General features: G+C 46.6%; 4 protein-coding genes across 4 annotated transcripts; 1 reads left to right on the top strand and 3 right to left on the bottom strand.

Annotated features, from left to right (window-relative positions):
* Positions 1–12275: 12275 nt before the first annotated feature.
* On the bottom strand, positions 12276–14559 carry LOC136528266 (amino acid transporter AVT6E-like). The gene has a single exon (XM_066521195.1). The coding sequence runs from the start codon at positions 14112–14114 to the stop codon at positions 12660–12662; it is 1455 nt and encodes a 484-aa protein (XP_066377292.1). The 5' UTR covers positions 14115–14559; the 3' UTR covers positions 12276–12659.
* A 5633-nt stretch (positions 14560–20192) lies between these two features.
* Positions 20193–23924, bottom strand: LOC136527277 (protein OS-9 homolog). The gene is made up of 8 exons (XM_066519939.1): positions 23697–23924; positions 23273–23349; positions 22477–22677; positions 22286–22357; positions 21442–21557; positions 21273–21339; positions 21065–21171; positions 20193–20991 (listed from the first exon to the last, which is right to left on the bottom strand). Exons 1-8 carry the CDS (start codon positions 23779–23781, stop codon positions 20832–20834), a joined length of 885 nt encoding a protein of 294 aa, XP_066376036.1. The 5' UTR covers positions 23782–23924; the 3' UTR covers positions 20193–20831.
* Positions 23925–30650: 6726 nt separating this feature from the next.
* On the top strand, positions 30651–32600 carry LOC136528248 (small ribosomal subunit protein uS11z). Its single transcript, XM_066521181.1, has 6 exons — positions 30651–30780; positions 31587–31706; positions 31789–31834; positions 31917–32002; positions 32129–32258; positions 32346–32600. Exons 1-6 carry the CDS (start codon positions 30778–30780, stop codon positions 32411–32413), a joined length of 453 nt encoding a protein of 150 aa, XP_066377278.1. The 5' UTR covers positions 30651–30777; the 3' UTR covers positions 32414–32600.
* A 905-nt stretch (positions 32601–33505) lies between these two features.
* On the bottom strand, positions 33506–34742 carry LOC136529495 (uncharacterized). The gene has a single exon (XM_066522567.1). It carries the CDS (start codon positions 34568–34570, stop codon positions 33899–33901), a length of 672 nt encoding a protein of 223 aa, XP_066378664.1. The 5' UTR covers positions 34571–34742; the 3' UTR covers positions 33506–33898.
* Positions 34743–72089: the final 37347 nt, after the last annotated feature.

Genomic DNA, 72089 nt, shown 5'->3' on the forward strand with positions numbered 1-72089 from the left:
CACAACTTCAAGGCAGTGAAGTGAACTATGAAAAATGGAATGCAAAGGCTCACAACACCATCTTTAGAGGCCTTTGCAAAGATGTGTTCAATCATGTAAGGAACCACAAAGACGCCCATGCACTATGGTCGGACGTTTGTGCGCTCCATGAGGGAACCAAGAGTGAGCGTGAGGAACGCTATCATCTTGTAATTAAAAAGCTAAATTCTTTTGAGATGTTTCCCAAAGAAAGTGCTAATGAGATGTATTCACGTTTGAAATGTTCTTGTAGAGGAAGTCAATGGGCTTGGACTTACTCAAATGTCGCCATCCGACGTTGTGAGAAAGATTTTGAGTGTCCTCCCCATTGACAAATATGGCCATATTGTGACCGTGCTACACCAAGGTGATCTTTCCACCGCTACACCGACACAAATCTTGGGAAAGATCAATGCTCATGAGATGTACATGCACATCACCCCACAAGATGGCTCATCCTCTACAAAGAAGAAAGAGAAGGACTTAGCATTCAAAGCTAGCCAAGATAAGGGCAAAGCAAGACTTGAGTATGAGAGCTCAAGTGATGAAGATGATGAAGAAAGCCTTGCTCTCATGGTGAAGAAGACCGCCAAGATGCTAAAGAAGCTAAACAAGAGTGGCATCAAGTTTGACGGCAAGAAGAAGAAGTTCTTCACTAGCTCAAGAAGAAAGCCAATCTCCGAGATGGATTGCTATAATTGTGGCGAACTTGGCCATCTAGCTCATCAATGTACAAAGCCCAAGAAAGACAAATTCAAGAACAAGGGCAAGAAAGATGATTCAAGCAATGAAGATGAAGATGAGAAGAAAAAGAACAAGCCATACAAGAAGAGAGATGGCAAAAAGAGGGACTTCTACAAGAAGAAGAAGAGTGGCAAGGCCTACATTGTCGGTGATTGGCTCACGGACATTGATTCATCAAGCTGGATCATCGATGATGATAGTGACAATGAGAAGGTGGCCGCCATTGCTATTGATCTTGCATCCTCACTGCCACCATCGCCATCATCCTCTACACACCTATGCCTTATGGCCAAGGGTGAACGCAAGGTAACTAAGAGTGATGATAGTAGTGATGATGAGCAAGCTAGTGATGATGATAGCGATAGCGATGATGATTCACCTACATATGATGATCTTGTCAAAATACTAAGAAAATACACTAAGATCATTAGAAAGAGTAGAGCTACAAATGAAAAACTTGATGCTAAAAATGATTCACTCTTAGCTAAGTGTGATACATTGGAAAAGGCTAATGATGAGCTCAAAGAAACAAATGATTCTATATCATCCAAACTCAAGGAGCTCAAATCTTCTAAGAAAGAGCTTAAAGATAAACATGATAAACTTGAGTGGGTGCACAATGAGCTTATCACTAGTCACAACAAGCTAAAAGATGAATACACTACTCTAAAGATCAATTATGATACTCTTGTTATTGCACAAGAATTCTTACCAAATGAGCCACATGATGCTACTAACCATGTTGTTAAGATTGATATAGCTACCTCATGTGATGATTTAATTGATGAGAGCATTGAGCATGGATCTAGTAGCAAAGGCAAGCAAGTGGTTGAGTGCAATGACTATGATGAGTATGTCAAGCTCAAGAGTGACAATGAGAAGCTCATGAAAGATCTTGAAGAGATGAAAAGTCACAACACCATTGTGCTAGAAACTCTTGATCATGACAAAGAGTTGATCCTTGAGAATGAGAAGCTCAAAGAAGAAAACAAGAAACTCAAGGAAGAGAAGAACAATGATATTCTCAAGGAAGAGAACAAGAAGCTCAAGATGGAGAAAGAGCATCTCAAGGTGGGATTGAGCAAGTTTGCTAGAGGCAAGCATCTCCAAAGTGAGCTACTCATGAATACCGTCATGAAGATGGATAGAAGTGGCATTGGATATATGGCAAGTGTAGAGAAGAAGAAGGCCAAGCTCAACACCAACAATCAAAGCCAAAGCTAAAGCCAAAGAGATGTTTTGAGTGTGGACAAGAAGGCCACTTTGCTCATGAGTGTCAAACTCCACCACCACAACCCTTGCCCAAGCATGCTAGACCCTTTGCTTTCAATGCTCACTACATGCTTAGAAAAGATTCTAGTGGAAAGATGAAAGTCATGTTCTTAGGACCCCCCCAACAAGAGTAGGCCTAAGAAGATTTGGGTGGCTAAGTCACTTGTTGAGAAGGTGAAGGGCCCTCAACAAGTTTGGATCCCTAAAGCTTGAATCTCTTGTGTGTAGGTGAACTACAAGACCGGTGGAAGTCATTGGGTTATTGATAGTGGTTGCACTCAACATATGACCGGTGATCCTCGTATGTTCACCTCACTAGATGAAGAGGTAGATGGACAAGAGAAAATAACATTTGGAGATAATTCAAAGGGCAAGGTTAAAGGATTGGGCAAAGTGGCAATATCAAATGATCATTCCATCTCCAATGTACTCTATGTTGCTTCATTGAGCTTCAACTTGCTATCCGTTGGGCAATTGTGTGATCTTGGCTTTCAATGCTTATTCACCGAGAAGGAGGTTGTTGTATCCAAGGTAGATGACAATCAAGTGATATTCAATGGATTTAGATACAACAACTTATATCTAGTTGACTTCACCTCCGAAGATGCAAACTTGAAGACTTGCCTATTCACCAAAACAACACTTGGGTGGCTATGGCATAGAAGACTTGCTCATGTTGGGATGAGCTCACTCAAGAAGCTTATGAAGAATGATTTGGTGAGAGGGTTGAAGGATGTGAAGTTTGAGAAGGACAAGCTTTGTAGTGCATGTCAAGCCGGCAAGCAAGTTGCAAACACTCATCCAACCAAAGCTTTCATGTCAACCACAAGAGTGCTAGAACTCCTACACATGGATTTATTTGGACCAACAACATACAAGAGTTTGGGAGGAAATCTCTATTGTCTTGTGATTGTGGATGACTATTCAAGGTATACATGGGTGTTCTTCCTTCATGACAAATCCGAAGTTGCATCTTGTTTCAAGAAGTTTGCCAAGAGAGCTCAAAATGAATTTGAAGTGAAGCTCAAGAAGATAAGAAGTGACAATGGCAAAGAGTTTGACAACACAAACATAGAAGCTTATTGTGATGAAGTTGGAATCAAACATGAAGTCTCCGCAACCTATACTCCTCAACAAAATGGTGTAGTTGAGAGGAAGAACCGGACTTTGATCACTCTTGCAAGGACAATGCTAGATGAGTACAACACCCCCGAAGCTCTATGGGCGGAAGCAATCAACACCGCATGTTATGCATCCAACCGCCTATTTCTTCAAAAGTTCCTTGTCAAGACACCATATGAGTTGCTCAATGGGAAGAAGCCGGACGTCTCCTTCTTTAGGGTGTTTGGTTGCAAGTGCTACATCTACAAGAAGCGGCAACACCTAGGGAAGTTTCAAAGACGTTGTGATATAGGTTTTCTTGTTGGTTACTCATTGAAGTCCAAAGCATATAGAGTATTTAATCATGCCACCGGCTTGGTTGAAGAAACATATGATGTGGAATTTGATGAATCTAACGGCTCCCAAGGAGCACATGAGAATCTTGATGATGTAGGTGATGAACCATTGAGGGAGGCTATGAAGAATATTCCGGTGGGAGACATCAAGCCAAAAGATGATGAAGATGATGTACAAGTCATTAACCAACCTTCTTCATCAAGTGTACCACAAGATGGTGAAAAAGATGGGAGAGTGGAAAATGAAGATACTCATATCTCCCATGAGCAAATGGTGGTACAAGCACAAGATGTTGATGCTCCACAATCTCCTCCTCAAGTGGTCAATAGAAGAAATACACCTCTCCTACAAGATCATCCACAAGATCTCATCATAGGGAGTCCATCAAAGGGTGTAATGACTAGATCTCAAAAACTTACTTCATTTATTGCTCATCACTCTTTTGTCTCTTGCTATGAGCCTACCAAGGTAGAAGAAGCTCTTAAAGATCCAGGATTGGATCAATGCCATGCATGAAGAGTTGAACAACTTCACTCGCAATGAAGTTTGGACTCTTGAAGAGCGACCAAAAGGTGCAAGAGTCATTGGAACGAAGTGGGTGTTCCGCAACAAGCAAGATGATCAAGGTGTTGTTGTGAGGAACAAGGCAAGACTAGTTGCAAAGGGGTTCTCTCAAGTTGAAGGCTTGGATTTTGGAGAGACCTTTGCACCGGTTGCAAGATTAGAAGCCATTCGTATCCTACTTGCATATGCATCACATCATGAAATGAAACTATATCAAATGGATGTGAAAAGTGCATTCTTAAATGGCTTTATTAATGAACTAGTCTATGTTGATCAACCTCCCGGGTTTGAAGACCCTAGATATCCTAATCATGTTTATAGGTTGTCCAAGGCACTATATGGGCTTAAGCAAGCCCCAAGAGCTTGGTATGAGCGCCTTCGGGACTTCCTCATTGAGAAGGGCTTCACCATTGGGAAGGTCGACACTACACTATTCACCAAGAAGCTTGATGGGCATATCTTCATTTGTCAAGTATATGTTGATGATATCATCTTTGGATCATCAAATGAAGACTCATGCAAAGAATTTGGTGAATTGATGTCGAAGGAGTTCGAGATGTCAATGATTGGTGAGCTTACATTCTTTCTTGGTTTTCAAGTCAAGCAAATGAAAGAAGGCATCTTCATCTCTCAAGAGAAATACACAAAAGATCTTCTCAAGAGATTCAAGATGGATGAATGTAAGCCAATCAAGACACCAATGCCTACCAATGGACATCTCGACCTAGATGAGGGAGGTAACCCGGTTGATCAAACTCTCTACCGTTCTATGATTGGTAGCTTGTTATATTTAACCGCATCTAGGCCCGACATCATGTTTAGTGTGTGTATGTGTGCTAGATTTCAAGCTAGTCCTAAGGAAACATCATTTAATTGCCGTAAAAAGAATCCTTAGGTATCTTAAGCACACACCAAGCATTGGCCTTTGGTATCCCAAAGGAGCTTTATTTGAATTAATTGGCTATTCCTGATTCGGATTACGCCGGATGCAAAGTTGATAGAAAGAGCACATCCGGAGGGTGCCACTTGCTTGGTAGATCACTTGTGTCTTGGTCCTCCAAGAAACAAAATAGTGTGGCTTTGTCCACCGCCGAAGCGGAATACATTGCCGCGGGTGCTTGTTGTGCACAAATTTTATACATGAAACAAACTTTACTAGACTATGGAGTAGTTCTAGAAAAGGTACCTCTTTTGTGCGACAATGAAAGTGCGGTAAAACTTGCAAATAATCCAGGTTCAACACTCTCGCACCAAGCATATAGATATCCGCCATCACTTTCTAAGAGATCATGTGGCTAAAAATGATATATCACTAGAAGGTGTAAGATCCGAAGATCAATTAGCGGATATCTTCACTAAACCGCTAGATGAGGCTACATTTTGTAGATTGCGGAATGAGCTCAATGTACTTGATTTTAGTAACTTCACTAAAAATTGAGCTTGTGTTGTCCCTTGCATTCATTGTAATATACAACATGCTTAATTTGTGGCAATGCATATAGGGCTTGTCTAACATGGTTAAGATAACCGCCGAAAAGCGTGTGAAGAAGCTTAACCTTGGATCAAACTTGACAAGCAACTAGATTTACTTACAAGTATTGCATATGCATGAATGTTGTTTTGTCGTTTTATTCCATTTGCCCTCTTGTTGCCTATTTTCTTAAAAAGAATTATAGCCTAAGGCAAAATATTTTGAAAAATATGAGGGTTTCAGAGAGGTCACTCACATCAGTCCCAATTGGTGTTTATTTGGATCTTATTCAAGTTGGGAACTTGATTGGGAACAGGCAGCGAGAAGGAAGTTTGAATATTTGCTGGAAAAAGTGCACCAGACGCTGCACCGGACGCTGCTGTCCAGCGTCCGGATCAGTTCACAGGAGGTGAACTACTACCGATGGAGTGACCGGACGCTGCGTCTGTGCGTCCAGGTCAGGAGGGGATCCAGCGTCCGGTCGATCGAAGGAAGAACAAGTTGTACTGAACCGGACCCTGCCTGCGTTCGGTCATGGACCACCGGACGCGTCTGGTCCCGATTCCAGAGAAACTGGACCTCTCTGGAATCGACCGGACGCTGGGTGGTAGCGTCCGGTCGCTACCACCGGAGCGTCCGGTCAGTGGATCTCGTGCAGCTTCAGAACTCTTTTCTCCGTTTCCTAATCCGTCGCGTGTGGGGAACTATTTAACCGCAGCCGTACCTTTTTTTCGTCCCTCACCTCGCCTTTGCCCTAGCCTGAGCCGCCGCCATCCAGCATGCCACGCCGCCATAGCCTAGCCTGCAGCCGAGCTCCGTGCCTCGGCCACGCATGCCACCACGCTCGGCCCCCTCGCCAGCCGCGCGCCGCCGTAGCTCGCCACGCCGCCGAACCTCCCCGTGCGCCACCGTGCCACCGCAGCAGTCATGCCCCGTGCCGTTGCTCCAGCCTCGCTGGTCACCACGCCGCCACTGAGGAACACTCTGCCGAGCCTCACCACCTGCCTCTCGTGTGTCTGCGACGCCGAGGTCAAGACCAAGGAGATCTCAAGGCCGTTGATCCAACCCTTACCCTACCTCCTTGATTGGTAAGGCAAGACTTTTTCAATCTTGAATCTGTTCAATTGTGACCTAGATCAAATTGCAATGCACTGATTCCCCATTGCATTCAGGGCTTTTGACCTAACCCTAGTCGATTCCAAGGTTCCCCGCGCGACATCTTATCTTTTCTCGGATCGCTGATCGTTAGGTAGAAAGCCATTCGATTCAAGTTCGCATCTACATTGCTTTCTCTATTAGGGTTTCGCATCTATTAGACATATTGTATTTATTTGTATATCCATCTATTCTATCGTGCAGCGTGTCGGTGCCGTTGTGATTCTTGTGGCAGTTGGCAGTCAACTCGGAGCCAAGCTCATGAGTAAGGATCGAGGCCAAGCCTCGAGAGGTTCAGTTTGTCTGTTGATCTTCATCAGCGTCAGTTCATCATCTTGTCAGTTCAGATGGCTCACACCAAGAACGTTGGCAGTGGCCCAGGTGATGATGATCGGAGGCCCCCACCTCACCAGCCAGCCGGATCGAAGGGCAAGTCAACCAAGCAGGTGACATCCAAGAAGCGCAAGTACCCCGACGCAGAGACAGCGAGAGCAGCAGCTGTTGCAGAGGCTGCAGAGCATGCCAAGAGAGGCGGTGCCCACAGCAGAGTTGTCATTGCAGATCAGCCGGTTTCACCAGCAGTTAGAGCTGCGATTGAGGAGGTTGAGCGTCATCACGGTAGTCCAGCTGGGACTACCACATTTGCAGGCCGACGGGTTGCCGTTGAGGAGGGTCAGTTAGCCGAGCAGGAGCCAGTTTAGCAGACTCAGGAGGGCGAGCAGGCACAGCAGACCCAGGAGGCCGAGGAGACAGAGCCGGCACCCTAGCTTCGCCGCTCTGGACGGACCCGTGTACTAGTCTCGCCGAGGCCACCGACATAGCGGAGGGGATCACGTCCGCCACCTAGACCATAGGGTCCACCTCCAGTGGTGCATCTTGACTTGAGGGCTGCCACTGCCAGACAGGTTTAGCAGCTGCGATTTGTAGAGTTTGAGGTTTGGTTTCCTCCGAGGAGGGATGAGAGAGCAGCTGAGGGTTTCTACACGCCACTGCAGGAGGATTTCTACAATGCTTATCTCAACAGTGGGGCAGTGTTTAGATCTCAGAGAGTTTGTCGGATAGAGTCTATTATGGCAGCCGCCGGAGAGCACATTCGGCCTTACTTATCATATTTGCCAAGATTGACAGATTTGATTGGACGGACGGGGATATATGTACCATCTTGGGTCCGGCAGTTTTATGCTTCACTCTTCATCGATCCACATCACAGATTTATTCACTTTGCTTTCAGAGGCAAAGACTATAGAGTGACGAGTGGCAGAGCCAGAGAGATACTGAGGCTACAGGGGTAGCTTGTCAAGATGCATGAGGTATGTTATGGACAGTAGGAGCCTCCCAGGCGTCCTCACAGAGGGTAGGTGCCCCCTACAGATTTAGTGCGACATTGCTTCAAGGAGCCCTTTGGTGAGGGGTCGAGCAGGAACCCTAGTGACTTGACTCCTATAGCGAGAGTGCTAGAGGCCATTATCAGGAGGACACTGCTTCCCAGGTTGGGATACAGGGAGGGCCTGACTCACTTACAGCTATGGCTTCTCAATGCCCTGATGCAGCAGACAGTATTTGATATCTGGGATCTCCTGCTTTCAGAGATGGAGGATACAATAGCTGAGAGATTCAAGGGTCACAGGCAGCTTCCCTATGCTCACTAGATCATGTTTCTCATCCGTAGAGTAGTGCTTGATAAGCCCCCAGGTATGATGGATGAGTATACAGGTGCCACCACAGAGTTCCCAACTTACAACCTGTCACAGAGGATCAGGCACAGCACTCCTCAGGCACCCAGACAGCCTAGCCATCGTCCCGACGTGCCAAAGTCCGTAGCTCAGTAGGATGAGATTATCAGAGGGATTGCAGCCACTGAGGAGGAGGAGCTAGAGGCACATCAGGATGTGAGCGAGTATAGTGACAGCTCTAACAACGACTACCAGCCTATTCCTCAGATGCCTCCACACAGACACGATGCAGAGGCCGGTAGCTCCAGTTCTACTCCACCTGCTCCTCAGACAGACCCTGCTCTCATTGCTATTCTTGAGCAGATGCAGCAGACATAGGATAGACAGGCATAGGAGACAGCTGCTACTTTTGCCCAGTTTTAGACTTGACAGGATGAGTTCCAGAGGCAGCAGCAGGCCATGCAGCAGCAGCAGCAGATGCATCAGCAGCAGCTTATGGGTTTAATGCAGCATGTAGTGACAGCTCTTGGGGCCCCACAGCCACAGTCTTCACCCCAGCTTGCTCCGCCTGCCACCACTTCGATGACTCCAGTTGTACAGCCCAGTGGGCTCCAGAGTCAGGGACAGCCTCCAGCTCAGTTTGCTTCACCTCTTGTACAGGTGTCCCAGTGGTTAGCCTCACCCATGGTAGCCCCACAGTTCACTCCACTTTAGACGGGCTTCACACCAGAGCAGTCTTCCTCGCTATTCGTGCCTGACATGTTAGTCTCCAGGAGTCTTGGAGCATCCTTCAGCGAGTTGACCGGCATGCCTACTCCGCCTCATATGCATACCGCCGGTCCGTCTACAGCAGCTCCAGTCACAGTGACTACTCAGAGGCTCCCCTCGTCTGTCGCCTCGTCAGATCCTATGACAGACATACTAGCAGCTTCATAGGCAGCACCAGCCCCAGCTCAGACCCAGACCGCTTCAGCGACATTTCCTGCCATAGAGGGTCAGTCAGTTCAGAGCTTAGGGTCAGATGATGATGGTGCCTAGTTCCAGCTTGCCCCACGTTCTTCAGCGCCCGGCTTGTCCGCTGCAGCCCCATCGATCGACCCCTAGGTTTTGGTGTTTGACGCCAAAGGGGGAGAGGGTTCGAGTATGTAGACTTAGGGGGAGCGTCATTTAGGGGGAGCTAGTTATATAGTATTAGCTTATTATATACATTTGGAGTTTTATTTGTGTGATACACTATTACTTATGCATTCGTGTGTTTACTTTCATGCATACTATTATATATATGTGATAGTGCTATCTACGTGATTGTGATAATGACATGTGTGATTTCTACTTTGCATCATTTAAATGTCATATCACTTGTGTTATGCTCATTTGCCCTTGCTTTCGCGTTTATTCTTCGAAGCAAATGAGCTTTGTTACTCGTACTCATGCTCAATTCATATTCTTTGAGTACATCGAGTTGGCTTGGGTCATAGAAGTGCTATGCTAGAGTAAGTTTGGAACATAGGTTGCAAGTCTTTTGTGCATTAATTTGATAGAAACACTTTTCTAGGCACAAGGGGTTAATTGGGCTATCCGTAGGATTTGATTATTGCAAGAAAATTTAGAATTAGCCCAATTCACCCCCCTCTTAGGCATCTTGATCCTTTCACCTTGCTTATTTTGCACCACACCCGGGCGCCGATGTGGCGTGCCACTAAGGATGCGACGACCCGATCCATGCTCACTTGACACCGTGTCCAGATCACGACATGGCATGTCATGGGGTGACGACCTGACCCTTGCTCATTTAACAACATACCCGGGTTCCGACATGGCGCGTCGCTATGAGGGTTATGCCCCAACGGGATTCTTTTGGGTTTATCTCCTTAAAAGTGGCTAAGTTTTTACATTAGCTTGCCATGCCTAACACAACCCTTCTCTTTTACCAGGGTTTGAGATCTGCTATGCTGGGACACCAAAGGCGTTGTCTGGTACCATAAAAAGGGGTCCCCTAAGCAAAAACCGAAAAAAATCGCTTAGACCCTGTCAAAATCAAAGCCAAGAGACAACTATTGGCTAACCCCCGGCCTTGTCCGAGGCTATTGACTCTCCACCTCGCTCGAGGCCTCGCACGAAAGGCCTCGCACGGCCTATCGATTCTCCGCCTCGCACGAAAGGCCTCGGACGGCCTACCGATTCTCTGCCTCGCTCAAGGCCTCGCACGAAAGGCCTCGGACGGGGAACCGATTCTCCGTCTCGCTCGAGGCCCCGTGCGTAAAGCCTCGGACGAGGTGCCAATTCTCCACCTCGCTCGAGGCCGGCTCGGCAACAACCCCGTCGCCTCCGCCTCGACCGATCTCCTTGGTAGAACGTCACGTCCAATTAATGCGACCAACCACTCCCGTGACATCAGCCGGACGACGGCTTGGCACAGCAGAGCGGCCGACGAGACTGGAAGTCGCATCAACACCATGTCGTCCGGGACAGGACAGGGCAGGGGTTACCGGCCGCTGTGCTCGGTACTGTGTCCACGACCGACGCCCGCACTGCACTATGCTACTTAACCCCTGCTCTAGGAACAACGCGGCGTGGGGAGTCAAGTCCGGGCCACTATAGCCTCGGAATCAGTGTACAGGACCAACTGCTCCCTCCAAGCCTCGGCAATCCACTTCAGGGTCTCGACAGCCTCGGGATTCGCACCCGCCTAGCCCCCCACGATGGCTCGGCCTCGGCACCAACTGAGCCTCGGCTCTTTACGCTGTCAACACACAGCGACCGGCACGTCGTCCGCCATGCCCTGCATCAAGCTATCACTGGTGCTCCCACGTCGCACAGGATCGGATGTGACCGGCGCGTCGCTCTAGTGCATCAAGGACAAAGATCGCTCCATCGACTATGCCGCCACAGTGACAAGCTACAGGGCTCGGAAACGCCACCTCCGCTCACAGGACGCTGCATAGTGAACGCATGTATCACCCCTGTCCCCCCTTCAACTATAAAAGGGAAGGACCGGGGCCGTTTCTAGGAACGGACAGAGAGATAGAGGGGCACGAACACGCATAGGAACAGGAACAGATGAACTCACTCACTCACGCGCAAGCAACACTCTGTAACACACACGCTTCCCCGCTGCCTGAGATCAACATCTCAAGCAATTCACACCGCTCCACGCAGAGACCTGGGACTAGCTCCCTCTCTCGCCCTGCTTGTAACCCCCTACAAGCACTTCGGTGCAAGGAATACAAGATCGATCTATCAGACTGGACGTAGGGCATCTCTTGCATGAACCAGTATAAATCTTGTCTCTTTGCATCACCATCCGGGATTAGGGGCACGCAGTACGTTTTCACTAGTTGGTTGAGGACCCGCCGGTCCAAAATACCGACAGGCGCCCCACCATAGGCAGAGTTATGTTGTGGAGGATACCAGGTGAAAATATCCAAAATGTACCAAAGTTTGCAAATATATTAGAATCACTACGTACATTTCTCCCCCAAGAATCTCTGAAAACAATCACCGGTAAGAGCAGTTATTTTGCGCAACAATATAAATGGCAAGAGCAAACTCAGATCGTGTTTGAGATTTTGAGATGTAGGTGTGAACAGTGTGTAGCTTTGTCGCACCTGAATTTTTCTACTCGACTCACAAATCTAATCGACTTTCAGCATGACTTTTGCATGGACCTTCTACATAATGCCAGTTTTTGGTAATTTTGAAAAGTGCTGTGTAGAGTGTTTGCAACTTAGATGCACCCGTTTCTTAATACCGGGTGTTTAATGAGAATATACAGTCATGAAAAATGCTGAACAATTTTCAGAGCTTCAGGCTGATAATCAGCTGCAATCAAATCAGCTGTGCATAAATATGAACCAACATCCAGAAAATGAAAATGTAATGTTGCAAACTTTAACACGGCAGACAATATCATGTGTCATTGGATGAAAATTGTGTTAAGAATTGTATGCCCCCAAACAGCCTAAACTATGACTTGGGGTCTCACAGTACATCAGAACAGGTCTTTTTTGTTGCTGATCAAATAGTGACTCTAGAGCCCTCATGTAAGAACACAATCAAATCGATACATTGAAGAATCTGGTCCGAAGTACAAAAAGAATTCCCTCGAGGATGGTCCAGTGTTAATCCTCTTAAGTAAAAATGCATATAGGATCCTGAGGCTCTCTCGAATGTAATATCATTTTTGACCTAGTGTATAGTCGCCATGTTTACACGATCTGTATGCCTGTTGTTGCAACACACTATGTGTCGTCATGATGTAAAGCTTCCTCTAACCCTAGCTACGAACTTGTCCATCTGAGAGATCATTCAGACTTACTCTTCAAGGTGTATACATTTCCAACGACTCCGATGACACTAACAACTATTGATAGCCCCAGCAACCCAAGTGACAGGAGCCTCTCCCCATGTCCCAAGCGACTCCCTTCCTTGTCCAGCCTCAATGCCACCAGGGCTGGGAACATGAAACCCAAAGCCAACCCTGTCGTAGCTCCGGTGAACTTGAAGGCCATCCAGATGTTGGGTATCATTGTCGAGCCAAGGTAGATGAGAGCTAGAAGCACCACTGTCAATGCGAGTGTTTTCTTCCAGCTAGGGGTCGCCAGCTCCCCGAAGATCAGTGTGTCCACTGTCTGCCTGAGCGAGAAGTGGACAACTGGGAAGACGAGGACCAGGTGGATGACATACCCAATCCTGACAATGTAGTTGAGCAAAGAGCTGAATCTGATCCCGAGATCCTTGTCGAAGTTGGTGAGCACATCAGACTCGGTGTCCTCACCGAACAAGAGATACCCTGAGAGGGCAGTCAGGGTATACACCACTACACATAGCACGGTGCTGATCCTCCCAACCTTGTACATGTTCTGCGGCGTCTTCTCCTTGAGTTCATTGTAGATTGGCTGGACATTGAAATGACAGATGAAGGCATTAGTCATGATGGGTATCACGACGAGCAGGTCTAGCATTGCTGCTCGGGAGCTGAAATCTGGCCCCATCCTCGGCATACTGATCTTGCCCTCGGCGATTTTGATCAAAGCAATGATGCAGGACACAACCACAAACACAACAGCAAGGGCAACTGACGCAGCAGATGACAAGCTTAGTGAGTCAATCTTCTCAAGCGCACACAATGGTGCAAGGAAGATGACAAGAACCACCAAGATCAGCAGCTTCCGATTATCCCACTCGCCATGGCCAATCAGCTGATCCATGACGCCGATGTGCTTCAGTGATCCTGACATCACGTCTCCGATGATAATCAGATACACCACCAGGACTCCTGCGTTGTTGATGATGACGCACATCTGCGCCACGACGCTCGCCGGGCGGCCCATCGCCCTGTGCACGACCTCGCCGTACGACAGCGCGCGACAGTAGGCCGAGAACCTCACGAGCAGCTCGACAGTGATCTCGGACAGGACCCCCATGACCAGGATCGAGACGAGCCCAGCGGCGACTCCGAGCACCTTCATGGTGGCCGGGAGCGCCATAATGCCGGCCCCGATGATGGAGGTTGCGAGATTGAACACGGCGGCGGGCACGCCGGACCCCTCTGGCGGCCCGGCGGGGCCGTCGCCAATCAGCGGCAGCTCGTCGTGCTCCCCGCCGCCGCCGACTCCGTCCTCCACCTCGCCCAAGAACGAATCTTGCTTGGAGATCTTAGCGTGGCCGTTGACGATGCCATTGGCGGCGGCGTTAGATTTGGCTTGGAGCTCGATGGAGGGGTAGGTCAATGGGAGCGCCGAGTAATTCGTGTTCATCTCCCCTCTTGGCGCATCAAAGATGGATCAGAGAGCCAAGAGGGAGATGGAAAATTCTTGGCAAGACCGGATACAGGAACAAATTGCGCCGAGAATAGAATCAGAATGCCTGAATCACCCACGGAGGGAAGGAAATTCGCGCCCAATCTACAACTAAGAACACAAAATTGCTTGCTGTAGAAAGGGGAGGAAAGAGTGCCTAACTAGCAGGGAGGGGGTTGGAAACCAAAACAAAAAATATTCCCTGCGGAGGAGATTGGGGGATGCAACGGTGGAAGAGATGAATCTTGGTGAGCACCGAGGCCTTTGGGAGTTGGGGAGCAACAAGTGGGGTGGACTGAGAGGGAGGATTGGGGCGTTGAACTGCGGCGAGAGATCTGAGCTTTATCCCTCTTGCATATTTGTAATTTTTTTAATTTTTTACTTCTGCCACTCCTTCCGTGTTCTTCCTTCTCTCGGATGAAGAGTAGGAGTACTCTTAACAAAGAGAGCACAGTCAATTCACGTTAATTTCTAAGTACGGATGGCTACACCAACCGTGTGACTCCCGTGTTCTTCGTAGATGCTTATGACGTGTGGGTCCAAACAGAAGCGGGGCCAAGTGACAGTGAGGGGGTACTCTAGTGATTCGTAAGAGTTCTCTGTGTTGGGCCCACGCGTTCGGCCACATGGGCATGCGACGCGCGGATACAGCTCTTCGATCTGATTGGCCGGCAACCTGAGGTCGGTGCGGGACCCAGTTGCTGGCTAGTTGCGCCACCTACTACAATCTGCCCCACCTGTCGGTGAGCAAAAATATCTTTCCTCCTGAAATATGTAATTTTCGTATAAACTTTTCGAAAATAAATTGAATTCGTTTTTTTTTTTGTTTCCATGTTGTTTTAGTTTTTACTTGAACATTATTTTCCCTGGAGTACGGTTAACAAAAGTGAGTATTTAGGTTGCCTTGAAACCTTCAAGTCTTCCATTGAAATGAATATCTTCCTTTGACCCGGTATAGCTCGAAGTTTCTTCGCACACAAAATATCAATTAGCTTTGTCTTGTTTGAATACAAGTACAAAGCATGTGATAGATCACTAACAATATCAAGTTGTGATGTGGAACTGTACGTGTAGACTCATCTCGATTTTTTTATAAGAAAGCTTTTATGTTATATTTTATAGATTCAGACATAATCTTCATTTACTCCCTCCGACAAAAGTTGTCATTCTATAAAATTTCAGAAATATTAGCAAATACTAGCGTGGAACTCAAATGACCAAGGCGTCTCTATTTAAAGTTCATTTGAACGTAGGAATTTCACAGAAATTATATATAAATTTTACATAAATTAGTTTAATTACGTAGGAATAGAAAATTTTTCCCACGTTCTAAACAGGCCCAATAGACATCTCCTATAAAAAGATTAGTTGTTATGGGTAACTGGCTCAGTAATTGTCCATACATATATAATTAAGGCAAATAGATAAAAGATGAGCCTTTGATTTGATATACATGGATCTCACTAGTAGCTGTCTAAAGTCTACAATGACAAGTTTTGTTGACCAAATTTTGAATACTACAATGATCAGTTTTTTTTATAACGTCACGGGCCACCTGTATATATTTCAGCTTGCCCCCAACGGCCTGAAATCACAAGTTTCATTTTACATCATAGTTGAGCTTCATTGCTCAGAGACTTAAAAACTTATTAAATATTAGATTGATTAGCACCGGAGCCTTGGTTCATGATTGTTGTCAACAGTGAACACCAGACGTTAGCTGTGCTTCTTGTCTCCACCGGCATCCTGCAGTTCCAAAGTTGCGCTTCATTGCTGCATAAACTCAGGAAGCGTTTCATTGTCATCGCTTCCCTTTGGAATACAAGTTCATTCCTTCTCTTCCATAAAAGCCAGCAACATAAGGTGACAAAGCCATCAAAGTGTGCTGCCTGAATGTTTTGAATTTTTTTTTTAATTTTAACCCTTTTTTTAATATAGTTTTAAATCCAACACTGTCGTTTTTTTTTAAAACTAACACTTTTGGCCGCGCCTATTTCCCTGACGCGGCCAAATGCCTGTGCCGCGCCATGCAGGGTGGCGCGGCACAGGGCTGACGTGGCGTGGGTCGGCCTGGGGGGCCGATGACGTGGCGGGTCTTGCCGCGTCACCGACCCTGGTGCGGCAGTGCCGCGTCCTGATCCGTGGCGCGGCTGGACCAGATATATACTGCACGAGCAGCCACACCACCTGGCCGCTGCGCCTGCCGCCGGCCCGGGCTACCTGGATGGTAGAATCGAAACGCGTCGCGCCCGTATTTTGTTGAGTTTTTTTCACGGCCGAATAGAGAATTTAATAAGCCAGTGATTAGTTTTTCGTCTTTCATAATATGGTTATGCACCATTTTAACTAATCAATTACGAAAAATTACTACCGGCGTCCAGATACGCCGAGACTGCCGGTTCTCGAACGCAGGGTACTTAATCTCGCCGGCAGTGCTGCCGCAACTTAAAGAAACGAATAAGAAGCAAGTTGACAAGCTGCCACATAACATATTCATTGTTTTGACATAAGTTTGAGATAACATAACCAAATAACCCCGCAAGTTTCGGATGCCAATATTCGTTTGACCTAACAAACTAAGACCCAGGAGTGTAAGGATCCCTCGGACGCCTCTGTCTCTTGGGATTTGTTGGCAACACAATGGGAGTGTAGCCAACGTCGGTATGGTCGCGTCGACGGTGCGTATGGCTCGTACCCTACAGGTATATGATACGCACGATTACTTATAATTCTTTATGATCGTTAGTTCATGTAGCCTACGTATTTAAATAAACTATCTTTGATAGTACCTGTGAGGCTCCTTGGGTACCAAGCGGGGCACCACCTAGCTGAGACATGCTGATCTCGTGCTACGGCCATTTGTCCCACTAGCCGTGCTGTCCGCGGAAGCCCGGGGGTTCGTCGTCGTCGTCATCGTCCTCGTCCTCCTCCTCGTCCTCGGTTGCAGGGTCCTTCCCAGCGCTATGATGTGGTGGTGTACGCACCGCGAAAGTGGCACCCTGCGTCATCGGCTGAGAAGAGCCGGCTGGTGTCCTCAAGAGGCTGAAGACGTGCCACCCGACCGCGCGGGGAGTGGTGGTTCCTCATAAGGAGTGTCCATGCAGCTCAACTTCTGAGCTAGCCTCCTGCAGCTCTTCTTCACCTTCTGCATAAATAGACGTTAAAGTTAGTTCATTACCCAAACACATATACACTAAAGAAATATTTTTTAAACGGACAAGTTTATGTTTACCTACACAAAAGCCGCGAGAACGCCTGGCCCCTGCCCTCTAGACTCGTGAAGCCGGAACGCTGTTTCGTTCGACAGCCTTGACAATTGTGTCGCCTGGGTACAGAAACGTGGTTGGACAGTTTTAGTACACATACTTAATACCAAAAGGATAACAAATTGTACCATTCAAGTATCTTACCACGTATCTTTGAAGTGGGGCTCTCTATAGCTGTGTCCTCCCTAGTGGTAACGTCGTACATATCTTCGATGACATCTTCCTCTGAGTCCTCATCAATCGCCACGTCAGTGTACGGGGGCTTGATATGTGTCTCCGTAGACCTGTGAAGCCACCGCAGGTACTCGTCGAAGGTGTGCTGCTCGTGTGGAGGACCCGCAAGGACCGCATGTGGTACCCTGGTCTGCCACAAATGGATGTACGAGTTGTGTGTCACGCGCCAATCCTTGGTCTTGTACCTCTTCCTACGGTCAAACCTGCAACAAAACGATATTAGTTGTACCAAACACACCTCTGAATTGTAGCATTGTTATTAATCGATAACGCACCCGTGCAATGCTTGATTGGTGGAGTAAAGCGGTGGTGGGCAGCCTGTCATTCTTCCAAACTGTCTGCAGACCCGGATGGGCAAGTGAATCTCGACCACATGGAAGAAAATAAGAGGGATGTCGCAGCGATACTCGTGTGACTCGTCCCTAGTGACAGGACTCAGATAGTCCTGGAGCTCCGGAGAATCCCAAGGACACCAAAACACCTAAAATTTTGTAATTGTGTTAGGTTGTGATATAGTGTACATCGAAGAAGACACTGCTACGATAGTATAGAGAGCGTAACCTGGTGCTGTGTCAGGAAGTCGAGACACCGGAACTTTTTCTGTAATTGATCAAAGAAAATGAGACCTGATGCCAGCTGTAAAGCAATGCAAGTATTAAATAGGCTTGAATTACTCACTTATTTTTCTTGGAAGCATCGTCGTCCGGTGGAAGAAAACCAGTAAACTGAGCCATCAGCTCCCTCCAGTGATCGTTGTCAACTATCCCTGTCACTAGAAGTCCCCCAAACCGAAGGCCTAAAATAGCCTTCACGTCCTGCAATGTCAAGGTCATCTCGCCATAAGGTAGGTGGAACGTATGGGTCTCAGGCCTCCACCTGTTATAAGAATAGAACGACTGTTAGTTGCCTCCAATTTGTTACAAGAAAGTTTACGTACAAAGAATGCACTCGCACCTGTCTACAGCTGCAGTAAGTAGTGCTGGGTCAAGAGACAGAAGACCGTGGTTGACACACGGACAAGCTCGAGGAAGCCGGCACGCCGTATGTACGGCGTATAACGCTCGTCCCACTGATACGCCCTGGTGTGAGTGCAGGGTCTCAAAGGAGGCAAAGACACCTCTGCGTCGTTGTCACTCAAGATGTGTGCTCCGTGCTGGTCGTCGTACTCCACCTCAAGAATAGGGTACAACGGGTGTTGCGTGGGAGGGGTCATCCTGTTACAAATTGATAAACAAAACGTTAGAGTATTCAAATTAACAAAATTCAAGTTAACATTAGTAAGTTCACAAACAAACCACAAACAAATTCACTAACCTAACTAGCCTAAATCTCTAAACCCAAAATCCTAACTATACTAGATAATAAATACATAATCAATCCATATAAAACTTTGGTTCTAAAATTATAAGTAATCTCTCCGTCTCAAAATAAATACACATCTTGCTTCTCGAGTAGTCAAATACATAATCAATATTTCTATCTCCTAATAAGTTTATTACGAAAGTATACTCCATGCTTAATGTAATAGTACCTATTATGTATCATAAATATTAGTACACTATTATATAAATTTGGTCAAAGACACTAATAGTCAATGAAAATAGCCTCGATGCCCCTACATGCTCATAGAAATGTTAGCACTAGCAGACCATCATCAACTCTTTTGCTTCTGCGTCGGCCGCTCGAGAATTGCGAGGGCACGTGGGGGTACCGTGGGGATACAAAAAATACTAACTATACTAGATAATAATAAAAAAATATGAGATCGAGAGGGAGGTACCTTAGGAGCGGGCGGCCTTGACGCGTCGGCGTTCGTGGCGCGGCCGGCTAGGGCGCTGCGCGGCTGGAGTGGCCGGGTGGGCGAGGGCGTGTGCGGCCGCAGGCAGGGCGCTAGCGGCGGCTGGCAGCGGCGGCGGCGACGTTCGGGCGGGCGGGCAGGGAAGGGGTGCGTGCGGGCGGGCGGGCTCACACACGGTATATATCTGGTCCAGCCGCGCCACGGATCAGGGCGCGGCACTGCCGTGCCAGGGTTGGTGGTGCGGCAAGACCTGCCACGTCATCGCCCCCCAGGCCGGCCCACGCCATGTCAGCTCTGTGCCGCGCCACCATGCATAGCGCGGCACAGGCCTTTGGTCACGTCCGGACAATAGGCGCGGCCAAAAGTGTTAGTTTAAAAAAAACCGACAGTGTTAGATTTTTCAGGGCATGCAAAGCATGTCAATATCCTCCATAGAGTTGATGTTGTTTGTCTGCACCTGGAGCAACTCCCAGAAGACCTTTGCAAAGGGGCACCCAAACATGATGTGCCATGCCGTTTCGATCTCTTGTGAGCAGACTTCACATGTATCATTGTCAGTTACCTTTTTCTTGAATAAATTCTCTTTGGCCTGAATTCTGTTGTTGAGCAAGAGCCAAGCGAAGAATTGTACTCTGGGCGGGGCACGGCTTCCCCAAATAAATTTGGATCAGTTGTTTTAGGACAAAGGATGTAAATAAATGTTGAAACTTGTATTTAAGGAATATTTCCAAATATCACTTCCCAGGAGGTGTTCGCGAATTTATTCTCCAAGCACTGAAGTGTGTGGTTCTTGAACAAAAAAGGAAAATTATCAAGAGCCAAGACATCCTAACATCAGATGATTTTCTTTGGGCCTCTGAGTTTCTTGATCTGCAATAAAAGAACAGGTGCCTTTGTTTTCTGAGCACTCTAGCCCACGCTTCCTGAGATTTGATTGCCAAAGATGACGATAAAGAATTCAAGTCATCCTAACAATTAAACAATTCTCCTCTGGACCTCTGAGTTGCCTTGATTGGTACTAAAAGTCAAGTGCTTTTTCCTCTCAACCTCCAGCAGATTGTTTGTCACACCAGAGCAATAGTACTCCGAGAAAAAGTTGCTCGCACACCTACATTTCAAGATTACTGCATCATCTTGTTATAGACATTTCAAGCAAAGCTCACTGTCTCAAACGTGTTTCCTTTACTAATACTGAGAAACCTTCTACCTTCATAATTATCCTATATAATTAGCGCCGGAGAATGATCATCTCAACCTGCTTTACAAGGAGCCTCTGCTGTAGGATCCATGGGATAGTTAATACATAGTGTTGGTCAGTTGCCACTGCGCCTCCAAAATTGCTCTTTTTCTACATCAGACATAATTATTGGAGGGACATCATGTAGCATAAGCTGGGAAATCATGTAGCTCATCCTGATCGGGAATGATGGAAATCTGCGCTTCTTTTGGAAGCGAGTCATCCTCCATACTGGATTCCGTTTTAGCAGGCAACTCATTGCAGTGGATGGAGAGGGTTCGTTTTTCTTGCTGGAACAAACTGCAAGCAGAACAAAGATAGTGAGCTTAGTTACTGCAAAGATAGAGATTACTAGGTGAATGCTAGCACTTACGGGTTTTTGCAAAGCATCGGACTCTGAATTGTTACAACATATTTGCAGGAAGAGATCTCCTTGACTGAACTAATCAGTACAGTAGGCCCCGAGCAGACAAATCTAACCTGTGGAACAAAGGCAGGGTGTGCACAGTCAAATGCGCTGATATGGCAAGTATGTGCTTTACTTCATAGATTTATATGGTCTTCTATTGTTTCTTTCTCACCTCTGTCTCCCGGGGAATTTCTGTGAGATCACATACAGTCCCATTTGTATACAAGTGAACATGATACCTGAAACAAAGCGGGAACAGAAGATATTCATAAATTCATTCAAGACTGAGGAATATATTATGTTGTTTCTCTCCCCACTTTCAGGAGAGCTTAGTACAGCACCTCTTAGATATATCTTTCACGTGATGAACATCGTCAGCTAACTCAGAGGTGCTATTTTCATGGTATGCAGCAGTCGCGTCATCATCGAATTCGCCTAGAACAAATTCTTGAATAACCTTCAACAAAATATACACAGTTTACACAGCCATGCTGTAGCTCTAGCAACTTTTGATTGCATATGTCGCAATGTCAATAAAACTGAAGCTACAGTTACTATTATTCAAAGTAAAGGCAAGGTATATTATTTTCTCCACATTGTAACTAAGTACAGAGCTTGCTTCTCCATTTGAAGCTAGCAATTCTTGCACTGGAACATCCCGAGATTTTTTTTGAGGTGATGGATAGACAGAATAACAAAAAAATGTAATATGTAGTGCAAACCTAAAGGTATGTGCAAACATGCAAACTTTTTCAAAAAGCATACTTGTGTGATTTGAAAATTTTTAAAACAATGCACATCCATATAAATAATTTGTTCCTGAAGTTGAGATTCAAACTCAATGTAGAAAAAATCATGCAAAAATAATAAAATTAGAGTCCATGTGCACTAGAAGACGAAATTCCTGGGAATTTGTCTTGTAGTGCATATGCACCTGAATTTTGTCTTTTTTGCGTGATTTTTTCTGGATTGAGTTTGAATCTCAACTTTCTCAAGAGAGTACACATATAGATAAACTATGGATATGCATTGTTTCAAAATTTTCTAGATCATGAAAGTATGTTTTTTAAAAAACGTTTACAGGTTTGCACCTACCTTTAGGTTTGCACTACATATTTTGCCAAAAAAAATGTTAAGATTACAGGGCTGGGCAAAAGGACAAGATTATTGAAAACAAAGTCTTACCTTGTCATTGTCTACATGGACCTGTCTCATTTTCCCATGATAACAGAATTCATAGGACCACCAACCTTCATGCTGTGCCGAAATAAAAAATAATCAGTTTTTTTAGGCATTGCCTACCAGGAAATATACACACGACTGAAAATACACTGTGCATGCTCATGCATAAGAAAGAACTGCATCTGCATGCTCACCCTGTAGAAACACTGATCCTTGAGAATCTCAAGTAATTCATCTGGCTCCTTTGGCTTAATTTTCCTTTCACTTTCTATTAAAGAATTAGTTGCATTTTGTGGGAGCATTGACTTCATGGTTTTGGTGTCTTCAACTGGTAGAAAGCACTTATAATGTTTCCCCTCATGGCTAGCCATTGGTACCGATTCCTGACCATTCTCCTGTTGAATACAACATAATCATCTCTAGTTACGATAAAAGGCATTAGGTTTGAATTATGCCAAGCAATAATCTCCAGAGAAAAATGTGAAACGGAAAATTCAAATATGGTTTCTCTGAAAGCATGAAATTCACATGAGTAAGCATAAACATGTAAGTTTCATTGCCTGATTTATAGTTGCCTATCTTTCGCAGCCAATTACCAACTGTAGTGAAGTAAAAAATGATTTATATTGATATATATGAGCATTAAAAAATTGCCGGTAAACTTTAAGTAGTTTTAATTACAGTTCACTAGAACCTAAAACCCATACAGCCAGTCCCCCACACGCAGTGGCGGATGCACGATGCGGGATAAGGGGGGGCTAAAACAATGGAGATGTTGATTTGCATGAAGATTTAATGGTGAAATCAAGCTTTTGCTACAGTGATTAGTGGTGAAATCAAGCCATTAGGGGGGGCTGGAGCCCCCCCAGCCCCCCCTTTGGATCCGCCCCTGCCCACACGTAATTAGCGACGGAATTAAGTAAGAACAAACCAAAGCTCTTGCTTTGTTACAAACAAGGATCAGAAGGACAAACCCGTTAGAAATCCTACCGGATGGAACGGCGAATCAATAGGGTGGAATTCGACGCTGTACCTTGGCTCACGCGAACTCCGCCCAAATGGCACACCTGACGATCAACACACAGTTAAGCTCGATTCCAGCGCATACCAGTGTTGAACAAAAGGACACCGAAGCGCAAGCAAGACTACCAATTCAGCCCTCAATCCATATGCGCAGTTAAAGGCAGAGTCTTTTCAACTACACTACTACAGGTACAGGGCGCTATATCACCGCCCCCCCCCCCCAGTATATGGGTACTAGCCACTAGGTTACCGCCAACATTGATCTACAGCATTTTGATTCGGCAAGACATCGACGAAAGCCGTAGATTCATTGGGTTTTGGGAGGAAACGCGGAGAGGGCGGGGGACCTCAATGACGCCGGTGAGATCCAGCGCGGCCCCGCGGCGCTCACCTGAACTGGTGAAGATCTGGTCGGTTGCTACAGCGGCGGCGACCAGGAGGAAGAGCAGCGCGGACACCCGACCAGCGAAGCCCATCGGAGACGGCAGGTGGGTCTTTCCACCTCGCTTCGACACCCCTTCCGCGACTTCTCGTCAGTGTCAGCCGTCAGGTGAAGTTGAGCCCCGATGTCCGGACTCCGGAGATCGGTGTGGCCGCGCGGCCGTGCGCCGAACCGAACGAAAACAAGTTTACGCCTTCAAAGACTATTTAGGTCTTTTTGTTTTTGGAGCATTTACAGAAATCTGGTCTGAAGAAACGCGTCTGTTTTCCATTACACCCGAATGTTCTCTTTCTATATTTATATCTGAACAACCACCACATAATTTGATCTATTTTGGTGGTAAAAGAGTTTTGTGAATAAGTTTTACTTAGCAAATGTATCCATTCGTTTACAATTTTGTTACAGTGCTTATACAAGCTGCCAATAATAATGAGCTAACTATTTTTCTTGGATTTAAATAGGCTTAATCCAACCTTAAATCAAAATACAATCCAAGGCCCGTATAAAAGTCAGTACAATAAAGGATTAATCATGTATAGAAAATTGATCGGAGATTGGTTCAACTTAAATAGATGGATATAGTCTGTTTGTTTGAATTTATCAGTCTGACTTATCAGTCATGGTACAATGCTTTTCTCTCGTAAAAAATCAGCTTAACTTTTCAGCAAAACAATCCGCCAGCTGAAAGGTGAGTCACGTAACATCATGACCACACACGTGCTACAACATGAACAGGCTCCAACGGTCAGGCAATCGATGAACAGTACAGCATCAATAAAGATTTTTGCAGCTTCTACTCAAATCAGAACAAGTGAGAGCAAGGAATGCTAGATCGAAAGAAGATGGGTGGGTGAGTGATACTTAGAATAGCAAGCAAATTTTTACAATCTAACCGTGAAGGAGATAACAAATAAAATGGGACTTGTGGCCTTGAGACGCAACCTACAAGGATGACTGTACAAAAACCTTTTTTTCTTTTACTAATATACAAAGATGTACCACTATTTTTTCTTTGATTTTTGCTGGTAAAACAAAGATGTACCACCTTTCCTGTATATATGTGAGAAAAACAGTGAAGGTCAAGCTCGAGCGCGCGGCAGTTGAGTCCGTGATTTAAAACTCCATCTGTGGTGGTGGAAGTATGAAGCTAGAACAAAACTTGACTGCAAATTTATTACGGATCCCAGAATTACAATGTATCCTGTAATGTATAAACCAGCCCTGAGTGGCGAGGAATCATCGATTCTGCTCTAGATTAGCACAGCGTGACACAATGATTAGCTCCGACGAGAGCAGTAGTGTATCTTCCTCCTCCCTAACCCCTGAACTAACTAACCTTGCACGTTGCACGGAGTCATGTGCTAATTCTGCACCGAGCTGCGTCCATGCAGTTCTGCTAGCTGTTCTTCAAGTTGTGGTTGTTTAGCAGGTCACCGGTGGTGTCGTGAGCCAAGCCAAGCCAGGGTACCAGACCGCCTCCCTTCCGGCGCGGCGCCGCGTGGTGGCGCTCACAAAACCGGCCGCAACCCCTGGTCGTCCCGATCCATCACCCGCTGAACAAATGCAGCGTGCGGAGCAGTGGCGCGAACCACCCGCCGCGCAGCAAAACAAATCGGCGTGTCCCGTCCCGCGAGTGGCCGTCGCGGGGGTTGCTCGCCGCGCGTGCTGCCATGCCGCGCGGGGTTATTATAAGCCGGCCGATCGAGCTAGCGCTCCGGATCGACGTGGATTTAATTCCCAGCACTGGAGACTGGACGGCGAGCAATCATTCCATGTCACGGCTACCGCACGTCTGGAAGAAGGCGGTGACAAGGGAGCCGCCGGCGACGGCGACGGTCCAGTCGAGCAATGCAGTCAAGAAGCCGCCGCCGCGGGAGCTGAGGCGCCTCCCACCAATCAGCGGCGGCGGCGGCGACAGAGCGGACAGGAGGAGGAATAACGGCGCCAGCGCCACGGCGGGCACGGAGCTCGCGGAGCGCGCGGCGAAGGCGTGGATGAGGCATGCGCTGGCGAAGCGGGTCGCCACGCGCTTGCTGAAGCGGAGCACGGCGCCGCCGGCGGCGACAGTGGCGGACGAGGGGAGCAGCCCGAAGAAGGTCATCGCGTGCTGCTGTGCGAGGCTCCCGCCTGGCCTGCGCTGCGCGCTGCACCAGGACGGCGCGCCGGGGCGGGCCTGGATGCGCGCGCAGCGCCGCGGCTGCAGCGACGGAGAGGCCGTCGCGCCGCCCAAGGCGGACGGGTGGGCGTTCGGCGAATACGCGCGGTGGCGCAGGCACGTGTGGATGCCCAGCCGGTTCTACTTGGAGCGCTTCGAGTCCGATGAGCACCGTGCAGCAGCAGAGCGGCTTCGTCTCGTGAGACGCCTGTAGATTTTTAATAGTGCTCTGTGTTTTGTTTTTGACAAAATTGGTTCTATAGCACTGAAAGATTCATAGAATCATGAAATACCATTGAAACTTTTTGGCAACGTAAAATGACACTAAAAGTTCGAACGTTAACTGGATCAAACAGTCCGTTAGAAAATGTCCACAGAAAATGTATTGGATGGATACAGAAGCACGTGAAATGACCGTTATACCTTTAGAGAGAGAACCTTATCTGGTTCACGAATCACGACTGCTATCTCCTCGAGCACGTCCGACCTCTCCAGGACCAGGTGCAGCCGGTCCATCTGCTCTGCGCCGGCGCCACCGTCGGTCAGGCCCCACCGCCCGCCAGCCCCGCGACTCCGCACGCCCCCATCGCCGCTCGAGTCGTCGCCCCCGACACCGGCCGGGTCGTCGCCCCCATCGAGGAGGGGGTCGTCGCCCTCGACGTCGGCCGCCCGAGACTAGGGCTCGCGCCCACGACGTCGGCAGCCCGAGGCCGGGGCTCGCTCCCGCGACTCCAATCGCCGAGTCCAGGGCTCGCATCCGTGACAGTTGCTGGGCAGCGCGCCGCCGGCTGCCTGTTGTGCAGCATGAGCCAACCCCTATCGGCCAGTGCTCAGAGCAGGTTGTTCCACTCCGCGTTGCTGTTCTTCTTCATCAACGCACTAGTGTTGTTCTCTTTCTACAGATGCATCGATTTGAGATCCCTGAAGGGTAAGTCTCGAACCCTAGCTCTGCTTGAATGTTCCTCTGTGCATGCGGTGATGTGGTCAGTGCTCTATGTTAAATTAGTTTGTTTCTCTAAAAATGTGATCCGTTTGTGGTGTCTAGATGCGGTTGGTCAGTGTTGATCTTGATCCTGTGGAAATTGCTGCAGGTAGTGCTGTTAAATTTCTGCACTGCTACTCTTTCAGGATCGATGAGAAGAATGGTTGTAAATTTTTCATTGATGTTTGCTCGTTCTCTACTATCGAGGATGATCGATCTATGTACTGTAAAGGCCGGCGTTTGGAGTGGTGGGTGGATCCAGAGGAGTACTCCATCATTGAGATGGAGGACGATGTTTCAAAGCATTACAACTAGGCAAGTTATCAAGAACCAAATTTCTGGTATTCAGATCAGAATGGTCAAACAATGTGGCTTGCTAGTGATAAGGAGCTTCTGACCTTATTGTGGGCAACAAGACAGGTGAAGTTTATTATGACGGTTGATAGATGCTCAAGTGTAGGTGCTCTGAATGTGACTCAAAATGAAAACGATCTTGTCACAGATAGCAAGTTGCAGCCAGTTCAGGTGACATATGAGTTGAATGAGCAACATATTCAAGTCACAGATGAGGTGAATGAGTCCTCGGCTCAAGCTACACAAGAGGTGCCACAATATAATGGTCAAGAATGGGCTGAAGTACCAGAACTTGGACTTACCGCTGGTCCTACTAGAGTAGAAGAGGAAGAAAAGGAGCACTACATGGAACCTGGTGTTGACTCTGACGGAGATGAACTAATTGGGGCTGATGAAGAATTAAGGTATTTCAAGAAGGCAAAGATAGTTGAAGGAGATAAGATTGCAAAAGTACTGCAAGAAAACAAGAAAGTGGATAAGAAAGGGGAAAAAAAAGGGAAGGGACAAGAAGCATTTGATCCTGATGTTGTACCAAGTGATGAAGCCACTATGGCCAATGCTACCTTTGTTGCACACACCACATATGATCGAGATGACCCTGACATAAAGAAAGGATCAACATTTGTTGACAAGAATGCCTCTGTGCTACTTATGAAGCAATTTGCAATCAAAAGGGAGTTTGAGACTTTTGTGGTGCATAGTGACAAGTCAAGGTACAGGGCTAAATGCGTAGATCCAGAGTGCGAATAGAAAGTTTATGCAAAGAAATTCCTTGGATGCCCTACTTTCATGGTGAACTAGCTGTTTTCATATAGATTCTTAACTAGTTGTTTTTATATAGATTTCAGATTGCTAGGTTCATATAGATACCAAATTTCTAACATGCTATTTTTATAACAATTTCATACAGTTTTCAGTATGATATCTAGCTGTTTTTATTACAATTTCATATAGATTTTAGTTTTCTAACATGCTATTTTTATAACAATTTCATACAGTTTTCAGTATGATATCTAGCTATTTTTATTACAATTTCATGTAGATTTTATTTTTCTAACATGCTATTTTTATAACAATTTCATACAGTTTTAGTATGATATCTAATTGTTTTTATTACAATTTCATATAGATTTTATTTTTCTAACATGCTATTTTTACAACAATTTCATATAGTTTTCAGTATGACATCTAGTTGTTTTTATAACAATTTCATATAATTTTTAGATTGCTAACTTGTTGTTTTCGTACTATTTTTTGGTTGTTTCAATATCTGAAGGTCATACATGCGCCAGCACAAGCAAAGTGCTAAGTAGAGAGGCAACGAAGGGGTGGATAGCCGACAGAGCAAAAGATATACTAAGGACCAGACCAACAATGGATCCTAAGAAATTGCAAGAACACGTTGAGGGGCAGTTCCCAGTCAAAATAGCTTATACCAAGGTCTAGGAAGGAAGGCAACTGCACTAGATGAACTTCATGGCACTTGACAGGAAAGTTTCAGAATGTTGTGGAGCTTCAAAGCGATGTTAGAAGCTACATGCCCAGGAAGTGTAGTAGAGATTAATTGCAAGAAGACTAAAGGTGGCAAGATTCGTTTCTCTAGGATGTTTGTGGCCATCAAAGCATGTGTGGATGGATTTCTTGTGGGATGCAGGCCTTACCTTAGAGTTGACTCCACTCACCTTACAGGCAAGTACAATGGACAGCTAGCTATAGCACCTACGGTTGATGGACATAATTGTATGTACCCAGTGGCTTATGGCATTTTTTACAAAGGAGACTAAAGCCAATTGGATTTGGTTCATGAAGCAATTGAAGAGGGCAATTGGGATTCCATGTGGACTGACAATCCATGCTTGCAAGGGTCTAGAGACAGCAGTCCATGAAGTCTTTGGAGATGCAGCTGAGCACAGAGAGTGTTTTAGACACCTCATGCATAATTTTAGAAAGAAATACCAAGGAGATGTGTTGAAGTACATGTGGCCTTATGCTTGGGCGTGTACTACTAGGAGGCATGAATGGCTTTGGAACAAAATTTTAGAAACCTGTCCAGAAGCAAACCCTTACTTGCAAGACAACCACAAGCATGTTTGGTCACGAGCAAAGTTTTCAGGGGAGTGCAAGGTGGATTATGTCAATAACAACATATCAGAATGCTTCAATAATTGGATCAAGGATTTCAAAGGTTTGCTGGTGGATAACCTCGTGGACATGGTTAGAGTTAAGATCATGGAGAAGATAGCAATGAGGCAACTTATACGTCAGAAGCTTGAAGGGCCAATCCTTCCTAGTGTTCTCAACGAGCTGAAGGAGAAGAGTAGAAACTTGAATTATACAATCAAGGGGAGTGATGTACTAAAGGCTGAAGTCTCTGGATTGACTAGGGACAACTTTCCTTGAGGCATGCAGTGGATCTTGAAGGGAAAACATGCTCATGCGGTCAATGGCAGATCTCTGGGAAACCTTACACCCATGCTATAGCCTTTATAGGTTCACTAAGGAAAGTGAAACTTGATGACTATGTGCATGATTACTACTCAGTTGAGCGTTTCAAGGCTACTTATCAGTTTTTGGTGAACCTGGTTGACAAGTCACAGTGGCCTGCAACTGATCCTGGGTTTGAGACGTGGCCTCCAAAACTAGAAATAGCGGTGGTTTATGTGCTCAAACAACGTGCTAGAATTAGTTAGAGCCATAACTTATGTGGTGATATAGGTGAAACAGTAGTTCTCATCTACCTGAAATGAGATATAACGGTTCAGGGGTACTTTTGTCCCATTTGACGTCGTTAGAGCCAAAAGGTAACAAAGTGTTAGAATTAGTTAGGGTTTGGAACTTTCAATGGTATTTTACGTTGAAGACATCTTTCAGTGGTATTTTACGATTATGTTCAGTGCTATAGAACCAATTTTCCCGTTGTTTTTTTTAAGACGATCAGAACTCCGAAACGCGTACCACAAATGGACGTGAACGTGAGTGATAGAGGCAAAGGACTATGCGGTTGTGTTTCAAAGTTTCAACTGTGCATATGGTACATCACCACCTGATACGGGCGTAAATCCGTGAATTTGGTTGTTTGGTCCACGGTACGGAGGCAAAGTGGCATACCCTCCTCTTAATGAAAAATTTGCTCAGGAATGGGGGCAAAAAATACAGATGTAAACACATTCTTATCCAGCGAGAGTGCGAGATAATCAGACAAGGCGATGTGAAGAATACAGACTAAATGGACCCGCATTCTTATCCAGCCCAGATAGCCCAAACATTGTCGGCCCATTGGGAGTTCAAGCCACCAAATTACGGCACTGGCCTAGTGTAAGAAGTGGGGCCCACTCCGCAGAGACGGAAGACCGAGGGCAAAAGAGGAACGAACTTGCGCCGAGTGAGGGTGGGACTAAACCCTAGTGGGCTGCGGCCTCGTATATAAACGCGCACCGCTCATCCGTCGCCCCTCTGAAGTTTCGGCGGCGGCGTGCTCGTGATCTCAACCCCAGCCCCCAGGCGAGCTCGGCTCCGGTCACCCGTCGTTCCACGCAACCATGGTAAGCGAGCCTCTTCTCGTCTGGTTAAGGTTTGTCCGCCGATCTAGGCGCAAGCTCGGTAGCGGTGGGGGTTCCTGAGAGCGTAGATTTGCGTGGAAAATTTGTTGATTGGAGCTTATGCTCTGTGGGCTGCTACATCGCAATCGAGATTTGTCCTTCGCTGAATTAGTTGAATGTACTCGTACTGCTTAGTTGAAGACTGAAGTGATGTGCTGGGGTAATTTTGATGCGAATCTAATCACGATGTGTCAGTCTTCTATTCTAGGTGAAGATGTTTAGATGTCAAATGCAATATTTGAGATGTGCTGTTAAAACTGTGGAAGTATTGATATGAGTAAACACTACTACTTTCGAACTTGAGTTAGAGATGCTGATTACCTACTACTTGCGAACTAAAGGGTTAGAGATGCTGATTACCTGGGGTTTTGCTCGGGGTTGAATCATTTATGAAGCTGGCATATGTTTTGCAATGATGGTTGTTCACAATACATCCTGATGCTAGTCTTGTTTTAGTTCTTGAAATGATTGACTTGATTAGTATGCTGAGGCTGATTTGCTGTTGAATTGCTTCTATAAGTTTTCGCTCAAAACAATTTCCAGCTAACTTTTTCTTAGTGTAAATCCACTGGCAGGCTGTCTGTATTGTACTCAATTAGTATGGCATTTTGATCCTGTTAGTCTCTTAAAATCACATGTGTTGAAGTATATCAACTCAGGTTCACTTGTTGTGCACGGTGAAATTGTTTCTGGTGGTTGTTAACACGACAGTAGGTTCAATTTCATCTGATAGTAGTATATGTTTGCAGTCGAGGAGGAAGACCAGGGAGCCGAAGGAGGAGAACGTTACCCTTGGACCCACTGTCCGTGAAGGAGAGTTTGTCTTTGGTGTTGCTCACATCTTTGCATCCTTCAATGACACCTTCATTGTAAGTGCTATATGCTTTTTTTACCTGTGGATGGAGCTTTTCATTCCCTTCCCCTGTTTAACTGTGATGTTGTGATATGCAGCATGTAACTGATTTGTCTGGGAGGGAAACTCTGGTTAGGATCACTGGTACCATCCTAAAACCTGGGTCCATACTTGACCTTGATGGCAATTGTATTTAGCTTTAACCATGGTGTGCTAAACTATGTAGGTGGCATGAAGGTCAAGGCTGATCGCGATGAGTCGTCGCCTTATGCTGCTATGCTTGCTGCTCAAGATGTTGCACAGCGTTGCAAGGTATTGGTTCATCTGTGTATCCGGAGATGATGTTTGCTTAATTAAATTGAACCTTAGGATTATGTTGGGCTGCTTAGATTGCTGTGGCCAGATAAGTAATTTGTCAGTTGGGTCTCTTGCCTTCAGGAGCTTGGTATCACTGCGCTGCACATTAAGCTTCGTGCCACTGGAGGCAACAAGACCAAGACCCCTGGACCTGGTGCTCAGTCTGCTCTCAGGGCTCTTGCTCGTTCTGGGATGAAAATTGGACGCATTGGTAAGAAATCTGAATCTTGAAGTTGCACCGATTATCAAATGCTTTATTGTTTCTGTATGTTAATGGCAACTTTTTTGTTATATGCAGAGGATGTTACCCCGGTTCCCACTGACAGCACTCGCAGAAAGGGTGGTAGGAGGGGAAGGAGGCTGTAGGCGTATTCTCCTTGCTATCTGTCATCTCTTGGCACTGGCCTCTGGGTAGTGTTGCTGTTTCTATGCTTGTCAAGAGGAGCTTTAATTTTGCTCTATGTTGATTTACTGTTAGTCGAATCTATAATGTGCATGGATAATGTTTTGGTTGAGGAATTGACATTTATGCTAAAAATGCATTTTCACTCTACTATAGGACGGGGCATTGGATTAATGCCCCTGTTTTGATGAGGTGCAGCTGATTTTTTCTGTCTTCTGATCAGAACCTGCTTTCTGATTACGAGTTTCAGCGTGTCAGGTTATGACAGTGTGTTCTTGTGTCGAGAATTAGTTTCTAAAGATGTGGATGTTTGCCTGCCTGCTATTTGCCACAGGCAGAGGTAGATACTAGTGCTACGTAGACCGTAGTACAATCAGAAGCAATGGTGCATGTATTTATTATTCCACAAATAGACGTAGCAGATCGTCTCAGCCTCTCAGGCAGCAAGCATGTTGTAACAGCCGGCGCGTTGGTGGAAGCAGACGATGGCACGCTGGCGCCCCGCCTCCTGGTGTTGCTGGCGACCTGGCATCGACTGGTCTGGGCAGCACAGGAGCAGCGCCAGAGGGTGGCACATGTGAATTCTGAGCAGATAGCATGTTTGTTTGCAATCTCCTGGGTGTTTGGTTTTTGAGGATTGATGTGGTCCATTAGACTTTGATGAATGAATCCATTGCATTCCACTCAGTTTCTCAAACCAAGCTCCTTTCCCAAAGTCTGTTAGCTGCTGTGAGTCGGCGATGACGGGCCCAATGTAGGGTCATTTCGATTTTTGCTGAAACTGCCCTGCATACAAGCAGCTACAAAACTAGTGCCACATTCAACTGCGCTGCATAAAAGCAACTACAGAACTACTATTGCCACATTGCGAGCTCCATCCACAGAAAGTCATCATTGTAATAAAGGAGTAATAACTATGACGATGTCGCCTGCTCGATGCTTTTACTTTTTTCTTTCCTTGGTCATAATCTAGTTCTGCACGTTGATCAAGCTCTACTGCTTAATTACGGTTTGTATAACCTAGTCTGAAGAGTAAAAAAATGGTCTTGCAATTGCAATGGTCAGGCATACAGGGTTCTGAATGTACGTTGCCGCTTCAGACTTGGCAATCGAAGTTCGTCATGCATGTGCCAATGGCGAGGGGGAATTTTGTGCAGTCTGCAGTGCTGGCCTTTTGATTCTTGCTCAAGCTTTAACACTGCAAAACTGATGGAGGAAATTACACATTTTCGACATTATTTGCTCAACATTGCGAAACACACATTCTTCCTAGTACTATGTTCTCTTCTCAGGGAAAGGGAGAACGACGAACACCTTGAGGAGAGTTGTTAAAATTCTCTCACACCACAAGTCCACAAGCAAAGCCATAACGACTGACTCACGTAGCAACATCAAACTCCAGCAGCTGAAGTCCGGAGATCGGAGGAGAGGAGACAACAACTTTATCTTCACGTGGGTTTGAGGTCCTGAAACATGGAGTCCCACTTGATGTCGTCGTCGCCGGCGCCGCCGTCCTCCTCGTCCTCGTCCTCTCCACCATCCTCTTCCTCGTCGTCATCGTGGTAGCAGTCATGGAACATCAGGCTCGCCTTCTGAGACGACGCCGACAGCCTCGCGCCGCCGCCGCCGCCCCTGAGGCCGCCCGCTCCGGCGACGACGCCATCGGTGATCATGAGCACCATCTTCTTGGTGGCGCTGGCGCTACCGGTGCTCTTCCGCTGCACGGCGCCGACGCGGACGGCGTCGTCGCCGCTGCAGATCCTCGGGACGACGGTGACCGACGACGCGCCGCCCCTCCTCCTCCCGCCTCCTGCTCCTCCTCCTCCGGCCAGCCGGCGCACGCACCGGGACAGGCACCTGGTGGCCCTGCGCGCGAGCCGCGAGGCCGCCGACGAGGCGTCCGCCCCCGCAGCCTCCGCGCCGTCCCCGGCCTGCTTCTTGGCCAGCTTGAGGATCTCGAGGCGGTGCTTGGCGACGGCGATGCCCATGCTCTTGAGCAGGTCGTGGTCGAAGTGCGCCGCGTCCCCGGGCTCCAGCTCGTTCCGGCTGAAGAGGCGCCCGTACTCGTACGTCAGCGACGGCGCCAGCCCTGTCCGCGACAGCCACGCGTACCAGTCCATGGCGTGGCGGGCGCGGTGGCGGGCGCCGGCCGGCCTTGCCCTCCCTCAGCTTCCTTTTCCACCACCACTTGCTCCGCTTCCCGCGGCTGAGTGAGTGATGACCACAGCACAGGACAGGACAGGACCCAGCGCCCTCACGAGGTCCCTCACTGCTCGCCGCAACTACTCGCGCTAGGATTTTATAGGAAGGCAAGACTCGCGCAGTCACAGAGAGTCAGGAGACTGACCAAGCTGGTAGAAGGAAGCTCGCAGATACAGAGCACGGCCCAGCTCACATGCATGCCTGCGCCACCTCACGCGGATTCCAGGCTGCAGCGAGCCAGCGACCAGACCAGTGAGCGAGTAAATTCGTGGACGTATTGCTATGACGGAACACCAACGTGCAGGCAAATCTTGCGGCCGGCGTATGTACATACGCTTGGATTCTGTGCACGGGTACAGGATCCAATCCAACACCGATAATGTACAGTACAGCGTGTGCACATCTTTATCTTAAACTAAAACGTCAAGGGAAATACATACACCAACAAATGAAGCTCAAAAGCTGCCAGTAGGCTGATGGATCTGACGCAGATCGCGGTCCATCTCCATCCTGCCACCACCTTGTGGACGTGGTGGGCATGCATGGCCGCTAGATCGATTGGTCACATGCCCCTGCAAAGTGGAGCTGCAGCTAATGGATGGCTTCCCTTTTCAGCATGAATAAACTACTAGTACTGTGTCTGTGTGTGAAGTGAAGGTTGTTAAGTTGCTGGGCACTTTGTGGCATACTCTGCTGCATCGTGTCGGGCTTCATGATAATTATGGTTCAGGTCGTCATGGTATTTTTGTAAGCCAAAGAAAAAACGCATGTATAATCTCTATCCACTTGAGATTTCTTTTGGCTTTTGGTTTGGGGGGCAATGCAAAAGATCACTATGAGATGTTTGAGGGAGACGCGTATGATGACGATGGCTGTTGTGTTTGTGTTGGTTGCTAAGGCTGGGCAAAAATAACCGAGAACCGAACCGAAAGAACTGGAACCGAAACCGAAAGAACCGGAACCGAAAATTTCGGTTCCTTATTCGGTTCCTGATATTGAAGAACCGAAATAACCGAAGAAAATTCGGTTCCTACTCTCGGTTAACCGAATTAACCGAAATAACCGAATTACATGAATTATACTTCATTTACTTGTATTTTGTAGGATTATGTGTAGTGTTTTATATTTGAACTGTTATATATTTGTGTTACTATACTGCTATTGTTTTCTTATATATTATTATTATTAAAAATGAATATAGTGTTGCATCAATTTGCCTTAGAACATGTATATTTATTATTGTCTTAAGGTCTTCTGAAAAAATTCGGTTAGTTCGGTTAGAACCGGAACCGAACCGAAATAACCGAGAACCGAAATGCTGGGTTCCTAAAAATTTTTGGAACCGATCGGTTCCCATTTTCTATGAACCGAATTTCTTCAATAACCGAAGGAACCGAACCGAAACCGAACCGAGAACCGAACGCCACCCTGATTGGTTGCGAGGAAGGACCACGGACGGTGGGAAAGGACGCGAGCAAAGCGGGCGACGTGGGTGGTGGCAGGGGAGAAATGTGACCAGGGGCCTACGTGTCTCTTACTGTGCGTGTTACTGTTTCGTTTTCCTAATATAATACAACCCGACGGTAGAAAAATCAGGAGAGGCCGTAGGATATGTGTGTGAAAGCTGTAACTCTGGTAGTACAGTACAGTACATCACAGCGTGTGTATGGGACAATGGTCCTATTCGCTTTGCTAGAAAGCCGTAACTAAAAAAATACTATTTATTGATTTAATATGAGAGAAGACCATGTTTATTTGCTGAAATGGTATGGCTCGTAAGAGAAGCGAACATGATCAATGTATAGGGGAGGAAAAACTGTGACTAGTCCTTGGAGCCACTTCGTGCCATGCATGTGTAGACCTTTATTACTTCTTGTCTGGTCATGGAGCGAGCTAGTATATTAGAGGAAGTCACGAGATACGTAAAAAGATTAGGCTGGGGCTAAAGTGGATTGGGCAGTAAATTAACTAGCAGTTAAAATACACAAGAGTTGGATAGGAACGTGGGTTGTTGGAATCTAGGCTGACTGGAGCTGCATGCCTCAAACAAATGCGACGGCTATGATATGATGAGTAGCAGCTAGTTTTGTGCATCGTTCTGTCTAAAACATCTCCACCTTTCGAGTTTGTTTAGCCATGCCTAGTTTCGCGCCAAAAGGGGTACAAGTAAAAGAAGGCTCATTCATAAAGCGTATTTTTTTAATACGCACGTACCACGTACCACGTCGTAGGCTCTAGGCTGTTTAGCTTGCCTCCATGCATCCACTCCGTATATATATATATACGATCTGCTCCGCGGTGTACTAAGCAAATAGTAAAGCCCGGATTTGAATACATTTTGTATGGACACCGATCGAATTGATTTTTTTTTTGTGACAGACCGATCGAATTGATTGGGATGTATTGTGGATCCCTACCGTATGCGCAACCTGTTCGTTTGGCTGTAGCTTGTCGTAAACGATCGTAAATTTTTAGCTAGAACATTATTTTTCTCTTACATAAACTAGCCAACAGTACTTCTTCACGAACCAGCAACGATACAAACCAGCCAACCGAACCGGGCTACTGCAGCCAGCTCACGGGTCACGGCCAAGGAAAGGAAGGCCAGCAGCGTCAGTCAACGGCGGTACGGAACGGGTTAACTCAGGCCCCGTTTAGATTCCAAAAAATTTTGCGCAGCACCCGTCATATCGAATCTTGCGGCACATGTATGGAGTACTAAATGTAGACGAAAAAAAAACTAATTATACAGTTGGTCGAGAAATCGCGAGACGAAATTTTTGAACCTAATTAGTCCATAATTAGACACTAATTACCAAATACAAACGAAATGCTATAGTGAGCCAAAATCCAAAAATTTTTGGATCTAAAGGGAGCCTCAGCTGTCCTCACCCCACGCGCACATCCATCGTCCGACGGCCGATCGGCGGAAACGCGTGAAACGCATCAATTCCCGCGTCCGTGATCCGTCCCGCCCGCGCGCCACCTCGCCGTCGCGTACGGGGACCTTCGGATCGGCGGACGGGCTCCCCGCGCGCGTCGCACGGCTACCGGGCTACGTGCCCGGCCCCGCGTAGGCGCGGGCCGCGCTCGGCGGACGAGATCGAGATGATTGCGCGGCGGCCGCGCGCGGAAGCCGGGCGATCCTGCGCGGCGCGGCGGCGGTCGCGGCCTGGGCGAAAGGACGGGCAGGATGATTGCTCCCGCGCACTTGCAGCCTGTTTTGTTTCGTCTTATACGATCGTGAATTATAAGCTGCAACAGTATTTTTCACACATTAGTATTTTTCACATACTCCTGACTTATAATCCATTGTGCCGAAACAAACAGCCTGTTGGTGTCGTCGTGTCGCCCGGGTCGGCGGGGTCGGCGCCTGGGCAAAAGGAAAGACCGAAAGAGGAGTGGGAGGGGGAACGCATCATGCACACGGCGGAGTGTGCTCCGCGGCTGCTTCTGCGTGCGCGTTTCATTCTTGTTAATTAAAAGTTGTTATCTTATCCTCTGTGTACTAACTACGTATTCTACTAACTCCGCGGATCATCACGCTGCTGTTTTTTTCCTTATTATCCACGTATCATTAGCATTTTTTTCAACTAATATATCATCACGTTGCCGTAAAGGACGCTGGTTTTCCTTTGTATGAATGTACTGAAATGTAAGGCTCGCATGTATTTCAAAATTGAAATTTTGTTATTTTTGACCAACAATTATCCTAATCATATAAAAATTAAGTTTACGCTATAAATACAGTAACATTAGATTTGTATTTAGAAATACTTTCCAATAATAATTAAGCTTTTGTTCCTATAAATTATATATTATAAGAGAGATTACAGGCCAAAAATATGTTCTTGAAGACCCCACCAAATCAAATCACGTCTTATATTTTGAGACGGAGAGAGTAGTATAAATAGTATGATTACATTGTTCCCACACTGATTTTTTTTCCTGAATTTCACTGGTCAGTCTGTTATGGTGATTTAAGGATTCTACCTGTTGAAGCCTACACATACTTTTACTTCGATCGCATGATCACACTTACATGTACATACATGTATATTAGCAGACCATCGGAGAACAGACATAGGCTGGCTCAGGACTATACTATATAATGTGTCTCAGGTTGGTGACTCTATATAATCGTTGATTTTTTATAAGCAGTCCCACTCACTACATGTTCTGTGAGGGTATAACAATTTGTTGTTGATGGTGGTTTTAAAATTATACTGTATTTTGTTTAAAAGTTACACATGTAATTTTAAACAGTTGTAGTCCCCTTAATTTTGAATAATTTGTTGATGCCTTTTGCACTATCTCTGAGTGTGGCTGCAGTTACTTGGCTATAGATCAACTATAAATTCAATTTTTTTTATGAATTGTGCATTGAATCTGGATGTGTTTTGAAATTAACATGGTGACTTAATTTTCACTCTGCAAGCTTTTACATGATGTAAGTTTTCTTTGGGAAAATGAAATTTTAATCCATATTAGGGTAGATTTAGTAGATCAAGTTTCTGATATGCAAAGAATAATTAGAGCATGCTTTGAAAGTATCAAACCAGAGAGCCTTGATTTTATCTCTAGCCACAAGAATTCTGCCTTTGCATGTTACTCTCAGCAATCTGAAAATCCCTTTTGCTGGTTGAGGAATAATAAAATGTTTAGGTTGATAGATTGCTCAACTACTGCAAATTGGGAAGATTAGTTTCATGTTTCCATGTATATTACGGTTTGATAGTCCAATTGGTACTAGAGCATTCTAGGATTATTTGATTACATGGCGTGTTTCCTTGATGCAGCATTTAAAATTGATCCTAGGTTTGTTTCTAGAAGGATTTAACCATCTTGAAACTAAAAAGCAATTTAAAATTTTTGTTTGGAATGGTAAGTTCTGAAATGAAATTTATTTTTTACCCTACAAATATGTCTTTGCATTTAAGCACTAGGGGATTCCCATCAGAGTTTTTCATATCATATTTCTTTGTTTTCACAAATCTAAATGAAGCTATTTTCTAGCACTTAGTAAGACTATATGCGGCTCAATGTTGAAAAACAATTGTTGGGAACATCGTCCATTTTCATCAAGCAAACCACAAGTTTCCATAGCTATCGGCTTCTTTGTCCATCAACAATCAAATAAGAACACTAGATGGCATTGTCAAGCAGACGGCGGTCTCTCAGTCAACAATAGGACTTTTCTACATGTATGAAGATGAACATGATATACAGAAGGACAATATGATGACAAAAAGTTATCAAAAAAACATTACTATTCTCTTATGTTTATGATTTTTTTCATAGACACAGGTGCATGTCTACTAGTTTCTAATAAAGAGCATGAATTGAATGTTAAAAGTTACGATAATCAGCATGTTCGGTTGGCTGGTTCGTATCGTTGCTGGTTCGTAAAGAAGTACTGCTGGTTGGTTTGTGTGAGAGAAAAATACTGTTCCGTCTGGAAATTTACGATCGTTTACGACAAGCCACAACCAAACGAACAGGCTGAATGCTTGGTTGAGGACGTCCGTCCGTCCGAATGGACCCCGACCCACGCGGTGTGATAACCAAGAAAAAAAGAGGCGCGTGCAATTGCAGTCAGACGGGGACCGCACCTGTCCTTTTCGCGGGTCAACGCTTGGGAGCGCGTGCGGCCACTCGTTCGGCGTGGGATGCATGCGACGCGTGGGGCCCGTGGATACACGGTGAAGAGAGAGAGAGAGAGAGAGAGAGAGAGAGTGAGTGACAAGCCTGTGAGTTCGTGAGAGGAGCACAGGCCCGCATCTATATGCGTCGTTTGCTGCTCCAGTGACGGGTGACCGTGGGTATCGAGCTCCACGTCAGCGTATGTGTTTCAGGTATTGCATATGTTTTTTTTGGATGTTGCAATAGCTATACACGTATGTTGCAAGTTTGTTTTCCAAATGTTTCAGCTGTTTCATCTGGATGTTGCATATGTTGCGGTAGCTCTATATGTATGTTGTAAGTGTATGTTCCAAATGTTTCACCTATTTCATACGTATTGTGGCAGAACCGTCTAATCTAATGCCTCCCAGGAGTGCTTGTCTTCCATTAGACACTAAGCACCCAAAGGAGAATACTAAATTACTCGGTTCCATCGGATACACCCAGGGGAGAACCCAAAAATCCACATTTTTGCCATCAGGATCACAAATGAGAGAATAAAGCTTACATCATTCTTAACCATTTCTTACATTACTTGTAGTACAACATCAGAGTATAATATTTATTAGTATAACAGCGGAATGTAATCATATTACCAAAGTTATGAATAATTTATTGTAACAGCGGAATATAAACATGTGATCAGAATTACAACGAAAATAAATAGATATTCATGGCATGATGAAGCATTAGTATATAAGTAATGACAACAGATTATAAATCCTTCATTTATAAAAATATTTGGTGAGAGTTGTAAATAAACTACGATCGCAGCGTAAAGGAATCCTCGCTGAGCCCACCAGGAGGTATCCACACACAAGGGTCAGCTCTAGCATCCACCTGTCACCTGCAACAGGGGGAATAAAACCCTGAGTACTCAATTATACTCAGCAAGACTTACCCGACAGGAGGAAAGAAAAAGACTCCAAGGATATGTAAGGCTATCTGGCTTATGAGTTTATTGCATCTGCAGGAAGCATTACTAAATGTGCGTCCTTATATTCGATTTTTATTAGCAGTGCATTGGTTCATTAACTAACCATTCTATGTAAGCACATGTACTACTTTCAAGCAGGTGGTAAGCAATCATATTTCCTTTTCTTTCCATCTTTCATCTTTCAGTTCTTACTATGGTGCTAGACACGAAACAAGCCGTACCGGATTGCCCGGCGATTCGCGAATCAATGCCCCTAGCTGGGTACCCTGAAAACACACGCCCCGCTTGTACCCAAGGCACAAGCAGGACCAACCCATCACTCTTCTATCCTGGGTGTCCAGGTCCTCGTCCAAACTAGGACTCCAAGCCCCCGTTCCTGAGTCCCGGACTCAGTGCGGTGCAAGGACCTCCTCCACCAAAATAAAACCCTAACAATCGGTCCAGAAAGAGCCGGATCCACGACAAGAGAGCAACAAGTCTTCCAAGCGCCCATACCCAAGTATGTGCTTGGGATAATAAGTCCGTGACTTGCCTCGATGGCTTATGCAACCATCGGTCCTTAATCGACACAGACAGAGAAAGCAGTGTAACCAAGCTATGCCCCGCGTCCACGGCGACACAACCTCTTACACCCACCAATACCCAAACCATATCCCTGCCTGGTCATCATTTATCATTTCCACCATTTATATTTTCCAACTGATAATAATACAGTAATATATTTTCTATATCTCGCGAGTGACATGCAATCACTCGACTTCTACCGCAGTCCAATAGCATAGCAATCTACATGATCCTGTCATACTAGTAAGACTCATAGGATAAAGATATATATATGCAAGTGGGTTTCAATCAACTCCTTAAAACAACCCTGCCCGGTCACCATTTATCATTTCCACCATTTATATTTTCCAAGTGATAATAATACAGTAATATATTTCCTATATCTCGCGAGTGACAGGCAATCACTCGACTTCTACCAGAGTCCTGTAGCATAGCAATCTACACGATCCTGTCATACTAGTAAGACTCATAGGATAAAGATATATATATGCAAGTGGGTTTCAATCAACTCCTTAAAACTTAATGCACACATATAATTTAAACTGCAGAAAAATAGAGGTTATGCACCGGGGCTTACCTGGGTAAAATATATATTAAAAGTTAGTATCTGTATCTTCAGATCATCCACCATCAACTGGATCGAAAACCCATTGCATTATCTCCTGGAGAGAATACCATTACACCATCTTTGGATTCCCAATCATCCTTCAATTGATCCGTTGATCCATCATCGTACCTATATGATATGCAATGCGCTGCAATGCAAATATGTAATTAATCAACTGCAATCGTGACTCATAAAATATGATGTACTCCTCTCGAGTGAACGGGCTAGTTCTAGCGACGACCACACTTAGGCTACATATCCATGTTGTCAAATAATACGTTATTTCCCAATAAATATTTTAGTTATATAAACCCAAGTTGTTTCTTTATTTTATTCTATCCATTTAATCTTTATTCAAAATAGGTCATCATTATCTATTTAGCAAACTAATTAAAAATTATAGTGAATACCTAATATTGCTAGGAGACTACTATACAAGTTTTAGATTCAACACTATTACCAATTTACCATAGAAATTCCTACAGGTTCTTCTTTTAACAATATTAAGCATTTAAAATAATTATAGCAACCCTAAGAACATACTGAGTCTATGTGAACAAAATAAACTACTAGGTAGATTATAATTTTAGGAACTCAACAAAACTGGTTTGACATTTTTATGATTTTTCTATGATTTACTACGGATTTTACAAGTTTATTTACGAAACTAAATTAACAAATGCTTTATAAAACTAAGTGGGCCAGCGCGGCCTATTCGGCCCAGCAGACGCGCGGCGCGCGGCGGCAGTCCGGCTCAGGCGGGCGCGGCCCAGGTGCGCAGGCACAAGCAGCCCAGCAGACGCGCGGCGGTAGTGCCGGCCCAGGGCGGGCGAGCCCAGGGCGCGGGCGCATTTCGCATAAAACCCCTGCTCACTTTTTCTAATTGCGAAACCTCATTTACACTATTTATTTCTCTCACTGTCTCCTCACCATAACCCCCTATGCTTACTTCTATTCTCAAACCCCGGTCCACGAAGGACTCCAGAGCAGAGCATCGTCAGAGGCGGTCCGACTGTGGCCAAGACCGTCTGGGGAGGGCACGGGGGCGGCGGAGGGGTGGCCGCCAGATGCGCAGGGCAACCGCAGGGTCTGCGCGACTACACAGGACCATGCCAGCCCATGGTGGCATGCAGGGCATGTCTGCCCGTGCGTAGACACAAATGGCGGCAATGGCGCGCACGTACCGGCGATATGGCTACAAAATTGGAGGAGCAGAGGGGTAATGAAGGTACCAGGGCTCACCTAGGTCCAGCTGCAACGGTTGGATGGTGCGGTGAAGCCGTGAAGGGGGATGGCCACGTGCGCGGTGAAGGGCGGCGGCGCTCTAAGCGTGGCGCGGCCGTGTCAGCTCGTCGCCGGTGAAGATCCTGACCAAGCCGATACGAACATCAGCTAGATGAGGTTAAGGCGAGTTAGAAATTGCACTCAATCGAACTGGTACCGTTGCTTGGAGCCTTACCCCCAAATCCCAGATTACAGTGGCGAACTGATGGACAGCGCGAGAAACACCGAACTGGTGGCCATCAGTGCTCGGCTAAGGCTCAGTGCGGTAGGACACCTAGCTAGCTTCCCAAGATACACGTAGGTGTGAGGAAAAGAGCTGCGAAACTCGTTGCCGCGTAGGAGGGAGGAGGTGGCAACGGCCATGGCATGGTGCGGCCGAGTGAAAAGCACACAGCGAGCCGGCAAATTAAAGCGAGCGGTCACGGTTGGTGGAGCGATGCGAGCACGTACACACATGCGAGTGGAGTCTCGACGAGACGCACTTGAATCAAAATGGCCAAGCTCTTAACAGAGCTCATTATCGTCGCCTAGCGGAACGGGGTGGACAGGTAGGGCAGGGCAGGGAGTAGTCCCATCACAACAGCAACCGGGCCAACAACACAGTCACGATGACTTGGCGCACGCCCCAGGACTAAGTGCGGTCGGTGGAGCGGATGGCGAGGGCCAGCGCCATGTCGGCCAAGCGACAATGACTGCGGCGTTGGGCTCGACCCCACGCGATACGGCGGACAGCGCACGCACGTGGGCTCACAGGGTTGGCAGCACAGCAGGGAGGAGCCGGCCAACCTAGCTAGGCATAGAATCGGCAGCCGCGGGGCCGACCAGCAGGGCAGCGGTAGTGGCCACAGCGCCAACCAGGGCAGTAGCGCACGCGGTGACCATGCCCTGAGCCCGAGCAGCTAGAAACGGTGCTACGCACGCTTTTTAAAGTGAAGCAAAGCCACTTAGTATTTCGATTGAGGTTCAACCGAAGCCATCAACCTAAAGACGGCACTAACAGCTAACTAGCGAAGTAAACCTCATGACCAGGGAGCAACTAGAGAGGGAGATAAGGAACTGCCAACTTGAGTTCGTCACTTGGGGGGCAAAACATGGATTAGGTTCCAAAATCTGTTTCACAGTGCATTCCATGGAGGTTAGGGCAAATTTGGAGAGTGCATCGCGACCTCACACACCACCTCAATCTACACCATGCTCATGAGCTCCCTTAGATACAACCAATAGTGCAAAAACATGACGTGAGTATTTATCATTTTTGTTAGAATTTAAATGCCAAAGATAGCATTGTCAACAACAACTCGATGTTTGCCGGCTTAGTCGAAAAGAGTGGATTTAATTTCCAATTTGATTTTCGAGCTTCCAAGGAAACTAACAACATTTATCCTCCCAAAACTAAAGTGACCTATTCCTCTACATATCTTCCTCATCAAACTTAACTTAAGTAACATGCACGAGTTTATTATCTTTGTTTATCAAAAATTGTTTTTCATGCCAAACAGTTAACACCACTTATTCTATTTTTCTTATTAGGATCTTCTTAGCATATTTTTACATTAAGTAAACTAACTCACCATATTCATTTGATTCCTTTCAACCACAAAAGCGAATCACGTAAGATTCGCCTTATCATTTCATGCGTGCTAAAATTTAAAACTTCGAGGAACTCGTTTCAAAAATTTTACTTAGGCCTAAATCGCGGTGGTAAATGAGCTCGTAACACCAGGGGTGTTACAACCAACCCCCCTTAAAAAGAATCTCATCCTGAGATTCGAAGCTAGAACCCGAAGAGGGGAAACACGATTACCTTCCGTAGATCAGGGATTACATGATAGATTACATGACTTCGAGTACCAAACCACACGGGGATCTAGGGATACATGGTCAAGAGCAACTAATACAACCGAGACTTAATCCAGAAGTTGAGATAAACGAGGGCAATGAAGAAACAACAAGATAATGATTATCCAAAATATGGCGTAGCACCAATGGATCCAGAAATAGTAGACTGAGAAGTCAAACATCATGAACCCTAAGATCGACTAACCAAAGGGAACTTGAACTTCTTCGACAAATCAAATTCTTCCTTCTTCTTAGATTACACCATCACCTTAGACTAACAAATCTCGCTTCACAATGGCGATTGGATCTCATAGCTCTGCTCCGAATGCGAGGGGAATAGGGATAAATAAGAAGAACAAGGACCAAGGGTATTTTATAGAGGCAAATGGAGGTGGGGCGCAACACACCAGAAGTGGAGACGGCGTGGATGTGGTACACAGGCGGTTCATGCTGTGGAGATAAGAGCGGACATGGTGCGCTCCCTACGCGAGCGGTAGAGGGGGAAATAAAGGAGAGGAGAGGATAGGTCCGCTCGATGAGGCAAGCATGCGGGTGGCCGTGTCTCCCAAAAGAAGAAAAGAAGTGAGGGGAAAAAGAGGGGGTCCGGTATGGGGACGAAGGCATGGGGGTCGAGAGCTGACCGAATGCCAGGAAAAAGCAAAAGCACACAGTGCACAAGGATGATGAGTGCGGCACGATGTCGCGGCCATGCGAGAACGGGGAGCTAAGGACCCGATACAGACAACGTTCGTAGGGTACGCAGCGAATAACCCGACATGCAGAGCACGGTCAACTAAACACAAGCTTGAGACATGACGTCCACTCAGACTTTTACAATCACTCCCTACTATCCGAGACTAACTTCCCTTACTACTCTTCTTTTTCTTTTCCTTCCTCGCCCACCATGTGTACCAACCTCTGTATGAACTGAGAGCACAACATAAATGCTTCCTCCAAAACCACCTCCTCTTGTTTACTTAGAGAGAGAACACCATTACATCGACCCATTGTGGATTTCCTGTTTGAACACCTGAATATTTCCAAGGAAAAAATATTTTGTAGCCAAAAGCTGTATGGCAGTGTAACTTGGTAAAGGTACTTGGTCAACAATCCTCGATACCAGCGTGTGCCGAGCAGCGTCACATGTGGCAGCTGTTCCACAGAGAGCCCTCGATTTTGTCACGGCACCATAAGCTTTTAACCAGGCAACTATTACCAACTTACACGCCATGAAAGCGGTGGGGTCATAGACCATAGAATAAGAGGGGTAATGGAAAGTAAGATTCAAACAACAAGGGTTCCCTTCACAACAAGGGACAAGGAATTCAAATCCCATGGCGGATTTGTTTTAAGGAGATTCAAGTGTTCTGCTGGGACACCCACAATTAGTCAATACAGTGTCCTATGTTATCCCATCACGGCTGGTTTGCTGACATCTGAATGTCAACCTCTCTTGTAACCCGCTTAACATCGCCTTTGAAAACTTTAAGCACATCTAACGAAACATAAGGTAGATGAACGCAATAAACACAACAAACTAAATAAAATGCATGTTCCAATGGTATGATACGGGTACATCATATAGGCATTCAGGCTCCCAATCACGACATAGCATTCACCTTCAGTCGGATGATCTCAACAACTACGGACGAACAACAATGGCAAGAGTACAATACCAGAGGACAGCGATGAAAAGCACTACTACTACGGGTATAGCATCCCAAGGCAACTAATCTACATCTTCTCGTGGCAATGGCTAAGTGAGAGGAATCAAGGGCTCGACTTCTGACACTTCTGAGGGTGGAGGTGCTACAACACCAGTTCTTCTTCTTTCTAGCGGGTGGATAGGGATCCCTTCCAAGATCGGGGCATCCTGCCTTTCAGCAGCCATCATCCTCTGCTTGGCCCTGGTGACAAGATAGGCCGCACGTAGCTGATGAACATGTTGGTCTTCAGCCACCTTCAGGGCTTTTGACATGATAGTCTCCCGGCTCTCAGTAGCTGCAGCACTGGCATGCGCTTCGGTGAGCTGCATTTGGAGCATCCGGTTGAAGATCTCAGCTTCCTCGGCGCGCCGAAGGCACGGCCCTAGCTCCAGGGCTTGCCAGTCATACTGCTCATCTAGAGCAAGCAGGTACGTGGTCAAGTGCACCACGGTTGGACTGTCCTCTTGCGCATCCCATCCTTGCAAAGCCTCCATGCGAGCCCTCCATGCCCGCCGGTTCCTATCCAAAGGTGGAAAGAACCGCATGGGGGTATGGGCAATGGGCTCCTCATAGATCTGGCAGAGGTACCGCAAGGCTTTGCAGGCCACAACCTAGTAGGTGTCGATGAAGCTAAACCCGGTTGCGGTCACACTCCAGGCTTCAGTGAGGTCAGGGAACTCTTCACTCTTCCCGATATAGACGGTAACCTCACACCGCTCGGTGCCATGCTCCTCATACTCACGACCCTCATACTCGGGACAATCTTTGACTCCGAGCTTTTGTAGGGTGGCATGAAGGATTTTGGGAAAACCCTCAACGTTCAGGCAGTAACTACTAACCCAAGCTCCTGCCATTTCTGGCGGTGGTGGTGAGGAAGGCTAAACGAAAAGCTGGCTCAAAGGAAAAGCTAAGCGAGCTAAAGTACACCAAGTGGTGGTGCCAATGACTAAGTTAGGCTCTGCTTATAAAGGCAGAGCGCTCAGTGGTCCTAGCTCGGTCCACCAGGGTTCCACGCGGGATCACTATGATGAATCGACCAAATTCCGCGCGTTCGAGGCGAGCGACATGCGATGCCATTACTGACTAGTACGACGGCAGAGCAAGGGTCCGACAAGAGCGCAGAAAAGGGGTACGGGGAGACATGGGTCACGACAGGCGTGAACCATGGGCGAACACGAAGCACGAAGCCACAGTGTAGACCTAACTCTGGAACAGGAACGAGGCGGTTGTGCATAATACAGCACGCGTGACACCTATGGAGGACATATCTACAAGCAATACTAGCGCTACGATGCACAAAAAGGATATGCATGAATGCATGTCCTATACGTCCTTCCACTGTTGCCAACATATAGGGCAACCGTTCTCAACTTTTGGCACATCGTTCTCTCCCTGTAGCTAGTCGATACTATCAGACTATGCTTGAGTCAGTGTACCTGTAGAAAACTTGATTAAGCCTATCTAAGTTAGCAGAGTGTCATCTATCCTGGATACATAACCATAGTAATAGGGCTACTTATATAACTTCACATACAAACGTCCTAACTTTTTGAAAGCGATTTGTTGTCAAATTTTAGTTTAGAAAAGGTTTTCGAAGCCTTATTTCCTCATTTGTGCTCTGATACCACCTATAGCAGAACCACATAATCTAATGCCTCCTAAGAGTGCTTGTCTTTCATTAGACACTAAGCACCCAAAGGAGAACACTAAATTACTCGGTTCCGTTGGGCACACCCCAGGGGAGAATCCAAAAATCCACATTTTTACCACCAGGATCACAAATGAGAGAATAAAGCTTACATCATTCTTAATCATTTCTTACATCACTTGTAGTACAACATCAGAGTATAATATTTATTAGTATAACAGCGGAATATAATCATATTACCAAAGTTATGAATAATTTATTGTAACAGCGGAATATAAACATGTGATCAGAATTACAGTGGAAATAAATAGATATTCATGGCATGATGAAGCATTAGTATATAAGTTATGACAACAGATTATAAATCCTTCATTTATAAAAATATTTGGTGAGAGTTGTAAATAAACTACGATCGTGACATAAAGGAATCCTCGCTGAGCCCACCAGGAGGTATCCACACACAAGGGTTAGCTCTAGCATCCACCTGTCACCTGCAACAAGGGGAATAAAACCCTGAGTACTCAATTGTACTCAGCAAAACTTATCCGATAGGAGGAAAGAAAAAGACTTCAAGGATATGCAAGGCTATCTGGCTTGTGGGTTTATTGCATCTGCAGGAAGCATTACTAAATGTGCGTCCTTATATTCGATTTTTATTAGCAGTGCATTGGTTCATTAACTAACCATTCTATGTAAGCACCTGTTGAAAGCTCTTGTTTGGTTTTGGTGAATTGATGAAACCCTAAGTGCTAACCTAGTTTATCAAGTGATCATGAGATAGGTAGCACACTCCAAGTGGTGAAGCAAATGAAGATCATAACATGATGATGATGCCATAATGACGATCAAGTGCTTGGACTTGGAAAGAAGAAAGAGAAAAACAAAAAGTTCAAGGCAAAGGTATAAACCATAGGAGCTATTTTGTTTTGGTGATCAAGACACTTAGAGAGTGTGATCACATTTAGGATTGATAGCCGTACTATTAAGAGGGGTAAAACTCGTATCGGAATACAGTTATCAAAGTGCCACTAGATGCTCTAACTCATTGCATATGCATTTAGGATCTAGTGGAGTGCTAACACTCTTGAAAATATTTGTGAAAATATGCTAACACATGTGCACAAGGTTATACACTTGGTGGTTGGCATATTTGATCAAGGGTGGTGAAGTTTGGGAGCAAGGGTAAGAAACTCCACCGGCGCCCTAGACAGAAAAGATGGAGGTCACTGGGAGTGACCAGACGCTAGCCACGGTTGGACCGGCGCGTCCGGTCAGATGTATCAGCAAAGACGCTGGCGTCGGTCAAACGACCGGACGCTGGGTCGCTCTGCGACCGGACACTGGTAGGGTGCGTCCAGTTAGTGCTGACGTACGCTGATGTGAGGCGCACAGAAGAGACATTGAATGACCAGACACTGGGTGAGTCCGATCGGGTCATGAAAATTCATGTTTGGAACCTTACTGGAAACGACCGGACGCTGAGGTCCAGCATTCGGTCACTTTCTAACTGACGCGTCCGGTCAACTGATGGCCGTTGAAATCTGATGAATAGTATTTGAAGCAGGGGACACGTGGCGTGAATCACGTGACTGGACGCTGAGGGCCAGCGTTCGGTTGATCGGATCGGAGCGTCTGGTCACCCCATGCTATACCCAGTGAGGGGTACAACAACTCTATTTTGTGGGGGTTTCTATTTAAGCCCCATGGCTAGTTCAAGCTCGCTCTCTTGGCTATTTTTACATTGACATAGCAACCTTGTGAGCTTAGCAAAAGCGCTCCCACTCATCTCCATCATTGATTCATCATCTTTGTGAGATTGGGAGAGAATCCAAGTGCATTGCTTGAGTGTTTGCATCTAGAGGCACTTGGTGTTCGTGTTTCGCTACGGGATTCGCTTGTTACTCTTGGTGGTTGCTACCACCTAGACAGCTTGGAGCAGTGAGGATCGTTGAGCGGAGGGTGGTGATTATCTCCGGCTCCGATCGTGGTGATTGTGAGGGGTTCTTGACCTTTCCCCGGTGGAGAGCCAAAAGGTACTCTAGTGGATTGCTCGTGGCTTGTATGATTCTCATCTTGTGTTGGTTGTGCGGCACCCTATTGAGGGTTTGGCGTGTGATGCCAATTAGCGCGTGAACCTCCAAGTGAGTGAATCACCACAACGAGGAGTAGCTTGCCGGCTAGCAAGTGAACCTCGGTAAAAAATCATTGTGTTCATCATTTGATTCCAAGGTGATTGGTCTTCATTGTTATTCATCCTTGTGATTGATTGGTTCTTCATCTATACGGTGGTATAACCTTTTTGATCACTCTCTTTACATTACCGCAAACTAGTTGTCAAGCTCTTTAGTGTAGCTAGTTGTGAGAGCTTGCTTGCTTGGTTGGTGTGGCTCTTTAGTTAGCCTTTGAGAGCACACTAACATAGGGTAGTGTCATAGCTATTGTGTGAATAGATACTATCTAAACTAGAATTGTGGTATGTGGCTTATATTTTGAGTAGGCTAGCGCAACACTTGCTTCGCCTCATAATTGCCTAACCATTTTGTTAAGTGTTGTTGTAGAAATTTTTATTAGGCTATTCACCCCCTCTAGCCATTAGGACCTTTTACCTGTACTACTTTCAAGCAGGTGGTAAGCAATCATATTTCCTTTTCTTTCCATCTTTCATCTTTTAGTTCTTACTACGGTGCTAGACACGAAACAAGCCGTACCGGATTGCCCGGCGATTCGTGAATCAATGCCCCTAGTTGGGTACCGCGAAAACACACGCCCTGCTTATACCCAAGGCACAAGTAGGACCAACCCATCACTCTCCTATCCTAGGTGTCCAAGTCCCTGTCTAAACTGGGACTCCAAGCCCCCGCCTCTGAGTCCCGGACTCAGTGCGGTGCAAGGACCTCCTCCACCAAAATAAAACCCTAACAGTCGGTCCAGAAAGAGCCGGATCCGCGACAAGAGAGCAACAAGTCTTCCAAGCGCCCATACCCAAGTATGTGCTCGGGATAATAAGTCTATGACTTACCTCGATGGCTTATGCAACGATCGGTCCTTAACCGACACAGACAGGGAAAGCAGTATAACCAAGCTATGCCCCGCGTCCACAGCGTCACAACCTCTTACACCCACCAATACCCAAACCATATCCCTGCCCAGTCACTATTTATCATTTCCATCATTTATATTTTCCAAGTGATAATAATACAGTAATATATTTCCTATATCTCGCGAGTGACAGACAATCACTCGACTTCTACCAGAGTCCTGTAGCATAGCAATCTACATGATCCTGTCATACTAGTAAGACTCATAGGATAAAGATATATATATATATATATATAGTTTCAATCAACTCCTTAAAATAACACTGCTCGGTCACCATTTGTCATTTCCACCATTTATATTTTCCAAGTGATAATAATACAGTAATATATTTCCCATATCTCACGAGTGATAGGCAATCACTCGACTTCTACCGGAGTCCTGTAGCATAGCAATCTACATGATCATGTCATACTAGTAAGACTCATAGGATAAAGATATATATATGCAAGTGGGTTTCAATCAACTCCTTAAAACTTAATGCACAAATATAATTTAAACTGCAGAAAAGTAGGGGTTATGCACCGGGGCTTGCCTGGGTAAAATATATAAAAGTTAATATCCGCATCTTCAGATCATCCACCATCAACTGGATAGAAAACCCATTGCATCATGTCCTGGAGAGAATACCTTTACACCATCTTTGGATTCCCAATCATCCTTTAATTGATCCGTTGATCCATCATCGTACCTATATGATATGTAATGCGATGCAATGCAAAGATATAATTAATCAACTACAATCGTGACTCGTAAAATATGACGTACTCCTCTCGAGTGAACGGGCTAGTTCTAGCGATGACCGCACTTAGTCTACATATCCATGTTGTCGAATAAGACGTTATTTCCCAACAAATATTTTAGTTATATAAACCCAAGTTGTTTCTTTATTTCATTCTATCCATTTAATCTTTATTCGAAATAGGTCATCATTATCTATTTAGCAAACTAATTAAAAATTACAGTGAATACCTAATATTGCTAGGAGACTACTGTAAAAATTTTAGATTCAACACTATTACCAATTTACCACGGAAATTCCTACAGGTTCTCCTTTTAACAATATTAAGCATTTTAAAATAATTATAGCAACCCTAAGAACATACTGAGTCTATGTAAACAAAATAAACTACTAGGTAGATTATGATTTTAGGAACTCAACAAAACTGGTTTGGTATTTTTATGATTTTTCTATGATTTACTATGGATTTTACAAGTTTATTTATGAAACTAAATTAACAAATGCTTTATAAAACTAAGTGGGCCAGCGCGGCCTATTCGGCCCAGCACACGAGCGGCGCGTGCGGTGACAGTCCGGCCTAGGCGGGCGCGGCCCAGGTGCGCAGGCACAAGCGGCCCAGCAGACGCGCGGCGGTAGTGCTGGCCCAGGACGGGCGAGCCCAGGGCGCGGGCGCATTTCGCATAAAACCCCCGCTCACTTTTTCTAATTGCGAAACCTCATTTACACTATTTATTTCTCTCACTGTCTCCTCACCATAACCCCCTATGCTTACTTCTATTCTCAAACCCCGGTCCACTAAGGACTCCAGAGCAGAGCATCGTCAGAGGCGGTCCGACGGCGGCCAAGACCGGCTGGGGAGGGCATGGGGGCGGCGGAGGGGTGGCCGCCAGAGGCGCAGGGCAACCATAGGGTCCGCGTGCCTACACAGGACCATGCCGACCCGTGGTGGCATGCAGGGCATGCCTGCCCGCGCGTAGACACGAATGACGGCAATGGCGCGCATGTACCGGCGATATGGCTATGAAATCGGAGGAGCAGAGGGGTAACGAAGGTACCGGGGCTCACCTAGGTCCAGCTGCAACGGTTGGATGGTGCGGTCAAGCCGTGAAGGGGGATGGACACATGCGCGGTGAAGAGCGGCGACACTCTGACCGTGGCGCAGCCGTGTCAGCTCGTCGCCGGTGAAGATCCTGACCAAGCCGATACGAGCATCAGCTAGATGAGGTTAAGGCGAGTTAGAAATTGCACTAAATCGAACTGCTATCGTTGCTTGGAGCCTTACCCCCAAATCCCAGATTACGGCGGTGAACTGACGGACAGCGCGGGAAACACCAAACTGGTGGCCATCGATGCTCGGCTAAGGCTCAGTGCGGTAGGGCGCCTAGCTAGCTTCCCAAGATACACGCAGGTGCGAGGAAAAGAGTTGCGAAACTCGCTGCCGCGTAGGAGGGAGGAGGAGGCAACGACCATGGCGTGGTGCGGCCGAGTGAAAAGCACACAGCGAGTCGGCAAATTAAAGCGAGCGGTCACGGTTGGTGGAGTGATGCGAGCACGTACACACATGCGAGTGGAGTCTCGATGCGACGCACTTGAATCGAAACGGCCAAGCTCTTAACAGAGCTCATCGCCATTGGCTAGCGGAACGGGGTGGACAGGTAGGGCAGGGCAGGGAGTAGTCCCGTCGCAACAGCGACCGGGCCATCGACACAGTCGCGACGACATGGCGTACGCCCTAGGACTAAGCGCGGTCGATGGAGCGGACGGCGAGGGCCAGCGCCATGTCGGCCAAGCGACAACGACTGCGGCGTCAGGCTTGACCCCACGCGATACGACAGACAGCGCACGCACGTGGGCTCATAGGGTTGGCAGCACGGCAGGGAGGAGCCGGCCAACCCAGCCAGGCACGGAACTGGCAGTCGCGGGGCCGACCAGCAGGGCAGCGGCAGCGGCCACAGCGCCAACCAGGGCAGTAGTGCGCGCGGTGACCACGCCCCGAGCCCGAGCAGCTAGAAACGGTGCTACGCATGCTTTTTAAAGTGAAGCAAAAGCCACTTAGTATTTCGATTGAGGTTCAACTGAAGCCATCAACCTAAAGACGGCACTAACAGCTAACTAGCGAAGTAAACCTCATGACCAGAGAGCAACTAGAGAGGGAGATAAGGAACTGCCAACTTGAGTTCATCACCTGGGGGCCAAAACATGGATTAGGTTCCAAAATCTGTTTCACGGTGCATTCCACGGAGGTTAGGGCAAATTTGGAGAGTGCATCACGACCTCACACACCACCTCAATCTACACCAGGCTCATGAGCTCCCTTAGAGACAACCAATAGTGCAAAAACATGACGCGAGTATTTATCATTTTCGTTAGAATTTAAATGCCAAAGATAGCATTGTCAACAACAACTCGATATTTGCCGGCTTAGTCGAAAAGAGTGGATTTAATTTCCAATTTGATTTTCGAGCTTCCAAGGAAACTAACTAACAACATTTATCCTCCCAAAATTAAAGTGACCTACTCCTCTACATATCTTCCCCATCAAACTTAACTTAAGTAACATGCACGAGTTTATTATCTTTGTTTATCAAAAATTGCTTTTCATGCTAAACAGTTAACACCACTTATTCTATTTTTCTTATTAGGATCTTCTTAGCATATTTTTACATTAAGTAAACTAACTCACCATATTCATTTGATTCCTTTCAACCACAAAAGCGAATCACGTAAGATTCGCCTTATCATTTCATGCGTGATAAAATTTAAAACTTCGAGGAACTCGTTTTGAAAATTTTACTTAGGCCTAAATCACGGTGCTAAATGAGCTCGTAACACCAGAGGTGTTACACGTATGTTGTAAGTGTTTTATCTGGATGTTACATATGTTGCAGTGGTTATACACATATGTTGTAAACGTATGTTTTAATTGTTCCACCTTGTTTCAGTATGTTTCAACAGGTGTTGCTCCCCACGCGCTCTGACTTGCGGGTAAGCACGTGCTGCACCAGGCGCTCCACGGTGGAGAATGCAGCTGGCTCAACACGTGCTTGCGCGTTGTGCTCCCTCCCTCTCTCTCCTCGCATTGGGGCACGCACGCTGTGCTCTCTCTCGCATTGGGGTATGTGCGTTGTGATCCCTCTCTCTCACATGCAGCTAGGGTCTCTCTCGAATTGGGGCACGCACGCTGTGCTCTCTCTCGCATTTGGATACACACGCTCTGTTCTCTCTCTCGCATGCAGTTGGATGTGCCCACGCACATGCTCTCCCGGATAGGCGCGACACTAGGAGGAGGCGTGGGGCGCCACATCAGCAGTAGGAGGCGCATGTTCCAAAAAAAAGCAAGAGGAGGCGTGGGGCATATCAGACGCAGCGACACACGGGTAGACGTAGCAGCATGTGCGGGCGTCAGGCGCTAGCAGAGTCTTAAAAGTTAGATACTAGCGATTATTCCAATAAAATAATTGAACTAATCCTCATTCTTTGTATTGGATTCACTATCTAATTCAGAGCTAGATTCCTCATTTGATCCAGAATCTTTAGAATCCAAATCATCCATAATATTAGTATCGTCCATGATGTGATTCAATAATGAATCGAAATCATCTATGTAATTTATAAGAAATTGTTTTAAGAAGTGTAACATGATTTGTTTGTTATTCTTTCTTGTTGTTCTGTTTTGGTTGGATTTTACTGAGTTCACTTATTTTGTTAAAGGAAAGTCACTCAGTTTACCAGAAAAAAGAGACTTTATCTCTTGTTTCTCATTTTAGTTAGAATTGGTTTTCGAAAGGGATGTGAGGCAGGTGTGTAATTATGTTCGGCTGTACCAGTTCCTGCTTGTTTCAGCTTGTTTCAGCTTATTCTCTCTCACAGAATACTATTCAATCATCCAAAATAATACAAAATCTACTGTTTCACCTACCAGCCGAACGAGTTCATCTAGTAAACGAGGACAGGAGTCAGGAGATCCACGCACAGAGTGCTTGGTCGATCTGTCGGCTGAAAGAATACCAAAAATTGTGTCTCCCGATGTATATATAGCAGTCTGCCCTGTAATAGGAGGTAGACGGTTCGTGATCGAAACGGAGATCGTTTCAGCGTTTATAAAAGAAAAGAAGATCTTGGTAAGCCGCCGCACCGAAAAAAAAAAAAACACGGACACACCAGTAAACATCACGAGCCCATATATCTCAATTCTCAACCCACGGCGGATCGGATGGCGACGGCGAAGGCCTACCCTCCATGGGTAATGTTCGAGCACTACTGCACGCTCGAGGTCGATGGCTGCTCCTCCTCCATTGCCGACACGAACACGCTGGCGAGCTGCCGCACCACCAGCGGCCTTCCCATCAACGTCTCCCTCTGCCTCGCAGCGCTCCCAGAGGAGGGATCGCGCGTATGCGTCCCACTCCCACTTCCTGCCGGCGTCGAGGTGTCCTATCCTGTAGTCCTCACGGCACACGGCGACTCCGTGGTCGTCCAGGTCGCGGGGATCAAGGACGAGTCAACTGACCACTTCGTCTACAATGCGGGCGACGCGGCCTCTGAACCGCCGCGGCCGCCGTCGCTGTCGCTGCTCGCGCCTCACTCCATCACCTATGAAGAAGAGAAGCGTCGTCCCCGCGGGTGTCACTACCTGGATAGTGAAAGCACCGGCCTACTGCGCCGTGGCGAGGACGATTTCTTGGTGGCGGAGCTTAAGATGGAGTATGTGATGAAGGGGGACACGACGCACGAGGAGGCCGCGCTCCACCTGCTCCGGTCCGCCTCCGGCGAGTGGTGCGTCAAGCGGCCTGTGGTCAGCCGCTACGACGACGTGACGGCGGTGAGACTGTGTGTGTGAACCTGGCGTCCTCGTGGCGAAACAGCATCGTTATCCCCGTTGGCGACCAGAAGCTTTGCTGGGTTCACTTGGCGGACGGTCTGCTCTTCTCCGAGGACGTGTTCGACGAGAGCCCCAGCCTGTGGTACGTGCCGCTCCCCGAGGATGCCAATTTGGGCCCGCGGAGCGTGTGTGTCACCGCCGACGGCAGCACGATAAAGTTCGTCAACGTCTTTCCTCGTTGCTGCTGCGGCGGCGCGGGGAACTCCTTCAGCCTTGCTTCTTTCCACGCCTACGCCGTCCACACCTAGACGCTGAGGATGGACGACATGACCTGGGCAATGGACGCCAGGCTCGACGCCACCCAGCTCTGGTCCCTCGACGGCTACAAGGGCCTCCCACGCGTCGAGCTGGACATCCCCGTCGTGAGCATGGACGAACACGATGCCATCTTCTTCGAGGTCCGCGAGAAACATCATGAAAAACATGGCGACGAGACGGTGTGGCGGATCATGGTCGATATGAAGAGCCCGACGCTGCGATCCGTCTTTCGCTACCCCGAAGGACGGTGGTGCCGTAGTTGGAACCGTCCCTTGCCAGCAGGGTCTCCAGATACTTCAACTCTAAACCAAGCAGCGGCCAGCCGGGCGGTCCATTAGCTGCACAAGCAGAAGCTATACTAAACTTGACGAACAGAAGGGTTGTTAATAATAAGCTGCACGCAATCAACACCGTGCAGGCAGCTTCAGCTTCACCGGAGGCGGCGATCTTGGCCGCGCTTCAAGCGATACCTGGCTTGGATCGTGATGATTTGCTGAAAGCCTATCGCATTCTTGCCCACGACAATAGTGGCTGCCGGTTCAGAGCTCTTATGGGTCTGCCAATGGATTTCAGGAAGGATTGTGTGCTGATGGAGATCAAGGCCAGTGAAGCTTGTATTTTGTGCTCTTTATGCTCGGCAGACTTGCAACTAAAAGAATGAGTCTAAAAGAATAGAGTCTGTCTACCCAACAACCATGTGTTTTATGTAGTTTCAACACATGAATTTTTTTACACCATAGAATTAAGATCCAACAGCCTCCATCCTTCTTCTACCTCCAGCATTCTTCTACCTCTGGACAATCACAAATCACAAGATCATAGATCTACAAAACACAAGAAACAATTTTTTTCTATGCAAGGACAAAGACAAATCGGGTCCGGCAATGCATATACGTAGACAAATTAGTAAGTTCGCTGTGGCGTGGCGCCCATCATCGATTTCCATATGTTTGTGGGCCCATCATATCGCACGGTGGCTACAAGACAAACCGGGGCCTTTGTGGGATATGATGTTCGACGCGATTCGTTCTCGGGTCGCCGTCGCATGGTCGGTACACCCAGAGAGACACGCGCGCGAGAAACTAGAGCCGCAGTATATACTAGAACCTACCCCGAAACTAAGAGTAGCTCAATGACACACTCAACTAGAGTGGCTCTTCGCGGCTCCCGCGGGGCAAGCACAATGCCCCTCATAAAGCTCTTCTCCGGAGCACCACATAAGCTTCTTGCGGGCTTCAACGGAGACCACCACCAAGCCATCTAGGAGGTGGCAACCTCCAAGAGTAACAAGCACCACCGGCTTGTAACTCGATCACCTAGTGCCACTTGAAGCAACCTCACGATGCAATCGCACTAGAATCGCTCTCACACACAATCGAACGATCACTATCAAGTGTATGTGAGATGGAGGGCTCCCAAGCACTACTACATAAGCCACCAAGGCTCTAGTGTGCTCAGCTGCCGGCCTAAGGCCGACCATGGCTTCTATTTATAACCCCACGAACAAATAGAGCCGTTACCCCTTCACTGGGCAAAACTCGGGACGACCGGACGCTCCGGTCAGATCGACCGGACGCTGGACCTCAGCGTCCGGTCGTGCGATGCACGCCACGTGTTCCCTTCTTCAAACACAGTTCGCCCGATCTCAACGGTCATCTATCGACCAGACGCAGCAACTTGAACTGACCGGACGCACCAACCCCAGCGTCCGGTCGTTTTCAGTAAGGTACCGGACATGACCGGACGTGTCCGGTTGGTCGCGATCGGACACATCACCAGCGTCCGGTCACTTCCAGCAATACTGCTCTGCCTGCGTCATCACACGTCACCTTGACCGGACGCACCCTGTCAGTGTCTGGTCACTTCCAGCGCCAGCGTTCGGTCGAAGACCGACGCCTGCCCGCTGACTGCCACTACTGACCGGACGCTGGAACCCAGCGTCCGGTCACTACGTGACCAGAGTCCGGTCCACTCTGTGAGACCCTATCTTTTCGGAACAGGGCGCCGGTGGCACCGTCGGACTGTCCGCACTCTACGGGCGGACACTCCCCCGGTGGAGTTCCTAACCCTTCTCGCCACTGTTTCATCGCCAAGTTGATCCACATCAACTCAAACTTCATCTCCTTTGTAAATGTGCCAACACCACCAAGTGTACACCACCATGTGTATGTGTGTTAGCATTTTCACAATCATTTTTCAAAGGATTAGCCACTCAACTTGCCACGCCACTCAATCCTAGCGACGATGCAAAGTTAGATCACTCGAGTGGCACTAGATGACATATATGCAAACAAGTTTGCCCCTCTTGATAGTACGACCATCTATCCTAAACCCGGTCATCAACCTGTCGATGTTTGACCACTGATAGCCTGCCACGGGGGTACCCGGGGCAGTATGTTCGGGCTTCAGCATATGCAGAACTCGACGGTTAACGCAAGAGACAGTCGATTTATCCTGGTTCGGGCCCTCGATCGTAGATCGAGTAATAGCCCTACGTCCAGTCGGTGTTAGCCTTTGCGTTGGATTGATTGTCAAGTGTTGTGTTGTGTACAATTGTCCTTTTGAACTCCTGATTCAAGGAGCCCTGCCCTCCTTTATATAGTCAGGAGGCTAGAGTCCTAGTCGGTTTACAATGAGAGTTCCTAGTAGGATTACAGGATAATACTACTACTAAGATTACAGGGGAAGAATCCTAGTCAGGCTAGTTCTTCTCCCTTCCTTGTGGAGTATCCCGTGGGTCCCGCACCGACAAGCCTCCGAGCACTTCATGGTTGAGTTCTAGAAGCCTCGTCTTGTTCCTTCAAGTCTTGTTGAGCAGGAACAAGCGCCGTCCGAGTGCTTTCTTGAGCGAAACCATGTAGCGCTTCGTGAGATCTTCTCGTGGTGTGTACCTTTTTGAAGAAAAAAGTACCCCCATTTGGATGTAGCCTCGAGCCTCTTGCTGTTTGGCACAAGGAGCTTGAGGGTCTTTTCTTGAAATCTTCCTGATTCTTCGTTGAAAGGTTCCCCGGCTTCCTTGTTGAAAAGAGCTCTAATTTAGCTGTGTTTGGGTTCTTTTTGTTGGAAAGAGCTCGGATATAGCTATGTCCGGTTTTTTTTATCTTGTGGCCTTGAAGTCGTCTGTCTTGAAGAAGTGTTCTGAGTGACGTGCGCTTTTTTGAAGAAAAAAGTGCACTCGCTGAGTGTAGCCCCCGAGCCTCTTGCTATTTAGAACAAAAAGTTGGAGGGTCTTGAATCTGAGTTGTTCGACAGAACTGTATACCTCTCCTTTTACAGCCCCGAGCATATATCCAGGTTGTTTTGTTCAGGAAGAACTCAGATGCAGAGTTTTGGCGTGTTCTCTGGTAGTCTGATGTTGTCAGATGTAGTTGTATGGTGGTGGTTGAGTGTAAATGCCTTTTGTTCACGGGTTGTACTGTGTTGGTATATTCTTCTGAATATGCTCGTCTTTGAGTATTGTTCCCTCTCGCATGAGTCTTCCATTATTGAGCCCTGTCTTTTCACTGTATCCTTTGTTAGGCTTATTTCGTTGGTACTCCTAGTCCATGTGCACCGCTCCTTTGATCTATAAATACCCTCCCGGAGTGCTTGTTTTCATTCATTGAACATTCTGTTGAAACCTTCGTGGTCATGAACATGGTAGTTTGCGAAGTAGAGCCGCCCCCGGGTGTGTTTTGTAGTTCCTGTGTGTCTTGTCATAGCTGGAGGAAGTCTTGTGATAGGGATTAGAGGAAGGCTAATCCTGCAATAGCATTGTACCAGGATGTACATGGTGGTAGTTGGAGGAAGTCTTGAGAGAAAAAAGGCATAAGAACAGGAGAAAGACGAACACCCAAAGAAAGAACTTCAGAAAACTTACTTGGAGTTTTTCTCCAAAAGAAGTCACAAAGGTCGCGAACTCTCCCCAAGAAGCAGTCAACTCTGACAACTAATGAGTGGCATCAAATTGATGAACCACATCTTCAGCAGAAAGAGGAGCGGAGGGAGGATTCTTCCCCTGTAATCTTAGTAGTAGTATTATCCTATAATCCTACTAGGAACTCTCATTGTAAACCAACTAGGACTCTGGCCTCCTGACTATATAAAGGAGGGCAGGGCTCCTTGAATCACGAGTACCTTGAAGACAAGGGATTCCAAAAATCTAGGGGAACAGTGGCAGTAATCTTTGCTGGGGTTCCAGATTCCAGAAGCAAACATCAAGAAAAACTAGCGTTACGAACCATCATGGCAGCAGAACCTGCTACACCAAGATATCTCAATTGGTTAGAGTATCCAATCCAATTTTCAAGAGAAGACCAATGGACCAGCGTAGGAAACGCAGGCCATTACCCACTGGTTCTAGATCCAACCATTGCCGGTATGACTGTTACAAAAGTACTAATCGACGGAGGAGCCAGACTCAACATTATTTTTTCAGAAACTCTAAGGAAGATGGGACTATAACTCGCCAGGATGATCACACCAACAAGCACACCTTTTTATGGCATAGTACCCGGCAAGGCAGCAATGCCACTTGGACAAATCACTCTACCGGTTACCTTTGGAACTCCCTCAAACTATCGTACAGAGTTCATCAAGTTTGAAGTCACAGACTTCGATTCATCATATCACGCAATCCTCGGGCGCCCGGCACTAGCAAAATTCATGGCAATACCGCATTATCCGTACCTGTTGCTTAAGATGCCAGGGCCTAACGGTGTTCTTTCTCTTCGAAGTGATTTAAAGCGCGCATTTGACTATGATGTTCAGGCTATTCAAATTGCAGCAAGAGCACAAGCAAACGATGGAAGAAAAGAAATAGCCACTATTGCCGTAGAAATAAGTCAAGAAGAACTAGAGATACTGGCTAAAAAGCCAAGCATGCTAGCACCACCAAAAGAAGCCGACGTCAAGTAAATCGACCTGGACACTGGTGATCCCTCAAAAACGGCAACCATCAGTGCACACCTATCAGCAAAATAGGAACTCACGCTCACCAACTTTCTTCGGGACAACAAAGATATCTTCGCTTGGAAGCCGGCCGACATGCCAGGGGTCCCAAGAGAGTTGGCTGAGCATAGAATTGATATCAATGAAGGCTCCAAGCCTGTGAAACAACGACTACAATGATTCTCCCCCGACAAGAAGGCAGTAATTAAAAAAGAAATTACAAAACTAATGGCAGCCGGATTCATCAGAGAAATCCTTCATCCAAATTGGCTAGCAAACCCAGTTCTAGTACAGAAAAAGAATACGGACGAGTGGCGCATGTGTGTTGACTACACAGATCTCAACAAACACTGCCCGAAAGATCCATTTGGGCTACCACGCATTGATCAGATTGTTGATTCAACAGCAGGATCTGCCCTATTATCCTTTCTGGACTGCTATTCCGGATATCACCAGATCGCATTAAAAGAACAGGACCAAAGCAAGACATCTTTCATCACTCCATTCAGCGCCTACTGCTACAAGACCATGTCGTTTGGACTCAAGAATGCTGGAGCCACTTACCAAAGAGCTATCCAAACATGCCTTGGAGATCAGATTGGCAAAAACGTAGAAGTATACATGGATGACGTGGTTGTAAAAACAAAGAACCCGGATGCACTGATTGAAGACTTAAAACAAACCTTCGAGAATCTGAAAAGATGGAGGTGGAAATTGAACCCAAACAAGTGTGTATTCGGAGTTCCTTCAGGACAACTACTCGGATTCTTTGTCAGTCATCGCGGAATCAAAGCAAGCGCCAAGCAAATTCGAGCCATAACAGAGATGGGCCCTCCTCGAAGCGTCAAAGATGTACAAAAACTAACAGGCTGCATGGCGGCACTCAATCGTTTCATTTCAAGACTCGGCGAAAAAGGGTTACCTTTCTTTAAATTGCTAAAGAAGACAGACAAGTTCGAGTGGACAGAAGAAGCCAGTGAAGCTTTCAAGAAACTTAAGGCATACCTCACATCCTCACCAGTCCTAACACCTCCAAAGAAAGACAAAGACATGATGCTATACATTGCGGCAACTTCTACTGTAGTCAGCACGACAATAGTAGTGGAAAGAGAAGAAGAAGGGCGCGTGTATAAAGTACAACGCCCAGTATACTACATCAGCGAAGTACTGTTAGAATCAAAAATCCGGTACCCGCATATGCAAAAACTACTATACGCCCTACTGATCACTTCACGCAAGCTTCGTCACTATTTTGAAAGCCACAAGATTACTGTGGTGACAGATTTCCCACTAGGAGACATCTTACACAACAAAGACACAACAGGGTGCATATCCAAGTGGGCAGTTGAACTCGGTGCTCTCAACATCGATTTCACCCCGCAGAAAGCAATTAAATCCCAAGCCCTTGCTGATTTTGTTGCCGAATGGACAGAAATTCAAAAACCCATGTCAAGCACCATCCTTGATCATTGGAAGATGTACTTTGATGGATCACTCAAGCTAGGCAGAGCCGGTGCAGGCATCCTCCTAATTTCTCCGGACGGAAAACAACTCAAGTATGTCCTTCAGATATTATGGCAAGCTACCAATAATGAAGCAGAATACGAAGCTCTCATCCACGGGCTACGAGTGGCAATTACCCTCGGAATCAAGCGATTACTCGTATACGGCGATTCGGCAGTAGTCATCAACCAAGTCAATAAAGATTGGGATTGCACCAAAGAAAACATGGGTGCTTACTGTGCTGAAATCCAAAAACTCGAAAAACATTTCCAAGGATTAGAAATTCTACATGTCCTGCGGGATTCTAATATTGCGGCAGACATCCTCGCCAAGCTTGGATCAGACAGGGCGAAGGTCCCACCCGGTGTATTCATAGAGGAGCTATCAGCTCCCTCTATCAAACAACCCAGTGAGATAACCCCTGAAATCTTAGCCAAAGACAACCAGATCTTGGTAATCACCACTTCATGGACCCAGGTTTTTATTGATTACATGAAAGAGAATAAGTTGCCAGCGGAAAAACAGGAAGCCACACGAGTTATCCGCAGAAGCAAGAATTAAGTCCTAGTAGGAGATAAGCTCTACAGAAGAGCCACATCATCAGGAGTACTCCTAAAATGCGTCTCATTTGAAGAAGGCAAACAAATCCTAGACGAAATACACTCAGGTTGCTGTGGAAATCACGCCGCTTCAAGAACACTAGTCGGCAAAGCATTTCACACTGGTTTCTACTGGCCAACCGCTTTGAAAGACGCAGAAGAACTCATCAGAAGATGCAAAATTTGTCAGATGTTCGCAAGACAGGCTCATGTGCCAGCCCACAACCTCATCTGCATACCACCTGCTTGGCCCTTCTCCTGCTGGGGGCTGGATCAAGTAGGACCTCTCAAGAAAGCAAAAGGTGGATTCGAGTACATGTTCGTGGCAATTGATAAGTTCACCAAGTGGATCGAATACAAACCACTCACAAAATACAGCGCAGCCAAAGCAGTCGAGTTCATCCAAGACATTATGCACCACTTTGACATGCCCAATTGAATCATCACAGACTTGGGTTCTCCCTTCACAGCTACAGAATTCAAAAGTTGGGCACAGGATTGTGGCTTTAGCATAGATTACGCATCAGTCGCACATCCAGAAGCCAACGGATAGGTAGAAAGGGCTAATGGACTCATACTAGCCGGATTGAAACCAAGACTGTATGAAGAGCTAGCAGACTATGGATCAAAATGGATTGAAGAATTACCCAAAGTAGTATGGGGGCTACGGACTCAAATAAGCAGAGCCACCGGATACTCGCCTTTCTTCCTAGTTTACGGATCAGAAGCCGTACTACCTGCCGACTTGATTTGGACGTCACCAAGGATAGAACAGTATGACGAAGGAGAAGCAGAACACACCAGAAGATTAGAACTCGGCAGTACAGAAGAAGTTAGAATAAACGCTACCCTGCAATCAGCAAGATACCTCTAAGGACTAAGGCGCCACTACAACAAGAATACCCAGTCTCGATCATTATAAGTCGGAGACCTAGTACTAAGAAGAATACAAAAAACCAACGGACGCCACAAACTACTCAGTCCATGGAAGGTCCTTTTATCATCAAAAAAGTCATCGGACCCGGCACATACAAGCTCGTAACTGAAGACAGAAAAGAAGTCAACAATACATGGCACATCAGTCAGCTACGAAGATTCTACGCATGAAAACAACTCAAGGGAAAATATGTATACAAGACACAAGAGATCAACAAAGATAGCGCTCACCAAAAACATATGTATCATTGTGAAATATCAATATTCATGATCAATAAAGATGTTTCCTTCTCGACAAACATATGTCTCATCATGACTTTCCCCGAGTTGTTTCTTAAAAAGCAAAATGGCTGAAAAGACGCCTGAGTATCCTGGCCGAGAGCAAAATAGCTAAAAAGATGCTTGAGCCCGCCAATGAGGGTAGCTAACAAGCTAACACCCGAAATAAAATGCAAAATGGCTGAAAAGATGCCTGAGCATCCCGGCCGAGAGCAAAATAGATGAAAAGATGCTTGAGCCCGCCGATTAGGGTAGCTAACAAGCTAACACCCGAAATAAAATGCAAAATGGCTGAAAAGACGCCTGAGCATCCCGGCTAAGAGCAAAATAGCTGAAAAGATGCTTGAGCCCGCCGATGAGGGTAGCTAACAAGCTAACACCCAAAATAAAATGCAAAATGGCTGAAAAGACGCCTGAGCATCCCGGCCGAGAGCAAAATAGCTGCAAAGATGCTTGAGCCCGCCGATGAGGGTAGCTAACAAGCTAACACCCGAAATAAAATGCAAAATGACTGAAAAGACGCCTGAGCATCCCGACCGAGAGCAAAATAGCTGAAAAGATGCTTGAGCCCACCGATGAGGGTAGCTAACAAGCTAATACCCGAAATAAAAAGCAAAATGGCTGAAAAGACGCCTGAGCATCCCGGCCGAGAGCAAAATAGCTGAAAGGACGCTTGAGCCCGCCGATGAGGGTAGCTAACAAGCTAACACCCGAAATAAAAAGCAAAATGGCTGAAAATACGCCTGAGCATCCCGGCCGAAGCAAAATAGCTGAAAAGATGCTTGAGCCCGCCGATGAGGGTAGCTAACACTCGAAACAAAAAGCAAAGCGACTAAGCCTGAGCATAGACCACGGCAATTTCAAGACAAGACCCTCCAGCTACTTGTTCCAAATAGCAAGCGGCTCAGGGGCTACACTAGAGATACCTAAGAACACAAAGATCTACATATAACGAGTTGTTTACATGGCACAAATACCCAAGAACACAAAGATCTACATATAACGAGTTGTTTACATGGCACAAAAGAAGGCCAGACACGCACTCGACAGATCAAGAAAGGCTGTCAACACAAAGATCTATATATGTAATGAGTTGTTTACATGGGACAGAAAAGTACTCGACAAATCAAGAAAGTTTGTCAAGATAGCGCGCAGAATTGTTTACAAGACAAAATACTCGGCAAGTCAAGTAACTCTGACCAATTGGACAAATCACCCAAGGAATAAACAAGGCATCCAGGCAAAGAAGGCATCAACCAAAAATCTTCATTCAAAAAGAAGTATAATGTCATATTACAAGGCATGGGAATAAAGGTCAAATACATCAAGCATCATCATCAAGAGAAGAGATAACAATATTAAGATTATCTACTATTCTACTAGCTAAGTCTTCAACCTCAGGCTCCATCCTCTCAACAGCATCAATGTATTCTTGACTGTCAGCTTCCTCTGCTATCTTGGACAAAGGAGCTGCTGGAGCAAGAACTCGGACCTGGGCCAGGACATTCTTGGTACACAGTTGGGCACACCTCTTCATGAACTCTTGGAAACGAGTCGGAATCCGAGGAATCAACTGAGCCCAAGATTGCCCATCATCCGCTGGAGTTCGGAGAACGTCGGCTACTGAACGAAAGGATTTCCACAAAGCTTTCTAGTTTTCAGTAGCCGTCGCCAACTTGCCAGACAAGTCTTCAATAGTTTTTTGGGCCTGTACAAGATCTCTATCAGCTCCACGCCTAATCAACTTAGCAAGCGCAAGTTCCTCCTTAGCATGAGTAATTACCTCCTCAGCCTTGTTGTGACTCGTACAAACAAGAGTCTTCATTTCATCAACGCCCTCCGAGAGCTTCTGCTTTTCGACCCAGAGAGCTACACAAGGCAACAAACAACAAGTCAGCAGAGAGGAGAGTTTGAATGTAGAAGGACACAAAAAGAACCCGCAATACCGTTGCACTCCTTCTTCATAGCCTCCAAGTTCTTCATGGCCTCCGAATTCTTTGAGGCCTCCTGGATAGCGGCATCCCTCTGCTTCTCGGCCTCAACAACCCGGGCATGAAGACCTTGTTTCTCCTTCTGATGCGTTTGACGCTCGGCCTCCATCTCAGCATGGCAGAGATCCAGCTCTGCCTTTAGGGCGCTCAACTCAGAAGACAACTTCTTCTCGGTTTCCGATGAGAAGAAGAAGCCGGTATGGTCCCGAGAGAAGGATTGAACAAAAGAAAGAGAGAAAAAAGGCATAAGAACAGGAGAAAGACGAACACCCAAAGAAAGAACTTCAGAAAACTTACTGGGAGTTTTTCTCCAAAAGAAGTCGCAAAGGTCGCGAACTCTCCCCAAGAAGCAGTCAACTCTGACAACCGATGAGTGGCATCAAATTGATGAACCACATCTTCAGCAGAAAGAGGAGCGGAGGGAGAAGACGGCCGATGTGGAGAAGACAAGGCCAAAGACACATCATGGGAAGTTCCGGCTGCTTCCCTAGATGAGTCCACCGCAATGGCCACGGTCACCTCTGGGGCAACCAAGACAGCAACAGCATTGTCACCAGAAGGCCTTGTCGCCCCCTCAACCACTTCACTAACAGTGCGCTACGAGTCCTGAGGCTCAATACTCGGCGGCACAACAAAGGGCTGGCAAGAAGTCGATGGAGAGACGAGAGAAGATGAAGGCCTAAAAGTTGATAAAAGAACTCGCCAATGAGAACCAGAGAAAAGGAGAACAGAAGCAAAGAGACGAAACCAGAATCCACTCACGTAGCTATCTTCTTCTTTGTAAAATAAAAAGAAGACCTCGCAGGAGGAACCACGGTAGCAAAAACGTCCCCGCCACTAGGCGATAGGAGCAGTATAGCCGAAACCAGAGCTACGGAAGAACTCAACTCTAGAGCTATAGAAGAACCCGGTGCAGGAGGCTCGGAAGAGCTCATACCTGACGACCATTTACTACAAAAAGATCAAGATCAAAGTCAAAACAAAAAGAAGGTTTCAAGTGTAGGGAAAAAAGAAAACAACTCACCGCCACATAAGGGGCACATCATCATCCTCTTCTTCCTTAGTCTCGACCAAGGCCACCATAGCGCTAGCTGAAAAAAGAACAAAAGAACTTGGTTCAAGACAATAACAAAAAGACAAAGGGACAGAGTGTATTAATATGCTCACCTAAGAGCATGCTAGCTACAACTGGAGTACCTGGACGAGTACTTGGCTGGCGAGACTTCTTGGAAGCAGGTAAACCAGATGAAGAACCATCCGCTCGCCCCCTCTTTGAGACACTACGAGGACCTCGAGGGACTAGACGGGGAACATATTCTTCATATATATCAACAACTCCAGAAGAAACTCTAGGAAAAACTGTGGTGATTGGGAACTTACTGGTTATAGAAGCCCTAGCAAGGTTCTCCCCAATATTCACCATGGCAGGGAGGACATCAAGGGGAATAGGGTCAACAAAGTCACGCCCCAATTCCTACAAAAAGATTAAAACAACATGAGAAAGAAAATTAAGCAAAAATAGATACAGCAAAAGAAATATAGAAAGAACCCGCACGAAGAGAAAACGACTTACAGCTGGAGGCGGGTTGTTGGCAGAGTACTTGGAGACAGTAAGCGGGACAATGCTTGCTCCTTTCAGCATCTTCTGGAGACACTCGAGTACCTCCTCGTCGGTCAACTCAAGGGCTAGGACCATGCGTGAAGGATCCTCAGCCCTAGAGTACTCGAAGCCAAGGTTCTCTCGCTCCTTCAGAGGCTGAACACGGCGACGGAGAAAGCTCGAGACAATACCGAAGCCAGTCAAGCCCTATTGCTTTAGAGTGCTTATCCGCTCAAGGAACGGCTGGATCGCCTGGAGCTCGTTTGGCGTCAGGGAGTTCTTTTCCCATCGGTCATTAACCGATGGACCAGAACTAGAATGTATGACAAGAGAAGGAATCAAATTGGTGGCATAGAACCAATCAGCACACCAATCCCTCACAGAATCAACCAGGTCATAGTCAAAGAACTTGCTTTTAAGACCCTAGCGAAACTGAATCCCACAGCCACCAAGAACATTGGTGTCTTTGCGGCGGGGTTGAGGCTTCAAACGAAAGAAGTGACAGAAAAGAGAAAGAGAAGGAGGAATTCCAAGGAAAGCTTCACAAAGATGTATGAAAACAGAAAGATGGAGGATGGCATTAGGAGTTAGATGGTTCAGACTAACCCTAAAATAACCAATAAAATGATGAAGGAAGGCGGAAGTAGGAAGGCAAAGACTGGCACGGATAAAGGAGACAAAAAGGATAATCTCGCCAGGACCTAGAGTGGGGACCTGATGCTCGCTTAGAACTCTCCATTCAGCAATGGCCTTGCTCTGGATCAGACCATCGCCGGCAAGCTCGCAAAGCTAGTCTTCAGTTATTGTCGGAGCCGGCCAAGCTTTCTGGGCAGCCCTCATGGCCACAAACTCCTGGTTTTCGATCACGGAAAGAGACGACTCCTTGTCCACGAAGGTCGCCTAGGACTTGCTCGTAGTTTTCTTCCTACCCATGTACTAACGGAGGCAAGAAGGAACTAGGGGAAGAGAAGGCTTGGACGGCGGCACTAAGATGGCGGCGGCAATGGCGATGGCGGATTTCTGAAAGCTAGGGTTTCAAGGCAAGAGAAGGGCAGTAAAGAAAAAGAAGATGAATGGTCTTTAAATAGATTTTATAGTGATAAAAATGGCCCACCAGGCCCGTTAAAGCACCGTGTGAGAACGCAACGGTCCATTTACTGACACAACTAAAATGACGGAGGGCACAAATCCACACAACGGTACAATTCAACGGGCAGATTTTAGACTTATCCATCCAACACTACGATGGAGTTATCAGATTACTGCAAAAAAACAACCCATCAACCATGAAGAAAAGAAGGGCTACCTCACAAGGAACATAAGAACTCAGTTCTTACGGAAAGAACTTGGGAATCTCATGAACAACCATGACTACAGCCGAAAAATAAATGACAACTCAAAAGACAAGATTCTTTCCATTACAAGCGACTTCAAAAATAGAAGATTACAAATCTTACAAGACCCAACGAACTCGGTACCACGAAAAGCAAACTAGCAAAGAGGAACCCGGACACGGCTAGGCTCTGGAATGACTACGTGTCCCAAATTGCTACTCGGAAGGACAAACCGCCATCGGCTACACTGTTTTCTTCAAAGGACGAACGCAGTGCATCCAAGGCAGAAATCAGCAGCACGACAGGACAACATAGAGCAAAGAAGGCCAGTAGGCATCTGTCTATCCAAGACCGATGTGATGCTGGGTATGGTGTTGATCTGCACCAGACAGTCTCAGGATAGGTGACGAGGATCAATCCAGAACTGCCAGATGAAGGAACGAAGCCCCTACCTAGCGCGCCAGCTGTAGATGTTTGACCACCGATAGCCTGCCATGGGGGTACCCAGGGCAGTATGTTCGGGCTTCAGCATATGCAGAACTCGACGGTTAACGCAAGAGATAGTCAATTTATTCTGGTTCGGGCCCTCGATCATAGATCGAGTAATAGCCCTACGTCCAGTCGGCGTTAGCCTTTGCATTGGATTGATTGTCAAGTGTTGTGTTGTGTACAATTGTCCTCTTTATTGTTTCCCTTGCTATCTTTTCTAGTGTATCTTTCATTGAAGGTGTAGCAATTTCCGATGGTGTGCTTTCCGTTGGGGTGCAAGGGGCAACGTATGTTCTCAATGTCGTCATATCTTCTGGGATTGGTAAATTTCTTTGATTTGTCAGCCATTGCTACTGTGTTGTCTGGACCACGCTTTCTCTCCTGATATCTACTGTTTCGAGGAATTTGCATGTCCGGGTTGTCTCTATTGTTTCTATCCGGGAATCTTTCTCGTGTCTTCTCCTCTGCAGTAATCATCTTTTCCACTATTCTTCTGAATTCTTCATTGTTTCTTGGGTTTTCTTTGCAGAAG

The sequence above is a fragment of the Miscanthus floridulus genome, chromosome 19 (genome assembly GCF_019320115.1).
Source record: "Miscanthus floridulus cultivar M001 chromosome 19, ASM1932011v1, whole genome shotgun sequence".
NCBI classification, from domain to species: Eukaryota; Viridiplantae; Streptophyta; class Magnoliopsida; order Poales; family Poaceae; genus Miscanthus; species Miscanthus floridulus.

Bases quoted from the DNA above. Each gene is read 5' to 3' on its own strand.
- LOC136527277 (XM_066519939.1), bottom strand. From the start codon at position 23,781: ATGGGCTTCGCTGGTCGGGTGTCCGCGCTGCTCTTCCTCCTGGTCGCC. The intron at 21,340-21,441 runs GTGCTGTACTAA...GCTTTGTTTCAG, and splicing joins GTGAAAGATATATCTAAGAG to GTATCATGTTCACTTGTATA. The intron at 21,172-21,272 runs GTGAGAAAGAAA...TTTGTTCCACAG, and splicing joins AAATTCCCCGGGAGACAGAG to GTTAGATTTGTCTGCTCGGG.
- LOC136529495 (XM_066522567.1), bottom strand. From the start codon at position 34,570: ATGGACTGGTACGCGTGGCTGTCGCGGACAGGGCTGGCGCCGTCGCTG.
- LOC136528248 (XM_066521181.1), top strand. The intron at 31,835-31,916 runs GTACCATCCTAA...TAAACTATGTAG, and splicing joins AACTCTGGTTAGGATCACTG to GTGGCATGAAGGTCAAGGCT. The intron at 32,003-32,128 runs GTATTGGTTCAT...TCTTGCCTTCAG, and splicing joins ATGTTGCACAGCGTTGCAAG to GAGCTTGGTATCACTGCGCT.
- LOC136528266 (XM_066521195.1), bottom strand. From the start codon at position 14,114: ATGAACACGAATTACTCGGCGCTCCCATTGACCTACCCCTCCATCGAG.